Below are 72089 nucleotides of genomic sequence, written 5' to 3' on the forward strand. Positions count from 1 at the left end.
TTGGATGACATTTTGGTTTTCGCAAAAACAATGGATGAACATAATGTTCTACTAAAAAAGGTTTTGTCCATTCTGGGTAGTAGGGGTATGACCGTCAGGGAAGACAAATGCAAGTTCGGGGTGTCTGAATTGGAGTACTTGGGTCATTCAATTTCGAAATCTGGCATTAGACCTAAATTTTCTGTGGTTAGGGCTCTGATGGAAGCTAAACCTCCAAGCGATAAGGATGCTCTGCGTTCGTTTCTGGGCCTAGCCGAGTACTATACCAGGTTCGTGGAAGGGTACGCTCAGGTGGTGGAGCCACTGAGGTTACTCCTTAAGAAAGGCCAAAAGTTTGTTTGGACAAAAGATTTAGATGAGACTTTTGCTAAAGTCAAGGACTTGATTGTCTCTGCACGTTCCCTTCAGGCGTTTAGGGATGATTCCATGTGCATTATTGCAGTAGACGCAAGCATGAAAGGTCTTGGAGCTGTGCTATGTCAACAGGTGGAGGGCAAAGAACACACGGTAGCCTTTGCCTCTAGATCTTTGAAGGATTTTGAAAAGCACTTCAGCACAATTGAGAGGGAGGCGTTAGCCTGCGTGTGGGCTGCCCAAAAGTTTAAGATGTACATCTGGGGTCGCAAGTTTGTGATGCTATCTGATCATAAACCCCTTTCATTTATTTTTAGCAAAGTTTTGGGTACTAATAGTCTTTCTCCTAGGCTGACTAGACTAATCTCTAAACTTCAGGAATTCAATTTTGAATTAAGGCACATTACTGGGGGCAAAAACTTCAGAGCAGATTGCTTGTCCAGGATGTTGATGGACAAGGATGATGAGGATGACTTGGTTGAGGAGGATGTGGAGTGTGTGTCAATGGTGGACGCTATTGAGGAGTGGAATTCGGTCATTTCTGAAAAAGATTGGAAAGAAGCTAGCGAAATGGATGGTATTTTGTCCCAGGCTTTGGAGTTTTCAGCTAAGGTTTGGCCAGAGGTTAGAAACCTATCTGGGACCTAAGGAATTTCGCTCAGGTGGCAGAGGAACTCTCAGTCAAGGATGGAGTTTTATTGAGAGGCGATAAGTTCGTTCCTCCCAGTGGTTTAAGAAACATTATTATCAAGTTAGCCCACGAGGGTCACCTGGGTGTGACCAAGACTTGTATGAGAATCAAAACTCATTATTGGTGGCCGGGTATTGACTCACAGGTAAGGGCTACTGTGGACAATTGCGAAGAATGTTTGTTGTCTGATAAACATTGGAAGACTCATCAGGCCCCGTTACAACCTTCTCAATTTCCGGGGATGGCTTGGGAGAAGGTTGCTTTAGATTTCTCCGGTCCATATAAAGTTCTTCCGGAAGGGAAGAGGTACCTTATCTTAGCAATCGATTATTTCTCAAAGTGGATGTATTATAGGTTTGTAGAGGCTCCGGATTCAGATAATACCATTGCTTTCCTTGAAAGATTGTTCCTGCTGGAAGGGGCCCCTCGAACCTTAGTAACTGACAATGGGACCCATTTTGTCTCCGACAAGATGCGTAAATTTTTGAAAGTGCACGATGTGAAACAGTTGAAGGTGGCACTTTATTCACCCTCGTCTAATGGTCTAGTAGAGCGTGGCAATAAAGTTTTGAAAGAAGGAATACAAATGGCCCTAGCATCTGGCGTGGATGTTTTTAAGTTTTTGGAAAAGAAAATTTGGAATTATAATGTCTCGCCCCATTGTACGACTCAAGTGTCCCCTTTCCAATTGTTATGGGGCAGGGAATTCCATTCCCCTTTATTTCCTGCTTGGTTAAGGAAGGTGGAGGGTAATCAATTTCCTTCAATAAGGGATAACATTGACTTTTCAGTTAAACAGAAACAGGCAGTAATGAAAGAGAATTATGACAGATCAAAAAGCGTGAAAGACATTCAAATGTTGGTGGGGGATTGGGTTATGATCAAAAAACCCTATAAAGTCGCGAAAGGTTTGTCTATGTTTTCAAGCCCTGTCCAAATCCTTAAAGTCAGTAAAAATGCTGTTTTTCTGGGGGACAAAGGTTGGTGGAATGTGAGACAATTGGCAAAGTTGACTGCAGACCAAGCAGCCCTCATTTCTAGGAGAAAAAATGTATCCACTCAGGAGGGATGTGATTGGTCACATTGGCTTCAACCAAGAGTAATTGAATCTAACGATGGTTTGACTCCTACATCACTTACTCCCTCTAAAGATTCCTCCCCTGCACAAGATCCTGTAGTTTCCCCTGCTGTTCCGTCTTGCAGTCGCAGTGGTCATATTAGAAGACCCCCTGCAAGATATAACGAGTTTATATCTTTCTAGTTGTTTTAATTATTCTATTGTTACTCTTTTTCTGTATATTTGCATAAGGGGGAAGGTGATGTAGTGTATTGTATTCTTTGTTATTCTATTCTCGTGCTAATTATCCTTATCTCGTGAGCGCATGCTTGAGCACATGCACAGAATGTATACATGTATTCTTTTGAATGTGGAGACGCTTTCAGAAGCCAGGTGTCCGTTGTGTTTGTCCAGTTGCTACGGACTCCTGGCTGATGAGGCGCTCCTCCTGTGATTGGAAACCAGCTAATAAACTTCACTTGGAATACATTCCTTCTCTCAGGAATCTTATTTAAGACTATTAGTCTTCTACACAAAGGACAGTGTAAAGCATTTGTTGTACACACTCAGTCAGCAAATGGTCTCACACACTCGAGAACTGAACTCTAGGCCAATTGTTTTGTATCAAAATATATAACTGTTTTATTTTAGAACCAACAAGGTATCACAATATACTTTGTCAGAATGAGTTACTTTTGTTAAATACTTTTCAAATTGAGTGCAGAATGCTGTTGAGTGCAGAATGCTGTTGAGTGCTGTTGAGTGCAGAGTGCAGAATGCTGTTGAGTGCAGAATGCTGTTGAATGCAGAATGCTGTTGAGTGCTGTTGAGTGCAGAGAGTGCTGTTGAGTGCAGAGAGTGCTGTTGAGTGCAGAATGCTGTTGAGTGCTGTTGAGTGCAGAGTGCAGAATGCTGTTGAGTGCAGAATGCTGTTGAGTGCAGAATGCTGTTGAGTGTAGAATGCTGTTGAGTGCAGAGAGTGCTGTTGAGTGCAGAGAGTGCTGTTGAGTGCAGAGAGTACTGTTGAGTGCAGAGTGCTGTTGAGTGCAGAGTGCTGTTGAGTGCAGAGAGTGCTGTTGAGTGCAGAGAGTGCTGTTGAGTGCAGAGAGTGCTGTTGAGTGCAGAAAGTGCTGTTGAGTGCAGAGTGCTGTTGAGTGCAGAGTGCTGTTGAGTGCAGAGAGTGCTGTTGAGTGCAGAGCGTGCTGTGTGCTGTTGAGGGCAGAGTGCTGTGTGCTGTTGAGGGTAGAGTGCTGAGTGCTGTTGAGGGCAGAGTGCTGTTGAGGGCAGAGTGCAGAGTGACTGTTCCAGAGAGAGCAGGGTATGTTTGTGCGCTTACACGGTGCACTGACACACAGGAGCTAAAACAAAGAACAGCGGAACACATGTCTTGTTACACAAGGTTCCAAAACACAAAGGTAGGTTACACTATGCTTAATTCCACAAAACTCACGCTATATACGGCTGAAAAATAGCACAAGGCGAGGATAATGAAATTCAACAGTACTGCGAAAGCATGGCTTACATTACAAACAAAGTCTTGCAGTTGCCCATTGTAAATGACAATGCCATTTATTTAACGATTAAGCTATTGGCAATGTAAATGACAATGCCATTTATTTATGATTTAAAGAAAAAAAAAATGTCATGAGCAATGCCAATAGCTCTACCTTTAATGATGCCGAGACCATTGCATTGTAAATGCTTGTTTTTAACTATAATGTTGAGCGCGGCGCCCGATTCAGAGACAACGCGCTCTGCTTCTTTTTTTTTTACTTTATTGGTGAGCAGGGTGCCCGCTTCACGGACACCGCGATCTACATACAATACAATTGGCCTTCCTTTTGCTAAACTTTCACCTATTGGTATTGTAAATGACAATTCCTTTTAATATTATAAAAGGCTTTGCCATTTACAATGCCAGTAGCTCAAAATCTCGCTATTGCGAGGCATAACGCATTGTACATGATTGCTACATATGCTAGCATTGTCGGGGCAAAGGTTTCACCTCATAAGTGCTTTTTTGACAAATGCTGCAATGAGCAACAGAAAGATGATCCATCAACGTTTAAGAAGGGCCTTCCACTTCATGACAATATGGGCCGCTTCGTTTTAAGTAACCTTTGATTCAATTGCGCTAGAATTCTTTTTTTTTTGTTTTTTGTTATAAATAGCAGATTATGCAGCAGATGATGGAGTATGTAGCAATGCCATAATTATGCTTAAAACGCCGAATGTTTCCCTTGGCCCCCGCGTATAGAGCATAAGCAAGCGGAGGCTGGTGATAGAGCCATGTGTGGCATCAGACAGGCACCAGCTTGATTATCAAACACCACAGTAAAGTGACTTTTTCTCAGTAAATTGCAAACCACCTGCATCGTTAATTTTGAAAGAAGTCTGTCTAGTAGTGCTTTACTTCATTAGATCCAATTGGATTAAAGCATCTGATAACGACACAGTAAAGAAAGAAAATATGGACAGGAACCCTCTAGCACCCAGTATGCAACCATGTATGAATCATTATTCTTTTCTTGTTTCTATTTAATTTCTCAGAAGCATCCGTTGCCTGGGTGGGCGTGTTCTCGTGCTGTCTACAACTCCGTGTGAGCAGGAAAGGGGCGGGACCTCAGCCTACGCTCGATTTCGGATTGGATATTCTCCCAAGGGGCGGGGCAGAAGACTACAGACAGGAAAGGCGTGATTTCCGACACGCATCATCATATGATCAGTGTTCTTTCGTCCAGGTCGCAGTTGGTAAGCACTTTTTCAAATCTTTTTTTTTTCCAATGGATATATGGGGCACCGCGATTGATGAATTGTGGAACGTGTATGTTATATTAAGTGCTTTGTCTGTTTTGTTTTATTTTATTATACTTTTAAGTGTGAGTCCGGGCACCTCGGAATAGTGTTGTACATGGTAACAGGGCAAAGAAGCTGTACCGTGTTTAGTCACAGCTACCAAGTGACCTCATAACGAGCGCCAAACGTTTATCAGTCCTGTTCGGGTACTTATTTGGGAGTCGGCGTCCGAACTTGGACTACGCTGTTTCGGTAAAGCCCAGAACTGTCCATTTGTTTTCACTCTATATTTAGCTTTGGAGTTTTTTCTTTTCAGACACTTCAGTGTGCTGTAGGTACGTCACCATTATTGTGTTAATGGGGGAGATAAAGGTGCAGTCGAGTCAGCAGTGGGGACCCTCGTTCAGTATTCTTCAGTTACTCCCCTCTCAAGATGTTATTGTATGATGTAGCACTGAAACCGCAAAATACAGGTCTTACATTACAATAGTAGCACACATAGTGCACGCCTAAATGCAATATTATCTCATCTCACAGTTTTTACTGCACCAAAAACAAACTCGTTCACAATCCTGCCATATTTTGAAGGGAAGGAAGATTAAGTTGGTGCATTATTGTTTTGGGAACAGTTATTAGATATGTAAGGAAATCTTGATACCCAGAGATAATACATTTAAAAGCTCATCCAAGAAATATTTTATCCACTCTCAGATCAGTGCCTAAAGAATGTTTCTGCCCTTCATGAGCACACTCACCCCTTGTTGCTGCGTCACATAGCCTGCGTGGGCGAATCTAGAATCAATACTATTCGGCATCCATTTTAGCAGGGTCTTGCATTGTCAGTAGGGCTGCTTTCATTGTATTCTTGCTTCCTCTGTGGCCTCTCCAAATCTTCCAAGTTATCTTGCTGTATGCTGCCACAGATTTGCAGATATTCTCAGTTTACAACAGGGAGACCTCTGCAGGGCAGTCCTGCTACATTGGGCTGCATTCAACAGACGCTGATTCCTGGTCACTCCTTTGCCTGAGGCACCACCCAAACCAGCCCACTTGCTAAATCTTATGAGCTCCTTGTGGCCGCCATTAATGTTCTTGCAGTGACTTGGGACTCACGTTTCCCACCCTTCGGTTCAACTAAGGACAAAGGTTCCACTAAAAAGATGCAGTACAGATGGTGAGATATCACAGGCCTGAACAGCTGGATTCTCCTATCCCAGTCAGGCGCAGCCGGGAGAGAGATCTGCAGTGTTTTTCCTCCTAGCAGCATGCCCGGCTTCAGCAATTTTTATTTGGGTGAACCAAAGGTGCAGTCGGGTGGGCCACTGCGGGCCCAATTTGTCGCTTCTGGCTGTAACCTACAAGCCCTGGATTACATCTTATCTACGTGCAAACAGTCACCATGATACAATGGATCGATTCTGTGTGTATACAGAGCATGTGGAGAGTTATTTGAAAGTAAGAGCAATGTCTGGACCTAAGTGCAAACCCTAAAATTCCAGCAGGCCAGGATTCAACACAAGTACTTCCAGGCCCGATTATCTACTTTTCAACATCCCTCTCCTGTGCACCTTATCTCACAGCGGATATTAGGCACCAGCCCCATATCAGCAACCATCCAGCTCCACTTTCATTCTTCTTGATAAAAAAAATTAGTAAAATCACCTTCAAACTTAAAACATTGAATATAGCAGGAAATATAATTTGCACAAACTTTAAAATATGTCCCACAGTTGCCCAATGACCTGACTGCTAATTAAATAAACAAAAACTGAAAGGCCATGACAGACCCTGCTTCATCGCTAGTGCGAACATCTTTTTTGGAGCCCCACCAATGACTTCTTTCTCCGCAGATGCCATTACTAGCACCCTCCAACAGTCCCCTTCATCTCCCCATAGCCCTTCTCTCATATGCATTTCATTTGTTGTATTACTCTACTCATATCAGTGTAGAGTGTCGCAGTACTTTACATCACGCACACATTAAACAGAGACAATGAATCATATAAGTATGTAAATCAGTCTATAGGGAATGTCACATAAGCCAATAAGGATTACAAGGTGTAGGAATCACGTCATCCATGCAGGGGGAAGTATATTTTAAGAGGGTTGGTCTGGAGATGCACAAACTCAGGATTTAAAGCATACCCCAGGGGTTGGGGGGGCAGAGGGGGGTTGGCTTTACTAATAAAAATGTATATCTGCTGAAATAACCTCTTTTTAGCAACGTTAGAATTATGAAAGACTGGGGAAGTTCTAACTATATTGAAATACAAAAAAGAAAAGTGTAGTTCTAACTATACCAGTCAGAATTGGATGCAGCTCTTTGATGACAGTTCATAGGTCACTGTCCTATGATAGGTTTGTTACTTCTGAACTGCAAGTAACACAAGAATCTCTGTGACAAAGGCAGTAACTCACTGAGCTATCCACGTAAAATACAGTTTATCTGCATTTCAAAACTACCAGCAGACAAAGGATTGCTCTCCAGCAGGATCATTATTCACCAGTTATCTGGACATTGTTTATTGTTGTCTTGCATCCATGGCCATGATAATGATGAAAACGATTTAAATGAAGCATACACAAAGTATGTGATTTGCTGGGCCTTTGCAGATTTTTTAAATAAGAACAGATAGTCACACATTTTTTTTCTACTCAGTTCATAGAACTCTGCCTCACAGCCCGATCTGATAAGCAGCTGCAGGGATCAGGAAAGGTGAATCAGGATAAACACATTTCTTTTCTCCAGCACTAAAAAGAACAGGAAATATCCACACAGCGTGTGCCAAAGAAAGCATTTGTCATTTTCACCAAGCCCCATTGTACCTGCACAACACAGACCACCTATCCAAAAGGAGATACTTGATTGGGGGTGCCTGTGAAAAAGAGCACACGCCCAATCACGCAACTCCCCAGGAAGAAAAACAACGTTCAGAGGAACGTTTTAAATTAAAGTGTCCATTTTCTATTTACCTTCAAGCAGTCACTTCTTGGGTCAAGGCTCATGTTTGGGTGGGAATCGAAAGGGAACATACTCACAACTGATAGATGCGTAGTCCAAGGCGTTTCTATACATGGAACATATATTTTCCAGATGGAAAAAAAGTGCACTTTTGGGTTACATTTCTGAATGCAGAAATGTACATGTGTAATTTCCATATGCCCAGCTGGTCATGCGTGTGCTTACTCATTGCAATCTGGGACTGTGACAGATTGCCAGGAATACTCCTGGAATTTTGAGAAGTTATACGGTTACACATACATAGGCATAAGTCTTAGGTTTAAGAACATTTTTGATTTTGAATCCAGCCCTAGATGAGTGATTCATAAAGAATTGTAAACATCTTTTACACCCACTTCAGCACTGCTGAAGATTTAGGAAAGTTTACCTGTGCACTACATTTTCACTAGGGGTGTGTAGAAAGGTGGGATCTGTTAAAGAAAATATTTTTAAGTGGAATGAAAAAAAACAAAAGTTAATTCAGTGGTTGTTTTACAAGATTCATTAAACTAACAAGCATTTACAATGCAATGGTTTCGCCTTTGTTAAAGTTAGAGCTATTGGCATTGCTCTTGACATTATTTTTATTTATGTTTTTTTTAACATAAATAAATGGCATTGTCATTTACAATGCCAATAGCTTAATCTCTCGCAAATGCCACCCACAAACACCCACAGAGAGCCCCCCCCCACACACACACACAGAGCCCTCCACACACACACCCACAAAGAGCCCCCCACACACACAGCCACACAGAGCCCCCCCACACATAGCCCCCCCACACACAGCCCCCCACACACTGCGAGCCCCCCCACACACTGCGAGCCCCCCCACACACTGCGAGCCCCCCCACACACACTGTGAGCCTCCCCCACACACTGTGAGCCTCCCCCACACACTGTGAGCCTCCCCCACACACTGCGAGCCCCCCCCACACACTGCGAGCCCCCCCACACAGTGCGAGCCCCCCCCCCCACACAGGAATGACTGGAGAAGGCCAGGCGGTGCGGCAAGTAAGGATGGTGGGGAGGGGCTTTTCTGCGTGGTCAGAGTCCAGTGGCAGTACATTTCTGTTCATGGGCCATTGAGCACAGCTCCCAGGGATCCAGCGACCGGACAGTCTCCACTGTGTAGGTAGGCAACAAGGCGCAGAGCAGGCACCAGGAAGGGCAGTCGGAAATAGCCAGTGCCCGCTTTGTCTGAGAAGGCCGCCTAGGAGCAAGATAGCAACGCAGCCCACGGCCAGCAGAGCAGGTAGGCCCCAGCAGAGCTGTAGGGGTCTCCCCCTAGACTACAGGAGCCGCACCTGCACCTGGGGACGCCCGCCCCTACTCCCTGAACCACCTCTCCCAGGGCGAGGTGCCCCGCAACAGATGCTAGAAGAAAAGGGGCCCGGTGGTGTAGCAGCGCCGTAGGTACTGCGTCCCCGCCGGGACACCGGTTGGATAGTCATTTGATTCGAGTAGTGTGTATGGTGAGTGTCCCGGGCCTCAGGCACAGCAGTGGGCAGGGATATATTTCACGGTGCTCACAACTCTCCGCACCTAGACTCTGGTCAGTAGGCTCCTCCGTGGTCTGGCAGGGAGCAAGTTAGGGCCTGTGATGTGCCACGTTCGCCTGGTCCCGCCAGCTGTCCCTAGCCAGACACCTTGTGGCAGCAGGCCTTGATTAGGGTCTCTGCAATAGTCCGCTTGCCAACATTAAGCAGCATCGCGGTAACTGCTTCAGCTGCAGGGTGACTCCAAAGTCAAAACCGGGGACACAGGTGCTTCAGAGGTGTATTGGTTGCCAGGATTAATGTCGGATAAGGGGCAGCAGTGCGGTGCTTCCTGGCCTAGGGTGCATCCGCCATCTTGGACCTGCTAGCCAACACCCCCGCCCCCCTTTCCTCCCACCTCCAACCTCGCCCCTTTCCCCACCTCCAAGGGGAACATTGCCGATAGTACAAAAGTGCCCTGCCTCCAGATATGGTTAAGTCCCAGCAAGTGGCACATAGGACAGACATGTTAAACAAGTGAGATAGGGGAAGAACCCGCTATAGAAAGAGACCTGCCTTGACAAATCAATTCTCCACATGATTTCATCTCACACAGCACTGAGAAAGTAACACCAAAGTCAAGCTGCGTGCCAGGAAACGAACGCCCACACACCAGATCAACAAGGCATAGGGATGCGACAGCAAAAGAGGGCAGTGGTGCCAGCCTAGATCGGAAATTCAACCCCTTCACGGAATCCTTAAAACAAAGACACGGAGAGCGGGAGGGGGGCGGGAACGGGGCCGGAGACATGGAGAGCGGGAGGGGGGCGGGAACGGGGCCGGAGACACACACCAAAGTCAAGCTGCGTGGCAGGAAACGAACACCCACACACCAGATCAACAAGGCATAGGGATGCGACAGCAAAAGAGGGCAGTGGTGCCAGCCTAGATCGGAAATTCAACCCCTTCACAGAATCCTTAAAACAAAGACACGGAGAGCGGGAGGGGGGCGGGAACGGGGCCGGAGACATGGAGAGCGGGAGGGGGGCGGGAACGGGGCCGGAGACACACACCAAAGTCAAGCTGCGTGCCAGGAAACGAACGCCCACACACCAGATCAACAAGGCATAGGGATGCAACAGCAAAAGAGGGCAGTGGTGCCAGCCTAGAACGGAAATTCAACCCCTTCACAGAATCCTTAAAACAAAGACACGGAGAGCGGGAGGGGGGCGGGAATGGGGCCGGAGACATGGAGAGCGGGAGGGGGGCGGGAACGGCGCCGGAGACACACACCAAAGTCAAGCTGCGTGCCAGGAAACGAACGCCCACACACCAGATCAACAAGGCATAGGGATGCGACAGCAAAAGAGGGCAGTGGTGCCAGCCTAGATCGGAAATTCAACCCCTTCACAGAATCCTTAAAACAAAGACACGGAGAGCGGGAGGGGGGCGGGAACGGGGCCGGAGACATGGAGAGCGGGAGGGGGGCGGGAACGGGGCCGGAGACACACACCAAAGTCAAGCTGCGTGCCAGGAAACGAACGCCCACACACCAGATCAACAAGGCATAGGGATGCGACAGCAAAAGAGGGCAGTGGTGCCAGCCTAGAACGGAAATTCAACCCCTTCACAGAATCCTTAAAACAAAGACACGGAGAGCGGGAGGGGGGCGGGAACGGGGCCAGAGACATGGAGAGCGGGAGGGGAGCGGGAGGGGGGCGGGAACGGGGCCGGAGACACACACCAAAGTCAAGCTGCGTGCCAGGAAACGAACGCCCACACACCAGATCAACAAGGCATAGGGATGCAAAAGAGGGCAGTGGTGCCAGCCTAGATCGGAAATTCAACCCCTTCACAGAATCCTTAAAACAAAGACACTGAGAGCGGGAGGGGGGCGGGAACGGGGCCGGGGATACATGGAGAGCGGGAGGGGAGCGGGAGGGGGGCGGGAACGGGGTCCGGAGACACGGAGAGCGGGAGAGGGGGTGGGAACGGGCTAAAAAAAAAGCAAGCACTCACCTGGACTTCTTCCGGGTGCCTTCAATGCCGGACCAGATTCGGGGGCGTTCCCGAGGGCTTTTGGCTGACGTAGAGTGACGTAGCCAAAAGCCAAAAAATCTCGGGAACGCCCCCGAATCTGGTCCGAGATTGACGGACAGTTACCTCTCCCAATGGCTAGCCTCCATTTATGGAGCTAGCCAATGGGAAGAGGGGGCGGAGACCCGACGCCACACACAACTCATAAGGTTTTTTGGCGCATGCGTACTTCGTACGCATCCCCAGTCAAAACCTAAAAAACAACTGTGTGTAGGGGCCATTTTAGTTATTGATAAATCAAGAACACAGAACGAAGCTGCGGCCAATCGCAGGGCGGCTCCAGCGATGACGCGGCGGCTCAAGAACCAATCCTAGCGCGGCGGCACTGAGGGGGCTCGACCGCCTCAGCCAATGGCAGGGCAGCTCCTTCGTTCTTGCTCATGACGCGGCAGCTCGAGAACAAATCCTAGCGCGGCGGCACTGAGGGGGCTCGACCGCCTTAGCCAATGGGAGGGCAGCTCCTTCGTTCTTGCTCTCCGCGGCCCCGGAGGTCCTCAAGTTATTCTCGGCACCGGGCAGCGGAGGCAATCAGGGAGGCAGCGTTTACACCGTAGTAGGAGGCGGCAGAGCGCTCGGGGTGCCACTAGTGCCTTACCAGATTCGGGGGCGTTCCCGAGAATCGGCTTTCGGCTGACGTAGCGTGACGTAGCCAAAAGCCAAAAATTCTCGGGAACGCCCCCGAATCTGGTCCGAGATTGACGGACAGAGCCCTCTCCCAATGGCTAGCCTCCATTTATGGAGCTAGCCAATGGGAGGAGGGGGCTGTTACCCGACTCTACACACAGAGCATAAGATTTTTCCTAGCGCATGCGTACTTCGTACGCATGCATCGCTAGTCAAAACCTAAAAAGTATTGAATGAGCAGCCACAAGATCCCACCCACTGCAAAGAGTCTGGATTGACAGTGTTGAGATGAAGGAAGTTAATTGTAATTCCATCTCACCTCAGAGGTACCCCCAGAAGCATTCCCAGATTCAAAAGGCCACTCACCAGCCGATTACCCCTCAGTGAACACGCAGCCCGATACATACTACGGAGAAAGAGCGAGATATGTAACGCCCAGCCCCCATCAGAGGTGACGACGACAATGGGCCCTGAAATACACCGACCTACACAAAGCTTGGTAGTGGCAAAATAACTGAGAAGATCCTGATACTGAAAGTATACCAACCTGCTACATACTGGGCAGCACACTATCCACCCTCCATTAACTTGGCATGGTCTTGTTCGACATAACTCGGGCAGCTGTTCAAGCAGGTCTGGGACAGCGGAATCTGAGTACCAAAAGGAATACGGGAACCAAACACAGGGGTGAACAGCCTCTGCTGCATAATATGTGGCTTGTAAATGGTGTCACCCCATGACCTTTAGCAATGTCAAAATCTCCCGGACAGCTCATCTTCAGAGGAAGTTATGGGAGGGGGGGGGGGGGGCAGATAAACAGCAAGACACAGCCCTTGCTGAAGATGTCCAAACTTTCCGCAAGGACACCTCCTTGAACCATAGATTGTAAAGTATGGAGACCAGAATTAGTGGCATAGACCAGCAGTTGGCGACACCCATAGACTGGGAACAAGGACACTGGTACCTTTTAAAGAAAATCGATGGGCTGGAAAACCAGAACAGACAAAGCAACCTCCCTCCGTACGTCATTGTGCCTGAAAAATTGGAAGGATATATCAACACAAGGTTCCTTGCCAACCCCATTCTCACCATGGGAACCAGTCTCTCACCATGGGAACCCGATTGGCGAGGACCCATGGCACACCAAGGAAAAGTGCATTAGAACTCTGGCTACGCCCTCTTTCAACCCACCCCATGCTTAACAACTGGCTCACAGAATAAGAACATGGAGTTTGACCCCCAATGGGAAGGTGCAGGTTGTACAACTGATCACACCCCTTGAAGGCTTTTATAACTTTTCTGGTTCTTTGCACTTCTGATATATAATGAAGGTAATCATGAGGCTAATGGGGTGTCTTAACGGCGAAAGTTGATTCCAGTATGTAAACTGTGGGAAGGCTGTGTTAAGTACAGATTTTAGAGCAGTACTCCTTGAGAGCACTCATGCACATTTCCACACAAGAGGATTGATCATTCATGGAAATAGAGGTTGGCCACTTGCCTGGTTCTTTTAGTCAATAACAAATGAATCTAGGAAAAAGCAAAGCGCTGAACAACAATGCACAACAGCTAAAGAATCACTGCGCCAAATAATTGCCTGCTTTCTCTACCACCAACAGCCTCACACCATAGTTCTTAAGGCCAGAAAGAAGGGTCGGCTTCTCCACAAAGGCCACAAGTTCTACATCTTGCAGGACTTTCCCAAGAAAATTTTTCTTACTGCTATACCTCATCTTAAACAGGGCATTCGATACGTTCTCATGGACCTGGTGTGAATGTTGACCACTCAGAACAAAACCTCTAAACTTAATGGCCCCCGGATAATTGGAAGAACTCTTTGTGACATTTCCTGCCAGAGGAATGGACATTGGGGCTGACAAACATTCACGTTTGAGGCCCAAGATCCCCCCAAACCAACCCACGACTCACCTCCGCTGAGAGAAGTCATCAAGTAATGGTCTGGAACACCACAACCCAGACACACCCGCAAGGATTGTACGTTTGATGGACGACTCCATCAACATATCGGAGCCATCATCAAATGTACAACTTTTTTCTTCAAAAAGAAAATTCCAAAGCTTGTATGTCTTTCTAAAAAATAAATAACAGTACAGTGCACAACTCGCCATGGGAGTTTCTCCTGATGGTGAGCGAGGCATTCAGCACTTTTCAATGCTCCTTGCCGCCAGGTTTTTCCTGGCAGTGATGGACATTGAAAATCAGTTGTATAATGGTACAACACATGCCTCAACCATGCAGTCTCAACCATGAATGCTTTTACCACATAGTTTTCTGGTAAAGATATGATTGGTAGAGGGACATGTGTGGTAAAGACCACACTCCTGCCCCCAGCCCTGAAAACTGTCCCTTTTCCCCAACCTGAGCCCTAAAATCTGTCGCAGTGCCCTAAAAACTACCCCGCCCCACCCACCCTGAGCCCTAAAAACTGACCCTACCCCTTTAAACTATCCAGTCACCCCGCCCTCAGGCCTAAAGCTGCCCCTTGCGCTAAACTGAAAACTATCCCTTCACCCGAGCCCTAAAAATTGACCCCACACCCTAAAAACAACACCAGCCCCCACTTGCCTTCATCGCTAAAAACTGACTCCCACCCCTTATATTGACCTCCCCAACGGGTTGATCCCTAAAACACAGCCCCCTGCCCTATAAACAACTCTGACTGCTAAAAGCTACCACCACCCCCCCAAATCGGTCTCCAGTCCCACTTACCTGACCTCATCCTCTCCTGATCCATCTTCTTCATGCCCCTCCATTCCAGCCTCTAGAACATTCGCTGCCTTAACCATGCATATGCATGGTTAAGGCATATACGTGGTTAAAGCAAGCATGGTTCAGCTTGCGGGGAAACAGCACGCTTGGCTCAGCCCTAGGCTCATCTAATTAAGATGGATGGACATACAGCCATATCTCCGATCGCCATCAGACGGGTTTGACCACAGCAGATACAGAGTAGTCTCCGATGTCCTCAAACTATGGTCCGCAGAAGTCTAAATAGGGTAGACAGACCATAATGTTGGCAGGAGGGAGGGAGGACTCCATTGCCGCTGCAAAGGAGTTCCCTCTCCATACAACATATAAATCAGGCCCTATGTCCTGTGGTAAATTAGTCTAAGAAGGTTGCCAAAGAGATATAAATACTGTACCACGGAAAAAGCGCCACCTAATATTTAGATTCATGCTTTTAGAAGCGAGTGCCTGGAGAATTAGAATCCTAGAGAACTTTGTGAGGAAGACTATTCTCTTGAAATTCTTTAACAGGGAATAATATGCTACTTGTAAACACTTTTGGAAATGCTCGTAACCCCGCTTTCCGGATTCCTGATCACCTACCTTTTCTCTCGGGATGGGGAGTCCTGTGGTATTCCTGTCCATTTGTTATACAGTATGTCCCGCAGGCAGGGATTGAGGTGCCTTACGTTTCCCTTACTTCTGATTATTATTGGTAACCATTTTCTTGCGATTTGTTGCACCCAAGCTGCCTACCTCTTACCATACTCTTTCTTGAGGTTTTTTAGCTCAGTTTAGGAGTTGTTCTTAAAATCCTTAACGTGTGCCGCCTGAGGTTTTTCAGCCATGAAAATTATATGTAACCCTTTCAATAAATAAAGGTACTTTCCTCGTTACTTCTTCACAGAGTGTAAACTAAAAAAGGTAGTCCAAGCAGAGCGGGCCTACCCTATAAAGAAATCCTTTATTTCCACTAAAAGCTGATACTTCTAAAGGCTGGTAGTGTAGGTGGAGGCAGGTACATCGTAAGCTTGTTCATAGACTAGTGTACTTCTGCCTTCATAATCGGCAGCCCTTTAGACTGAATGTGCTACTCTTATTAAGCAAATCTTGATGTTGAGTGCGTTAAATTCCCCAACCTAGTTGGTTGTTATTTACAAATTGCTCACCCTTCTCTAGGAAACTGCTGGGGAGATTCTGGAAGTATGAATTCTATAATACAATGGGGAGGGAAATCAGGTTTCTAATTGCTACTCTAACTTTCTTCCGTACATTTTCCTTTAGGTCCTATGTAATTTTCCTCCGCGCCTGAAAATGGAATTGGTGCTTTTTTACCTCTCATTGATTTCATTGTTCCTGTTTTCAAACCAAAGATTGTATTACTCTGCTGAACCAGTTCTTTTGGACCGGCCATTCCTTAGTGTCTGGAATGCTCCCACCCAACAGTGCCAGGAGAAGTACCAGGTTGAGCTGGACCTGAGTGTTTTTGACATTGTGCTCAACCCAAACCAGTCTTTTGTTGGGCAGAACATGGTCATCTTCTACAGTACGCAGCTTGGATACTACCCATATTACACAAACAATGGCACTGCTGTCAATGGGGGCATCCCACAAAGGGCCAGCTTGATACACCACCTTCTAAAAACCAAAAAAGATGTTGAAACTGCCATCTTAAATCCAGCGTTCTATGGCCTAGCGGTGGTGGACTGGGAGGCGTGGCGCCCTTTGTGGGAGCGGAACTGGGACAAGATGAAGATTTACGTAGACCAGTCTATTCAGTTAGTCTCAAAGCTGCATCCGGACTGGCCACATGTCCGGGTAGTGGAAGAAGCCCAAAAGGAATTTGAGGCTGCAGCTCGGGCCTTCATGGAAGAGACATTGGCACTTGGTCAAAAATTGCGACCTGAAGGTCTGTGGGGCTTTTATGGTTTCCCTTCTTGTTACAACTTTGAGTATAAGAACTCCACATTCAACTACACGGGTGAGTGTCCAGAAATCGACAGGAAGAGAAATGATCAGCTGAGCTGGCTTTGGAACCAAAGCCAAGTTCTCTACCCAGAGATCTACTTAGACAAAGATCTCAAGTTATCCTACAACACTCAGAAATTTGTTGCTCATAGGGTTCAAGAGGCCCAACGAGTTGGTGCACAGCTGCAAAATGGGACACTGCCAGTCTTGCCGTATGCCCGAATCGTGTACACCTACACCATGGACTTCCTTGCAGAGGTGAGAGTTATATTGTGGCCTGTATGAGTGATCTCCCACCACGGGCATTTAAACAGATTCATTCATTTGTTATGGGGTCATGTTGAATGCATAGAATAGGGCTTTGGTATAATTCAGAATTCATTGGATTGAAGCACTGTTGTTTTCAGCCCGGTCTATGGAATGCACCTAAGATCAGAATGTGGTGCTTCGCAGATGGGATGTGTGTGTGGGGGTCTCCATTCCAAGTACTAAGGAATACAGTAGCTCTCCAACAAAACATCATATACACTTTCGATAGAATAACTTTTCCTTGAGTTGTCAAACATCATTAGGGCAAAGGAAGAAAGGTTATATTTCTTAACTATTTTGTTATGCATTTATTTAGGTTATTTATCTTACCACCTTTGACCTTCTTGCTCTGTTGTTCTTGAACCATGATTTCAGACCTGGTATTGAGCTCAGTTTGTGGCTGATATGGATAACATGGTCCTCACAGAGGGTGTTTTTCATGCAACAATGCTTCTGTAAGGTGCATTCATTTACTTCCTTAACACTGGGTCTTGAGCTTTGGGAAAGCCATCTGTGTAAACAGGTAACACTCCTAACTTACTTACAGACGAGTGCAGTTTCTGCAAGCTTCTGATGCCAGGCATCGACGGAGTTTAATTAGGTTAGTGCTTAGAGGTTGTTTTGTTTGTGTAGGCTGGATTGGCTGATCATCTGTTGGGTGAAGTTTTGACATTTTTTGGCAAGTGGCAACCATTCATGATAGAGTTGCTGTCTATATTGCAGCAGTGTGTGGGATCCAGTTGACCGATTGGATCTGGTGGTGTGCAAACTTGAGTGGTGTTGTGATTTTTGTATTTTGGTCCGTAAAGTCAGTCGTCTGTTCAGCAGGTCTTCATGTTTACTGACTGGTTTAGCTGTAGTCTTTGCCTTTTCCAGAGAAATGATCTCCAGAGTGTCCACAAAGTTGGTTACACTTTTTTTGAGGGGGGGGGGGGTTGAGAGTGTGTGTGGTTTAATGACAATTCTAAACTGCTATCGAGAGAATGTGATAAAAGACCAATGTCACATTTAGAATAAAGGGTCCTTTGTCATCAAACTCTTGCTAACCTCAGTTTGTGTTGGAGCGTAATGTAGAGCAAGATATGGCTTTGTCTTCTTGGTTTAGTATGTACAAAAATGTTTCACGCTGCATGTGCTACTGTTCATCATCTGGCGAAGGGTGCATTTGGGAGTTGTTTAGGTATCACAGTTGCAAACTCCTTTTATTTTACTTTCATGTCACTCACTGGTCCTGGTAGGGGATTGGAAGACGGAGGCAATTGGACCTGAGGTAAATTTCAGATGACTCCATTCCAATGTTTCTTTTGTACAGTAGACCAACTACCTCCTACTGGAATTAGAAACGAATGTATAACTAGGTGCAAGGTACTTGGTTAGCTTCCTTTTAGATGGAGGTTTGGTGCAGTGCCCGGGTGTTGAATGAGAAAAACACTGGACCAAGTCTCCTGTTAATTCAGGGCATCTTGCAAAATTGTTCTGGATGTAGATGTAGGACCTGCCCAGACATTGTTTCCTTATTTTGGTTCGGTGGGGGGTTTAGATTAAGTCAGGAAGAAAATGGCGCTCAAGCAAGTTCGCAATTGAGTGTGTCGGATGTGACCAATGAATACAGTGCTACCAGGTCAGGGAAAACAAACCCAAACAAAAACCCCTGCGTGTAGGTAGGTCAGGACCCACACTGCAAATTAGAACCAAGTCCTGTGCACACGTTTAAGGTATTGGTTTTAGTGTAAAAAACACTATTCGAAAAGTACTTTGAATAGTGTTTTTTGCACTAAAACCAATACCCTAAACTCGTGCACAGGACTTGGTCCTAATTGTTTCCTTATTTGCCACTGCTATAATCCCAAGACCAATTATTACTTGCTGCAACGGGAAACAGCCTTTAGAACAAGGTTTTTACCACTTTGTACCTTTACCATGCATTTTTTGCCACGTATGTATTTAGTGTGAATATGCTTTTAAAACGTATGCCTTTACCATGCATTTAAGGTAAGTTCAGGGGTGTGGGGGGTCTCCCTCCCCTCCCCCCACAAATACATTGTATATATGTGTATGTGTTTACAATGCGGGGTAAAGGCATACGTTGTGAAAGCATAGGCGATCTAAACAAATGCAGGGTAAAACAAGCATTTACAATGCAATGGTTTCGCCCTTGGAAAAGTTAGAGCTATTGGCATTGTAAATGACAACATTTGTATTTATGTGTTGGTTTTGAAAACAGATAAATAAATGGCATTGTCATTTACATTGCCAATAGCCTCTGCAGTCACTTACAATTCAGCAGGCACACCTGACACGGACAGGCAAGCAATGGGAGAATCAATGGGACACAGCGTGGTCTCGCACAAACTTCCATTCCGTATGACGCATGACACCTTTTCCATGTCCCAAAGGATTTTGCTCGGATACCATTAGCACCACATTGGGAGGCATGCTCAGCCACGTCCGAACGATGTCCGAAACAAATAAGAGGGTGAGACTAGAAATGGACTGCCTGTGGAGAAACGGAGATAATGCTTGACAGGTAGCTGGCTCTAACGTTGGAGTGTGCAGAGGACGTAGTTGCATGTCAGGCCTTCCTGACATAGGAGTGGATCTTTAACAGCCTCACCAGCCAGCTAAGCAGATACTGTGATTGGTGTCAGGGATGTCTCAGTGTTACATAAACAGCCCCTCTCTGCCATCTCTTCAGACTGGGCCCGCCTCCCTCTAATGATGAAACCCCCCTCCCTCATCCCCCTTTCGAATGAGCCACAGTGAGTCTGCAAGCCTGCCAACCCCCCACCCACCTGCAGTGTACCGGTCTCCTGCCGCAGGGAGGGGCAACGCCACAACCCCTCTCACACGAGCGCCCTGGTATTATCACAGCAGCCTGTAATTTGTCACAGAGAACACAGCTCCGTGCCGGCGCCACTCGGATAACAATCACCAGTGACAGCATTGTATGTGTTTGTGCTGGGAGGGGGCGGGCTGGAGACTGGAGGGGTGATGCCGCAAATTGTTTCACGGCTCCGATGTGTTGGTTAAATAACAGCATGTCAGAGAGTGGGGAATCAAAGTTAATTCAACTGTATACAGATCTCCTCAGCAGGAGTGCAAACTTGCAGAGCTGGCTAAGTAGCTAGAAGACATTGCAGCCTCCGTTCCCTCCTAATTAGAATGGAGAAGAGCAGGAGTGTCTGTAAGTATAAGCAAAGGTGCCCGGCGAGAGGAGGGGTTAGATCTGGCGGGTCGGGGGAGGATGGAGAGAGGCGCAGGCACTGCATCATGGCATAACACCACTCTCCTTCTTACTGGCGTGCGACCTCAGAAGATAACTCTCCCTCTTCCCACCTCCTACCTCCTGCAGTAACATCTCAGCATTTAGGGGTCCGGTGTTTTGGGGGTTTTTGTGGGCGATTGCGAGATGCGTTCCACCGCCTGTCTATAAACAAAAATAAATGGTCTCTTTTTGAGCAGGGTTTCAGGCGGAGTAAAAACACATTTCCTTTTGTGACTTACAGCGCCTCGAATCCTGGAAGCGATATTTACATTTTACTATTTCACTCTTATTAATAAATATTATTACAATTATTGTGAGTGAGCATAGACAGTAATAACGTTCAACTGCATGAAGCAGATCGGGAGCCGTCCATGAAGTACCGGCCGGGAGACTTGACGGGCGAAGAGATGGCGTTTAGGAAGTAGTCGCGGGGGGATTTGACGGGCGACGAGGATCCAAAGCCTTCTTCCTCCCAGGAGTCAGCCTCGCATATCTCTTCCTCCTCTGGGGCCCGCTCCTGCACCCCCCGACACAGCGGAGAGTCGGACTCCTGGAAGGACACTGCAGCAGGCAGCACAAGTGAAGTCACCTCCATACGGGCACACGGACAGTGGGAGGGGGGGGACGGGCACACTGACAGCGGGAGGGGGGGCACACGGACAGCGGGAGGGGGGTGATCACACGGACAACGGGAGGGGGGCGGGTACACAGACAGCGGGGGGCGGGGTAACGGGCTCACGGACAGCGGGAGGGGGGGAGCGGGTGAACGGGCTCACGGACAGCGGGGGGGCGGGTTAACAGGCACGCGGACGGAGGGGGGGGGCGGGTGGGCACGCGGACAGCGAGAGGGGGCAGGTTAACGGCAAACGAACAGTGGGAGGGGGTCAGCAAACAGCCAGTGGGACAGGGAACAAGACTAACAAAGAATACAAACATCGGGGGAAAAAAAAGTACACGCCCACAGTGGCCATGACGTTGCGGAGAGGGAAAGAATCTGCGGAACGCCCACCAATCGCCTCGAAAAATGACGGACAGTTCTCTCTTTCAATGGCTAGCCTCCATTTATGGAGCTAGCCAATGGAAGAGAGAGGCGAAACGAAGGCCACACTGTTGTAACATTAGATTTCGCCTGCGCCGAAAAGCTGCGCAGTGCGCAGCTTTCGACGAGGCGAAACTTAAAAATGCATAGTAAAGGCATGCAGAGTATTTCCCTACTTTGTTCCGTCATGCAACTGCCGCAGTTATCCTATTTTGTTTTCACTCCGTTCCATCAAGACTCAGCCAGCACAGAACCCCTTGTTTCTACTTACAGTAAAGCAAAATCCGCCATTCACCCAGGGGGAGCTTTAGAAACAAAAAACATGCACACAGTTAAGAACATCATTGTTCACACTATGCATTAAATACACATACTGCATTTGTTGCTCTGCACAAGAAATGCATGTTACTACAACAGTTGGTTAGGGCTGTCGTACTATCATATCTGTCAGTGACAGGTAACACCATTGATTATGATATCTTGATCCACTGCTTGGCAGTCTTTCGGCTATGTTGACAACCTAAAGTTCGTCCATAGAAATGCAGATAAGCATTCAGCAGCCCATGTTACTCATAAAGCTCACTTTTTAATATAAGTTAACTTTTGAGATGTAGAGTTCACGTCCAGCAGAATAAAGCACTGAGGAATACGTCCAAACCTGATGGTGGAAACAACAATCCGAGGTGGAATCTATATTCTGGTGTGTTGTGGGGTTGAGCGAGAGGTACCACCTATAAACCAAAACTCCTTCGAAAAAAAAAAAAGCTCAACACTAGATTTTAGAAATGTGTAAAGCATTTGAACCATTGAATAAATGGGGTCAACCCAACATAAGTCACAGGACCTGGGTATTAGTTAGTATAAACAAAGGTGGCCCTAGACATAACTTAGTTGCCATCAATAAATGAATTAATGTTGATTCTTGTAGGGTTAAATCCTGTAACGAGAAGAAAGAGAACAAAAAACACACAGCCAGATGCACATACACTTATGCAGTAACCAAAATATTTTGATTTGAAAAATTATATATAACAATACTGTTAGTCAATTCAATATGAACAATTTATTTACATTAACAGAGAAGAAAACTGCCAGGTGCAGTGAAACAGTGTAAAGGTAGGTGCTCAACTGATGGAGGAAGCGAAAAGGCAGAAGTTTCAGAAAAACAATTTCAATAATTAATATCCTGCTGAATACCAATTCTTCTAGCTGAATAGCACAAAGAGGCCTGCCAACCACAATTTGACCACAAAACTAATTATTCCTGATGTCTGATTTGGTGTAACTGTAACCGTACAGACAATCAAAAAACTGGGGAAGGGAACCGAAGTGCAGGCCCCAGAAGGGGGAGAAAACCGTCGACGTTTCGACCCTGGCGCAATTGAGGAAAGATTAACACCTCTGCTACGGGTCTTCTTCAGGACAAAAGGAGGGGAAGGGGGTACCTAGGTTGTAGGGCAACTTGGGTCTCAGCAGTATTTCAGGCAACCCGTCAATGGTAAGCCCAGTTTGCAATAGATGTATTAGAACAATGTCTTAATATCAATCTGTGTCCTGATTAAACAAGTACCACACTGGAAATAAATTCCAACCACTTTCCGATAAAGACCGGGAAACGAAAAAGACAAAGTCCAGCCACAAAAGAATATTTCAAAACGACGCATTCCAAATCAACGAAGGCAAGTTTCCGAAATATTCGGTCACCAAACAGCCGAAACTCGACGTTTAGAGTTAGAACAATTCCGCCGTGCGGGTGTAACCAGCATTTGAACAGCATTACAATCTGCAAAACTATTGTTACAGGTAAGTAATTTTTTTCTTTTGGACATTGGAGATAATCAGGAGCTCTGCAATTTCAACTTTTTGATAATGGAAGCATGGCTACAAATGGTGCGAAACTAGAGGATCCAGATTACTGCTAACATTTCCTGTCCAAATCTGTCAGGAGCTTTTCTTGTTGCCCAAATATCAGCTCACACAGTGTCTATAATATCATTTAGATTAGACTACGGCAATTGCCTCCGTCAAGACTACCACATAGCCCTTAATTCTGTGCCATAGCGTCTGTAGAATGTCTGTCTTGCTTATTGCAGGGACTCTTAAAAGTCCTTTCATTACACTGGTCTATACGCGATGTCCATGGCTTTTTGTACATGAGGTTCTTCTTTTGATTGGCTCTCCCTTCCTTACCAACCCTTTCAAACTATTGTGCTAAACTGCAGCTTTGGTCGGCAGGGGTGTGGAATTTAATAAAATATCTTCTTGTCCATGGGGCAGGTTGCTTCATAAATCTACTTATCCTGTAACAAAATCTACTTGTCCCTTTTGTGCCTTGTAATATGGTGACAAATTATGGCAGCAATCTCATTATATATAAGAGCTCTGAAATAGCCTCTCTGATTATGCTAGGGCTCTTTTCATAGTAGGGTTTGAATACTAGTAATTCCCTTATGGTGATACGTTTTTGCAGATCTATATACTGGGGCTCAAGGTAATGGTAAGCAACAGTTCAGGTTTGGAATGCCCTTTTGAGTCTGTGCAAACCAACTAACTTGCATGTTTTAATGGTTTTCACCAACTCTTCTCTAATCTTTTGCAATACTCAGAAAGGTTGGAAATTTACTCCTGACAATAGCAGGCATAAAACGTCTTCCAGTGTTTGGAAAAAAAAAGGTTTAAGGAAAAGTGAACTTGCAAACACTCAGATTTTCGCATGAGAAAAATCTACACCTGGATATTTGCTCATGATGAAATGCGGTTCACAAATATTTTCTAGGAGTACTATTTCTTGGTCTACTTGTGTAAATTCTTGTGAATTCACAAAAGTAGTATATCTGCACTTAATGCTAGGACATGGGTGCACTTTTGAGACTTTATTTAATAATAGGGTCCCTAATTGGGTCATGACCTTTTGTGTGTATTACAATTCTCTCTCTCTCTCTCTCTCTCTCTCTCTCTCTCTCTCTCTCTCTCTATATATATATATATATATATCACACACAAGTTTCGCCATCGCGTGGAGGAGCCTCACACAAGTAGGTCTGATTAAGTGCGTTTATTCAAGAAGTCTGCAGGCAGTTTCAGTAAAAACCAACATCGTATGCCTACGCGTTTCGAGTCCTCCTGACTCTTCATCATGGGCAGCACGTTTGCACAGGACCGATATCAGCAACCATTTGTATGATAGTCCCCGCCCCAGTGGGCGTTGCCGGTTACAATGTATCTTGGTACATGTAGTTGCCTTGTATTACTCCAGTGAGTCAGTCTGTGAGCAGCGTGCAAAAATTTAATTAAAACCACAGTGGGGTGAGGTGGTCAATACTTCCCGCTGCTGCACCATTATCCTTCGTGAGCACGACCTCCTGTGCTGATCACACCGGGTGGTGTAGTCTTTGCTGCATTCCAGCTGGGCTTCCTCCGCTACCTGGACCGGCCGCAATTATCTCACACACAAGTTTCGCCATCGCGTGGAGGAGCCTCACACAAGTAGGTCTGATTAAGTGCGTTTATTCAAGAAGTCTGCAGGGAGTTTCAGTAAAAACCAACATCGTATGCCTACGCGTTTCGAGTCCTCCTGACTCTTCATCATGGGCAGCACGTTTGCACAGGACCGATATCAGCAACCATTTGTATGATAGTCCCCGCCCCAGTGGGCGTTGCCGGTTACAATGTATCTTGGTACATGTAGTTGCCATGTATTACTCCAGTGAGTCAGTCTGTGAGCAGCGTGCAAAAATTTAATTAAAACCACAGTGGGGTGAGGTGGTCAATACTTCCCGCTGCTGCACCATTATCCTTCGTGAGCACGACCTCCTGTGCTGATCACACCGGGTGGTGTAGTCATCGCTGCATTCCAGCTGGGCTTCCTCCGCGACCTGGACCGGCCGCAATTATCTCACACACAAGTTTCGCCATCGCGTGGAAAAAATTTTGCACGCTGCTCACAGACTGACTCACTGGAGTAATACAAGGCAACTACATGTACCAAGATACATTGTAACCGGCAACGCCCACTGGGGCGGGGACTATCATACAAATGGTTGCTGATATCGGTCCTGTGCAAACGTGCTGCCCATGATGAATAGTCAGGCGGACTCGAAACGCGTAGGTATACGATGTTGGTTTTTACTGAAACTGCCTGCAGACTTCTTGAATAAACGCACTTAATCAGACCTACTTGTGTGAGGCTCCTCCAGGCGATGGCGAAACTTGTGTGTGAGATATATATATATATATATATATATATATATATTCATATTCCACAGCTTGGCTCACAGATTTTACGGTCCCATGGCGCTCTCTCCACCGGTGCCGAACTACTAAGCAGAGCCCTGCTTTGTTTAAATTTTACACAAATCCCTTCAAGGAAAGGAGAAAGTTCGCACTCACAAGGAAATTCTTCCCAATCTTCCAGGTTTATTTTGTCAAGGTATCAGCATATATATAGCTACAACCAACGCGTTTCACAACACACAGTTGCTTGTATATTGTATATATATATGAAACAAAATCTCTCCAACTACGAAGCAGACAAGGGAACACAGCAGAGGGTCGCCAAGAAAATCCATTTATTTGCAAAATGACATGACGCGTTTCGGCGGGTGTGCCTTTCTCAAATGCCTTTGATACCGGAGGTTTTGCTGTCCATCATATTTAACATGCTGCCTCACTCCTATTGGTGGGAGCAAAGCTGACCCAAGTCAATTGAGAGAACATTCCTGCTGCGCCTTATCATGAACTGCAGTTCCCAGTATGCATCTTGTTTGTGAACTGGGGAAATGTCTCTCATCAACCCGTTAATTCTTATTTTCATGGTGAGTACGGGCTGTTATTTCAAAACGTGGTCATGCCCTTTACACAGTTCACTTCATTGCCCGGCATCAATTTAAGCAATAGATTCATTTCTTGGCCCCTACATCCTGCCCAAATAATGAATTTGAGCATCCCGGAGACGTCGATACAGTGAACTCGTCTCTCGGTGAAGTCACGGACTGTTTGTTTGACTGCAGTACCTTGCTCCATTCGGTTGCAGCGGTCTCAAGGTTTCCAACACCTTGGAATTACACCATGTTTTTGCCAATGATTGCCTCCGAACACTTTTAGGTTGGGAGATATATATATCTCCTTATCCTCACAATATGGCAGTTGGTGTTTTAGTCACAATATTCTAGCAAGACAATATTTAAAACTCTATATTGTGTGGGGGGGTTATACTGGTGGAATCCACCAGTTTCTCATGTTTCAGTATATATTCAAGGACATTGTAGGTAAGGTCATAGGAAGGTGGGAAAAGTTACATGAAACCAGGTAAATAATTATTTTAATATATGGGGGAAAGCATGAAGTCTGCGTAAGATATTGAGAGCTAGAAATGTATATAGTGCAGGGCTCCCCGATAAATGTTCTTTGTCTGCACATCATATTTATAGATTATGCTGAAAGGGATAGGCTTGTTTGTTCAGGGTTGTCTGTGGTGATTGCACAGCACACATTCGTAGATGTTGAAGGGATCAAAAATTTGGACTTTTCCATCTCATTGTTCCAAGTGTCCTAGAACAATAAACGTTGCTCTCATTGCTGGTGAAAAATCTTTTGGTACATGAACTTCTGTATGCCCTCAAACTCCTTTAGCAGCCAACTCTTGCTTTGCATGTGCTTGTTTATTTTAACTATCCTTGTTAGTATAGTGAAAAGTCAGGACTACTGTGGTTCAGAAGGCAGGGTGCAGTCGAACCTTGTTCTGGAATCTGTACTAACAGGAATGTCTGCCCGTGTAGGAGGATCTGGTGTACACACTCGGCGAAAGTGCAGCTCTGGGTGTAGCCGGGATCGTTCTCTGGGGGAACAAGGACTACAGTGTTTCACAGGTAAGTGCATAGAAGGTTTCAGCTCTGCACTCAGAAGGTTTCAGTCATTTTGCACAAAGGCTAAGTCTGACTGCTCATCTATTATGGTTCCTGTTGTACCACCTCAAGTTCATAATAGTATGCGATTGTTTGAACCGCTCTGCAAAATGATGCACAAGTGCACAAATGTGTAACCTACTGCAAATCCAGAAGATCTACTAGTGTGCGACTGTCTTCACCTTACCAATTGACTAATGCTGTAAAGTAAATTCCCAATGTTATGTTATGTTATGTTATCTGTATCTTTTATAGCCCTCGGCTACTCCTAGGAGTGTCCCAGCGCTTTTATTTTTAACCTGTAACAGAGAACACAACAGAGCAAATGAGAAAAGAGACCAGTAATAAAACAAAGAACAAATCTAGAGAGCAAAAAGCCAAGTTTTGAGGCCCTACCTAAAAGCTAACAGGTTGGAAGTGCTACGCAGTGACACGGCAGAGTGTTCCATAGCTGTGGTGCCAATAGCCTGAAAGACCGGCCCTCAATGCGTGCCCTTTTTACCCGAGGAACCGCGGCGAGGAGCAAAGACTCGGATCTCAGGGAACGGGCAGGATGGTAAAAAGCTAGCCTCTTTTGAAGATATTTCGCTCCAGAAGCATAGAGAGCCTTATGAGCCAAGGTCAAGGCCTTAAAAACTATCCGCTTCCGGAAAGGTAGCCAATGGAGTGACTGCAGGAGGCCAGAGGTATTGACACGCCCGCAGAGGCCAAAAATAGCCTGTGCTGCCGAGTTCTGGACCACCTGCAGCCATTGCAGAAGATACTCCGGCAGGCCGAGATAAAGGACATTGGAATAGTCCAATCTCGAGCCAATTAAGGCCTGAACCGTAATCTTCCTGTGATTTTCCGGGAGCAGAGGAAGAAACTTACGGAGCATCCTGAGGAGGCCAAAACATGTACCCGTTAAGCCCAGAATCTGGGATCTCAACGTCAGGCCGTTATCGATCTTCACCCCCAGATTCTTGGCTAGCTGGGAAGAACCTGCTGGAGGGAACATATTAACAGGCCACCATTCCTGCCAATCTGGATCAGACCGACAACCAAAGAAGAGTACCTCAGATTTATCTGAGTTGCACTTGAGGCTGTTAAGCTGGAACCAATTAAAAACAGCCCCAAGGCACCCACGGGTACTCTCGCCGTCAAAATCTGCTCCCTTCCCACACGTAAAGAGGAGCTGGGTATCATCGGCATAGGATACGATCTGGGCCCCAAAAGAATCCACCAGTGCCGCCAAAGGGGTTATAAAGATGTTAAAAAGAGTTGGGCTCAACACTGAGCCCTGCGGGACTCCGACCTCCAGTGGCGGCACCACGGCAGAGCAAGGGGGGGCCCAGACCGTTTGTCGGCGGCCAGCCAAAAAAGATCTAAACCAGCTGAGCACCGTCCCCCTCAGACCGATCTCATAAAGTCTGGCGAGGAGACCCAATGCAGACCGTACTTACTCCGTCAGGTGCTGTGGTTCTGTGGGAGAACTTTACATAAGCAAGAGTCCTCTCTTGAACTCCCTGCCTCTTATATGCATCTCTGCCTTGAAGGAGACTTAAAGTAGCAATGGGCAGGTCTATCCCTTTCCCTACCCGCATTTGGTTGGGAAATTTACTTTCCCAAATTCTCTCCCCTCAGAATCTACAGTAACCTTTCTCCTCTTTCTTCCCTAGAAAGCACTTCTAAGTGGCCTCAGGGCTAAATATATACTTTTCAAAAAACAATAAATAAATAAATGAGTTTTGCAATGCATCAGAGCCTACTGGTCTGCTCCCTGATGATTTGGAGCTCTCCCACCAGTGCAGTGGCCACCTCTGTAAAAACTCATGGCCAGATTTACTAACATTTTGCATCTTGGTTGTCCTTATTTTGTGGCACAGCCATGATGCATAACGCTAGCAGTTATTTACAAAGCCACACAAGAGGCTATTTGGGCCGGATTCCCTGGCTTTGTAAAACAAAAACAAAAATTTGTACCCAACAGCTTACACTGCCTTGCATTACATTTCAAGCTGTGAGGCGTACCATGGGTGGTTTATTTTTATGTTTAAAGTATTTTATTGAAGCAGGGTGGGGTAGGACACAATAGGGCAAGAAAAAGATAAACCACAGGAACCGCACAATCGGTGCGCATTATACAGCAGATACAACAAAGCAGTTACAACTTTTCAATAGGCTTCATCCGACTCGGGAACACAGCTTTCGCGCCTGTGGTCACATACAAATAACGAGGGGGGGGGGGAAGGGGGAGGGAAGGAAGGACGGGGGAGGGGAGAGGAAGAGAAAATTAGGGGGGGGGCAAAGAAAAAATAAATAAAAAAATAAAAAAATAAAAAAGGGGGGGGAGGGGAAAAAAAGGGGGGGAAGGGTGGAGAAGCATCCCCGCTCCAAAAACCTACCTAACCATACAGAACCCCCCCAACTACCATACCCCAACCCACCCCCTGTACTGTGCCATTACCTTCAGCTCTCTCTTCATTCGACCCTCCAGTAATCCCCGCTATACAATGCCAACCCCGTCCGGTCAGACAGGCGGGTCCGGTGGCGGCGTCAGCCGTAACAACCTAAGGTATCTGGGACAGGTGATCTCCCGAAACTCAGAGCATAACAGGCTATGAAAGGGCGCCCACAGTTCCTCAAAGGTATCAGTATCTCCCAGGGCTACTAAGGACATCTTCTCCATTCCAAGGACATGCCATAATCTATGCAGCCAGCCAACTACAGAGGGAAGTGTGGTAGTGCGCCAATGTATGAGAATATTTTGCACCGCTGACCCCAGAGCAATCGCGATCTGTCTACCCCTCTTGGACCTAAGGGGATACATCAACCCATTTGGCAACCCCAGTAGAACATAGGCCGGGAACCTCGGCAGTTCTATCCCAAAGCATTTGTCCACCTCACCCAAGACCTCTTCCCAATAAGGAGCCAGAAGGGGGCATTCCCATAGTATGTGTGTTAGTGTACCAGTATTGCCATAGTTGCGCCAGCACGTCCCTGGTATTGCCCTGTCCATCTCGTGCAGTTTCTCCGGAGTGCGGTACCAGTAGGTCGAGATTTTGGTGAAGGTCTCCGTAAGACCCGTGTGATAGGCCGAGTGACGTGCGCGGAAGGAGATGTGTTCCCATTCCTTGTGGCTCAACACTCGCCCGAGCTCCCGCTCCCATCGTTCCCGACCGGGGTTGTGAATGTGAAAGGAGGGGGGCTGCAGCATTTTATACAAATCTGAGATCAGTTTAGCGTCCGACGTGCGAGTGATTAACCAGCGCTCATACACCGTGATCTCCCGGTTAGCCGTATCGCGCACCTGGGGTTGTAGTGCCCAGTGACGCGCCTGCATGTATCGCATGCGCTCCGCCTCTGGGAGGCCATAATCCCGCCGCAAGTCCTGGAAGGGGACAACTCCTTCAGGGCTGTACAAATGATACAAAGTGCAACAGCGGGCCGCCCGCCAGCGCTCGTAAGCACCGTGCTCCATCCCGGGGCCGAAGTCCGGGTTGCCAATGAGCGGCGTAAAGGGAGAGGGGAAGGTAGTAAGCTCGTGCCTAACAGCCACCGAATCCCACGTCCGGAGCGGGACCCGCGTCACCAAAGACGCGTAGAGGTTAGGGGGTCGATGGGCCCGCTTCAAGAATGGTATTTCCTGTAGCGTCCTACCCGCCACCGCCTGATCCTGGAACAGCCAGTGCTTATCAGACTCCCACCGGCTCCATTCCACCAGATAGCGGAGTTGGGCGGCCTGGAAATATTTCCGCAAGTCCGGTATCCTCAGCCCCCCAGAGTCGGGCGCCAGCATAGCGATGCTCCTCCTGATCCTCGGCCTGCGGCCCTGCCATACAAACCGTGCGATGGCAGACTGGGTCTCCGCGAGCCACCCCGCGGGGGGCTGGAGCGGCAATGCTCTGAAGAGGTAAAGCACCTGAGGCAGGAGGGTCATCTTCACCGCGGCCACCCTACCTAGCAGCGACAGCGTACCCTTATCCCACCGGCCTAATTCCTCCCTGATTTTCGTGCTCAAAGCCGCATAATTGGCCGTGACCATCTCCGGGAGGGAGGGCGCCAACAGGATCCCTAAATACGGAATCCGGTCCTTGGACCAGCTCAGAGGGTAAAGCCTCTGTAGTTCCGCTCTGGTGGCGCTAGCAAGCGAAATGTCAAGGGCGGCTGACTTCCCCAGGTTCACCTTGAAGCCCGCCACGTCGGCGAATAGGTCCAGTTCCGCAATGCAAGCCGGCAGCGACCTCTGCGGGTCATCCAGTGTAAGAATGACATCATCCGCGTACAGGCTGATCGCATGATGGAATTCACCCATCTTGACACCGACAATGTCGGGGTTCTGCCTAACCCTTTGAGCAAATGGCTTCATGTATAGGGCAAAGAGCAAAGGGGACAGTGGGCACCCCTGTCGCGTACCCCGTTCAATGGGAAAGGGCTGAGAGCTGCCTCCGTTCACTCGGACTACTGCAGATGGGAACCGGTAACAATTGAAGATCAGATGACGGAACTTCTCACCAATCCCGAACTTGCCCAGGACCTTCTCTAGGTAGGGCCAATGCACCCTTTCGAAAGCCTTCTCCACGTCTATGGACAGGAGCATCCTCTCCCCTGGGATCCTGGAGGCCTTCTCAAGGATGTGGGTCACCCTCTTTGTATTATCTACTGTTTGCCTACCAGGCACAAAGCCCGCTTGGTCCGAATCAACCATGCCCGGGAGATGCAGTGCCAGACGTGCAGCTAATATGCTGGTGAACACTTTCAAATCCGTGTTCAGCAGCGAGATAGGACGGTAGGACCCACAGGCGGTCCTGTCCTTGCCCGGCTTCGGGATCACGGAGACCGTGGCCTGGAGAAATTCGGAGGGGATGGCACCCGGCTCCGCAAAGGAGTTGAAAAGGCGGGTCAGTAGAGGCGCCAACTCCTGACAGAAGGTCTTATAAAACAGAGGAATAAAGCCATCCGGTCCTGGGGCCGTTCCCGGTTTGAGCCGGGATATCGCCGTGATCACCTCCTCGACACAGATGTCACGTTCCAAATACTGAGCCTGATCCGGCGTTAACGACGGGAGCGGCACCGAATCCAGATAGTCCACCTCAGCCTGGGCAGAGGAGGCCTCTCCAGTGTAGAGGTCAGCGTAAAAGCTGCGAAAGACGTCTGCTATTTGCTCGTCAGCCGTGACCCTACCTCCGGTCGGGTCAACCAGTTCCTTCACTCGGTGCTGTTGGTGTTGCACCCTGAGTTTGTTGGCCAAGAGCCGCCCACACCGATCGCCCCCGTGTAATATTTGTGTTTCAGGCGGAGCATCGCATACTCCGCCCGGTCCGTGTCCAGGGCTGCCAAGAGTTTCCGTGCCGCCTTCAGCTGCCTCCAAACCCTGGGGGCCCCTGTCCTATGATGAACCTGTTCCAGCTCCCTCACCTGCCGGGTGAGCTCATCCCTCTTGAGCTGTCGGTCCTTATTCTCGGCCGAGGAGATAGCTATAAATTCGCCCCGGAGCACAGCCTTCAGGGCTGCCCACTGTGTCGCACGAGAGGTATCCTCATTATCGTTCACACTCTGAAAATCCAAAATGGCCGCGCGGATCTGGTCCACTATCGACCGCCTATGCAATAGCGTGTCTCGGAGCCGCCAGACCCCTCTCGGCCGAACCACCGGCGGCAGAGTGAAAGCGCCCTCCACCGGCGCGTGGTCGGAAAGAGAGAGGACCCCCATATCTGCGTTCGAAGCCAAAAGGAGCATTGGACCCGACACAAGTAGATGGTCCAGTCGCGCATAGGACCTGTGAGCATGTGAGAAGTAGGAGTATGCGCGGGTGGTAGGGTGAAGGTGGCGCCACATGTCATGCAAGTCCAGCTTCTCAAGTCGAGTGCGAATCGAGCCCGAAAGCTCACCCAACTGGTGGCGCCGCTGCACAGACCTGTCCATTGCCGCATCGAAAACTAGGTTCAAATCACCCCCCAACACTATGTGCCTATCAGAGGTGGACGCCACGTCCTCCAGTGCCCTGTGCAAGAATTGGTCCTGGTGGTCATTGGGGCAGTAGATGGTGCCAACAGTCAGTGCTAAACCCCCCATCTTGATCTTATATGCCAGAAGTCTCCCTTTCTGTTCCGCTACCTTGTACAAGACCTCTCCCCTGAACCCCCTAGAGAACAAGATCGCTACCCCTGCCGTTTTAGAAGCGCTAGAGGAGAACAGCTGCGTGGGGAACTTGGGGGTACGCATTCTTGAGCAGTCCTTAGCTAGCAAATGGGTCTCCTGCAACAGGCAGATATCCGCCTGTGAGTTTTCCAACAAAGATAACACAGCCCGCCTCTTAACCGGATTATTCAGCCCTTTCACATTTAGAGTGATCACTTTAAGAGCCATCAAGGAGGGGAATCAATGGGGCACTTACCAAGAAGCAAAGCCCAGCAGGCAAACATGGAAGTCACCACACGAGGCCTCAGCACAGAGCAACTTTGATCATTCCCATGGCACAGTACAGTCCCCGAACCCCAACACCCCGCAACTGGAAAGACCCCCCCCTCCCCCCGAGATCCCACACAACCAAATCCACACCACTCCCAACAACAAACCCCCCCATTAGCCCCCGAAATCAAAGCACCCCCCCGCCAGTCCCGTCCCCGCACCCCACTTCTCAAACTTTGCAAAAAAGACATTGTCCCAGTCCGGTCCTTATCGGACAAGGCCGTGGTAAATCAGTCTAGTGGACGTCCAGCCACCACCTCCAGCACTCGCCATTCCTCCCCGCCCTCCCCCCGAATCCCCGCACCTGCAAAAAGAACAAGCTAGAGCAGACTCCCCCCGGAGTAAGTTCAGGCCGTCAGGGCCACTTCGCCATTCGCCGCCACTCTGGAGGCCTCCTGGATGGCGGCCGCCATGTCCGCCCGGATCGTGGGCGAGCCCGGTCGTTCCGACGGTGGAGAGCTCCTCTCTCCCACCTGCTGCCATCCGTCACGAGTGCTTCGCCTCCGACGCGGAGCCGGGGTATCCGTATCTGATGCTGTGAGGCCCAGCACCGCGCAGACATCCTGGAGGGACCGGAGCTGGTGCAAAGTACCGTTCCATCGAAAAATCAGGCGGAAAGGGTGCCCCCAAGAGTACTGTGTCCCCTGCTCCCGAAGGAAGTCAGTAGCGATCTTGAACGATTTCCTCTTTTGCAGCGTGACCATGGATAAGTCCTGGTACAGGGTCACAGGACGGTCTCGGAATCGGAAAGGCTGCTGCCCACGCGCTTCTCGGAGGATCCGCTCCTTCAGGGGGAAGTCCGGGAGGAAGGCCAGGATGTCCGGGGCGGGCGCCGTGGCTCTGCGGGGGCGACCCACCCGATGCGCTCGGCCTATGCGGATCCGAAAGTCTTCCGACTCCCCCAGAATTGCACGAAAGAGGGCCACCAGGTATGCAGTCACATCTTCACCCTCCTCGCCGGACGGCACTCCGCGGACCCTGATGTTATTCCGCCTGGATCGATTTTCAAGGTCCTCGGCGTGGGCCTGCAATTCAATCTGTTGTTCCCGCAGTCGCAGGACCTCCTGCTGCAGATGGGGGATCTCCTCGTCCCTGGAGTGACCCGCTTCCTCCACTGTATTGACACGCTCCCCCAGGGAGTCCATCTCTCTCCGTACTTCACGGACCTCCCCGGCCACCTCACGCTTGAGCGTTTGAAAGTCCTCCTGTAGGGAGCTGAAGAGCGACTCAAGAAACGATCTCGTCACCGGGGGCTCTCCGCCATCTGCACCCCTGGCCGGGGCCGGGGAGGTCGTGGTGGGTTGAGTTCCTCCACTACGCAGGGCGCCGCGCCCCAGCATGTCCGGCAAGGTTCGGTCACCCCTTCTCTGTCCTCTAGCGTTCAACATTGCAGCTGAGTAGAGGACGTCGAGGCTGTCTGTCCGGCAAAGAGAGCAGCCGTACCGGCGCAGCTATACACCAGTCGGAGGCAGCGCCACACAAAGAGCACTAGGAGGGCCGAGCTGCCAGGCCGGAGTTCACAAAATGGCCGCCCTGTGATATCGAGAGGCCAACGCCCAAGATGGAGGTCCCTTCCCCGTCTCGGGTCCGGTAGCTAGAAATCCAGCCGGTAGACAGACTCACGGAGCGATGGTCGCCGGGGTCAGCAATCCCGGGGGAAGATCTGCTCCAGGAGCACAATTCCAGTGCTTCACCACCGACGACTGGCCGCAGCGGCCTCTCAGGACGAGCCCCCTCAAGCCACGGGCCGGCGTAGCAGGTCGATGCCGGCTCAGCTCCGCTCCGTGCATCCGCCGTTGGACAGCTCCGTTTCGCTCGCGAAGTCGCCGCCGACTCCCACTCCGACAGCACAGGCACTACAGCGGGCCTCGCACAGGCGGCAGAGCGCTCCGTCGGGCTCCGAGGGTCGGGGGTCTCGCGGCTCCCGGCTCACACACAGGCCGCTCAGCGGGCTTCGACCCAAGCTATTCCGGTCAGGATCTCACCCCCGACGGGGCAAACAAGGCTCAGCAGTCGCTCCACACCTCTACCGGGGGCACCAGGCTCAGTCGCCGCGTGATCCGGGGGGGAATCAGCGGTTACGAGCGGTGCAGGATTTCAGGGGTCCGGGAGCTCTCGGCGAGTGCGACCTCTCAGCCCGCCATCTTGGCCACGCCCCCCCGGGTGGTTTATTTTTAAAACAACAAGGGACCCCAAGTCAAGTGGGCACAGGACATCGGGGAGCAATTATTAGAAAAACAACAATGGTCCCATGCAACATCGAATAAAGCTTACCAATGAATACAGACACAATGGACTCTGTATTAAAGTGACTTGTCCAGCCGGACAGTGGTCAGAATGTATTTAATTAAAGCAACAAAATAAAGAGAGAATATCCTTCGACAGTCTCATGTTCTGGGGCAATCAATCAATCAATCAATCATCGCATTTATATAGCACGCTACTCACCCAGAGGGTCTCAAGGCGCTGGGGGAGGGGGGGTCCACTACTGCTCGAACAGCCAGGTCTTGAGTTGCTTCCTGAAGGCGAGGTGGTCCTGGGTCAGGCGGAGGTGGGTGGGGAGGGAGTTCCATGTCTTGGCGGCGAGGTAGGAGAAGGACCGTCCCCCTGTGGTGGCTCTTCGGATGTGGGGGACGGCGGCGAGGGCGTGGCTGGTCGATCGAAGCTGGCGTTTGGGAGCGTAGAAGTTGAGGCGGCTGTTGAGGTATCCAGGGCCTTGGTTGTGTAGGGCTTTGTGTGCGTGGGTGAGGAGACGTAAGGTGATTCTCTTGTTGACCGGGAGCCAGTGCATGTCTCTCAGGTGTCCGGAGATATGGCTGCGACGGGGGATGTCCAGGATGAGTCGTGCTGAGGCGTTCTGGATCCGCTGGAGTCTCTTCTGGAGTTTGGCGGTGATTCCGGTGTAGAGGGGGTTGCCGTAGTCCAGACGGCTGGTGACGAGGGCCTGGGTGACCGTCTTCTTGGTCTCGGTGGGGATCCACCGGAAGATCTTACGTAGCATGCGCAGTATGTTGAAGCACGACGAGGAGACGGCGTTGACTTGTCTGGTCATGGAGAGGGAGGAGTCCAGGATGAAGCCCAGGTTGCGTGCATGGTCTGTTGGTTTGGGTGCGCTGCCTAGGGCGGGTGGCCACCAGGAGTCGTCACAAGCGGCGGGTGAGGATCCCAGGATGAGGACTTCCGTCTTGTCCGAGTTCAGTTTCAGGCGGCTGTTCTTCATCCATTCGGCTACCTCTTTCATCCCTTCGTGAAGGTTGGCTCTTGCGGTGGCGGGGTCGTTGGTGAGGGAGAGGATCAGCTGGGTGTCGTCGGCGTAGGAGATGATGTTGAGGTTGTGCTGGCGTGCGATGTCTGCGAGGGGGCTCATGTAGACGTTGAAGAGGGTTGGACTGAGCGAGGAGCCTTGAGGGACGCCGCAGATGACTTCAGTGGCTTCAGATCTGAACGGAGGGAGACGGACTCTCTGTGTCCTTCCGGCGAGGAAGGAGATGATCCACTCCAGTGCCTTTTCCTGGACTCCGACGTTGCTGAGGCGTTGTACTAGGGTACGGTGGCAGACAGTGTCGAAGGCCGCGGAGAGGAGGATGAGGGCCGCTGTTTCTCCGTTGTCGAGCAGCGCTCGGATGTCATCGGTGGCTGTGATCAGGGCGGTCTCGGTGCTGTGGTTGGCCCGGAAGCCAGACTGCGAGGGGTCGAGGGATCCGTTCGTTTCGAGGAAGGCGGCCAGCTGCTTGTTGGCGGTCTTCTCGATGACTTTTGCAGGAAACGGGAGCAGCGAGATGGGGCGGTAGTTCTTGAGGTCGGTCGGGTCGGCCGATGGCTTCTTGAGTAGGGCGCTGAGTTCGGCGTGCTTCCAGCTCTCCGGGAAGGTGGCGGTGTCGAAGGAGGTGTTGATGATGTCCCGCAGGTGGGGTGCGATGACAGCGTCAGCCTTGTTGAAGACGTGGTGAGGGCAGGGGTCTGTCGGAGATCCGGAGTGGATGGAGTTCATTGTGCGGACGGTGTCTTCGGTGCTGATCGGAGTCCAGGCGCGGAGGGTGGTGGTGGGGGGCGGTGGTTCGGTCGTGGCGTTCGTCGGTTGAGTGCTGAAGCTGTTGTGTATGTCCGCGATCTTGTTGTGGAAGTAGGAGGCGAGGGAGTTGCAGAGGTCTTGCGAAGGGGTGATGTCGTTGTTTCCGGCGTTGGGGTTGGAGAGCTCCTTGACGATGTTGAAGAGTTCCTTGCTGTTGTGTGCGTTGTTGTCCAGTCGTTCCTTGAATGCAGTTTTCTTGGTGGCGTGGATGAGTTGGTGGTGTTTTCGGGTGGCGAGCTTGAGGGAAGTCATGTCGTCCGGTGTTGGGTCTCTGCGCCAGGTTCTCTCGAGGGCTCGGCAGTTCTTCTTGGAGCTCTTGAGTTCGTCGGCTTTCTTGCTACCGGGTCTGCTGGGCGGGGTCCTCAGGGGGGCGAGCTCGTCTGCGCAGTCGCTGATCCACTTCGTGAGGTTGGTGGCCGCCTGGCTAGGGTTCGTTGTGCTGGTGGGAGGGTTCATGTTCAGGGAGGTCGTGAGCTGGTCGGCTGTGATCTTGTTCCAGCTCCTGCGTGCAACCTGTTGCTGGTGGTGGTGGATCGTGGTCCTTCCGAAGCTGAAGTGGACGCAGCTGTGGTCCGTCCAGTGGAGTCCGGTGGCGTGGCTGAAGGCGATGTCCTTGCTGGATGAGAAGACTGGGTCGAGTGTGTGTCCGGCGTAGTGGGTGGGGGTGGTCACCAGTTGCTTGAGTCCCAGGTTGGCGAGGTTGTCCAGCAGGGTGGTGGTGTTGCGTTCGTTGTTGTTCTCCAGGTGGAAGTTGAGGTCCCCTAGGAGGATGTAGTCAGCGGAGCAGAGGGCGTGCGGGCTGATGAAGTCGGCGATGTCTTCGCTGAATGGTGTGCGTTGTCCCGGGGGTCTGTAGATGAGGGCGCCTCTGAGGGTGGTCTTGGGGTTGATGTGGACCTGAAAGTGCAGGTGCTCGGCGGTTGCGAGGGTGTCGTCGGTGTTGGTCGTGATGCGGATGGTGTTCCTGTGGACGATGGCGATGCCTCCTCCGGTGTGGTTGATGCGGTCCTTTCCGATGATCTTGTAGCCGTCTGGGATGGCGATGGCGATGTCGGGCGCTGAAGAGGCGTTCATCCAGGTTTCCGTGAGGAAGGCGACGTCTGGTGAAGTAGTGTCGAGCAGGTTCCAGAGCTCGACGGCGTGTCTGTGGACGGAGCGGGTGTTGAGCAGGATGCATTTCAGGTGGCTGCTGCTGTTGCTCGTCGAGGTCTTGAGCACTGCTGGAGTGGTGCAGGTCCGTATGCAGGTGAACTTGTAGGCGTTGCAGCAGAAGGGTCCGTGGGTGCGTCTCGGGGTGGCTCGGTAGCACCCCGGGATTCTTCCGGCGTTGAGTGCGTAGAGTTCGGTGGTATCGTAGGTCCGGCGGTGGGCTGGGGTCTGCGCGGGCCAGGGGTCCTGGCACTGGGCGCGGTCCAGGCGCGTACGGGCGCAGACGGGCTTACCTTTGGCGCACCTTCGGTGCTCAGTCGGTGCTCGCGCTGAGCGCGTCCGCTGCACGGTCGCTGAGGGGGCGACATAAGAAGGGAGCCGGGAGGGCGGGTCAGCTGGGAGGCGGGGTCGCGTCCACCAATCGTCTGGCGAGGGGGCGGGGCCGCAGGCAGGAAGCGGCAGGAAAACGGGGTCTGGCTGAGCGGGCGGCCCTGCGGCGGCTGGGGCGCTGCTATCGGCGGCGGAGAAGATCTCACTCGGCAAGGGGCTCTGGAGCAGGAGCGTGGAGGAGCGAGGGGGCAACCAGGCCAGAGGCGCAGTGGTCGCAAGCCTGTACCTCATTTAAACACAAACACTTTAGTACATTCAAAGTGAAAAGGAAAGGGCTTTTAGGCAAAAAGCTTAAGTTGTTCTTCAAATCTTGATATGAACAGATATTTTGAAATGTGCCATTACATCAACAAGGTACACAATATATATACACTGTATAAGGCTCACAAATTGGTCGACGGCATTTCGATCCCACTTTTAAATCAAAGGGATCATCATCAGGACATATGATATGTGCCTAATAATTGCAAGCCTCTAAAACCTAAAAAGGAAAATGAGAGAGGAAAGCGGAAAATTTCAAGGCATTATAAACTTCGGTTGGGTTCTGAAATCACAACGTGATAATAAGTACTCGAAGGTGCCACGAAAAAGTAGATCGACAGACTGGCTATGGTGATATACTCGTTGTGCACGAGTGGCAAGAGACTGTGATAAGACAGAAATGTGGCATCAGTAATTGACTACTGTGATTATTGGTAGTTCCAGTGGGTGGAAAACTCCTATCATGATTGAGGTAGAATGGCCTAGAAAAGTAAGTTCCACGCGGGCTAGGAACTAACGTGAATGTAGCCTATGCTGATTCCAAGGATCGCCCTTAGGTTGGATAAGTTGCGGCAGCCACAACGACGGGTCCACGGTGATCATGCCGGGTGAATTCGGCGGACTATTTTTAGGCTTCAGGCAGTCAGGGGCTGCGGGCGAGTGATTTATAAAATCTCGGCGCAGTGGAAACATTGAATAAAGTAAAATTGAAACGGCGCAGTGTAGTAGGAAGCTCACCATGTCAATTCAAGGGCTTGGGATTCAATTTGGGGATGCAGTCACCTGTGGGCAGTAACAGTGGAAAATTGGATAGGGAAAATGACGGAGAGCGGAGGTTCCGTGTGGGATAGGGGTTACAGAGGATCTTACCGGAGTCAGGACTGGTCAGGCAGAGTCGGGGGTTCTGATCAGTTGTAGTTGCTCGGGGTACCTGTGAATTGGATAGGAACGGATGTTGAACATTGCGGGGATGGGAGGGAGAGGATGGTTGGAGTCTGGTTGCTAGAGAGGGGCTTACCGGATCAGTCGGTTTTGCGGCCCGCTCGGCAATGCGATCAGCAGTGTGCTACTGCCTAAGCAGAACGCTCTCTTATTAGTCAAAGGAGGCACAATAAAAAGAGAAGAAGGCGCTGGGACCGGGTGAGATTATGACGGCCATATTGGAGTGGAGGGGATGATATGGAATAGGGGTGAAAGTGATTTCAAGGAAATAAAAGTGGTGCCCGTGAAGTGATTTGTGATGTGATAATTAAGTAAACAAGGTTAAAAAGGGGATATATATACACAGGAACACAGCGAAGAGAAGGCATCCACATAGTTTCTTACATAGTAAAGTACAGTCCAGAATTATCTGACATTTTGTAAATAAACACTGTGTAAAGGAAGCACCGGTTAGACCAAATTAGTCCAGTCTTCCTGAAGGTTCAGTCCAGTGTTTAAGCTGTCCGTTCTCAGGATCCATTTTAGCTCCTCTTTGTTAAGCAGTCTTGTGAGGTCACCTCATCTCGGTGGGAGGGTGACCTGATTAATCACTGTCCAGCACACATCATTCTCATTGTGCCCTTTCTCAGTAAAATGTTCAACAAGGGGAGCATTTGCTGTTTTGCAGCGGATCCTGCTACGATGCTGTGAAATCTGTAGTTTTATCTTCTGTGTTGTCTGCCCCACATAGATCTTGTTGCAGGGGCAGAAAATAGCATAGATCACATGACAGCTATTACAGTTCGTGAAGGTTTTGCGCTCATTTTTTACATTCTCAAAGACAAATTCATTACCCTCAATGATACACATATGTTGGACCCGGCCCTTTTGGCAGGTCCACCCCAAGACTTTTTGCTTTTTCCTAGCCTGTTTCATGTGACCTGGTGTTTGTGATTTTAGGCCTCTGCGCACTTTTTCACTATGGTACAGTGTAAAGTGCTTGAGCTCTCTGTGTATGTGTGGTGAGTTACCTGCCCTCCCATAGGAATGAATGGGGAATATGTATGCCCATGGTAGTTCCTGATGTGTGGGGAGTTCAGGGGCGAGTTTGATATATACGAACTAGTGAGATTGAATGCTGCGTAATGATATATGACTGTGTCTAGTGTAGAAGTGCCACTTTTAGAAGTTGGCATATTTGTGTAATTTGTGTCTGGCGTGTGATTGGCTGGTGAGCCTGGTCCAGGAGTGCCTGGGCCTGCTTGTGGATTGACTGTCTGGTTTGAGGGTGACAGGGGCTGGGGAGCCCCAGGAGGTTGTCTGAGTCAGCCCGTGGATGAAAGGCTGCATCTGCTGCCAGGGAAGTGGGAGGAGATGGCACCTGGGAGTGACCAGGGCTGTGCCTGCCTGACCACAATGCTGGCTCCACCTCCCGCTGGGCGAGTGTCACCTCTGTCCCTGACACTGAAGAGAGTTCCCTAAAACCAGTTCTAGCTGGTTCTCACGCTGCCTGCACAAAGACTTCAAAGACTTTTCTCTGTATAAGAAGGGGCTGTGTCCCCTTCCAAAATTTTCTTGTTTTCAACTTGAATCTGCTTGGGCCCAGGGGAATCCCTGGGCCCTGCCCAGCCCCTGGACACCTGATGGACTTTCCCTGAGGACCTTTGCCTGTGGTCCCCTGCTGCAGACATCTGGGAACTTTCTCTTGCTTTTGCCAAGGCTTGTTATAGCCTAAAGTGCCTAGAAGGACTTGCTGCATCCCCTGAAGAACTTCTGTGGACCCTTCTTGCTATAGGGGTGTTGGACAGGCCACGTGAAGGGCTTGCTCCCTCCCCGCACGACCGGGCCCGAGCCCGGCTCTTCAGGTGTGACACGCAACAACCACCCGTTTCCCGTCTCATATGGGACCCCTGCCCCTGGACATCTCCACATCATGGACCCGAATCACCACCGGCCCCCTCGCCCGGCTTGGGCGCCATCTTGGACACAGCACCACGAGGCCGCGTGGCCTCCGATCGACCCTAACCCTGGGCCTGGCCAGGCCCCGACATCCCGGCACCACCATCCACCCAGGAGGTGAGCGGACTACTTGGCAGGTCAATGGGAGAAAGAGGTGTCGATGGCTCTCCCCCGCCAGGTGCCGATCGCCCCCGGCTCCCCCGGGCACTGGCTCCACCCCCCTGCTGGGTGTCTGGACTCCCTCATCCCGGACCTCCCGACCTCCAAGTGCGAGGGTCCGGACATCAAAGGGGGCCAGACCTATAACTGGGGCAGCTCCAGAGCAGGAAGGCAGTTGTATCCTGGAGTCGAGAGACGCAGTGAAGAACTCATCCTTGACGGACTACCGGCGCTGCCGTAGCCCTGCCTTGCGAACTATCGTCCTGCCTGCTGGCGCTGCCGCAACCTTCTGAAACCTTCATCATCATCGGGACCTGCTGGCGTGGCCGCGGACCGTTTGGAACTACCACCTTCATCGGGACCTGCTGGCTCCGCCGCGGACCGTCGCTACCTTCACCCGTCTCGGGACCTGCTGGCTCCGCCACGGCCCGATCACCTAGACCACCGAGCTCGAGGATTGTGAGCTATCCATCTATCACCGCATCTACCAGATTGGTAACAAGACTGTCCCGCTACCCCTTTTTCCAACCAAAGAGACTAGAACCGAGGGGACCCCTGAGTCCAGACCTCCTTGTACCGTTTCACCGTACTTAAAGAATTGCTTATAAAGAACGTTAAACCTTATCCTTGTGTGGTGTACATCTCTGGGGGGGAAGTTACTCGTCTGTACGATCGCTGGAGACGGCTCTCCCCGGAGACCTCTCCCCTTATTCTCGGCCGACCCTCCCGGTCCGTCTAACATTGGTGGCCAGCGGCGCGATCGAATCAACGCGTAATCGTACAGAGAGTAGCTCACCCCACGACGAAACCACAATGACAACCAAAGAGAGCGGATCCACCGAGAAATTCCAGATGGAAAAATTGGAAGAGTACAGCCATCGTGAGTTGAAACAATTCTGCATTGAACTAGGTATCGCTACCACCGGTCTGAGTACTAAAGACGATTTCAAGCACGCCATTGAGTCATGGGCGGAAACCGGGGCCGTCAGACCCCCGGACCAAAATGTCGCAGCAGCAGAGAAAAACACCACGGTCCCCGAGTAGCGAAGAACAGGCCTCTCACAAGACGAGATCCAAGAACGGGAAAGAAGCAGACTACATGAACTAGAAATGGCCCGGCTCAAAATGGATGGCGAACTCAAATTAGCCGAACAAACACTGAACCTAGAACATCTACGGCTCCGAGAAGAACGGGAAGAGAAACAGAGACACAGAGAGCTCGAAGAGAAGAGACTGGCGTATGAACACGAGCGCAAACTAGCAGAGATAGAGCTACGTAAGCAGAACAAAGAATTAGGGGTGCCCGAGCAACCGCGCACCCCGGGAGCAACAGAAAAGAAAGTACACATCCCCAAGGATGTCGTTCGAGAATATTTCCGAGATGACGACATACAGCAATGGTTCAAGGCCTACGAGATCGCGATGACCTCCCATCGGGTCGATCGAAGCGACTGGGGAGCTGGTCTATGGGGGAGGTTCGTCAATGAGGGCCGCGATGCCCTGCTACAGCTCCCAGACCATCTGATGACCTCCTACGACCACATGAAAGCTACCCTCCTCACCCGCTATGGGCTCACACCCGAAATGTACCGCCAGAGGTTCCGAGACTGCACCCGGATCCCGGGTACAACTTGGGTGGAGTACGTGAACTATTTCAGCCGAGCCTTCGAGGGTTGGATCAAGGGAAGCAATGTAACGACCTACGAGCAACTCTTCAATCTCATGGTATGGGAGCATCTATCTAACAACTGCTTCGTCGAGCTCAGGCAGCACCTCCTCGACAGTAAATTAACCGACCCACGGCAGCTCGCCGCCGAGGCTGACCGGTGGGAAATCACCCGAGTGGGCCGAAATGGGTCACATGAACAGAACCGGAACAACCAAGGTCAGCACCGTCCCCGAGGAGGAGGAGGGGGCCAGGGACGAGGAAGAGACAACGCCCCGGCCGCTCCCGCTGCCAGCACCCCACCCCCGGCCAACCGGGGCAACACCCCGGCGCGCCCGGGGTACAGAGCCAATGTCACGTGTCACCGATGCCAGCGAGTCGGCCACTACGCAAATGACCCGAATTGTCCACAGAGCCAGACTCCGAGACCCCGCCACATGGCTGCCGCCGCCCTGGGGGAAGAACAAATCTCCGAAGACCACGAGGAATGTGAGCAAGAACACCAAGAATGGGAACCAGCCGCCATGGTTCTAGCGTGCCTAGGGGGAAAAGACATGGTCCCGCGGGCCCCCCTACCCGCCAACACCCGGAAGTACAGTCAGTGGGTGAGCATTAATGGACGCAGGGCCGAAGCCCTACGTGACACCGGGGCCAGTGTGACAGCCGTCCGCTGTCACCTGGTGACCCCAGAACAGATCCTGCCGAACGTTCTCTGCCCTGTCCGTTCAGCCGACAATTCGGAGAGTCTATGTCGGATGGCCTGCGTCCCCTTCGAGTGGGGAGGAGTCTCCGGCATGTTGAAGGTGACGGTCCGAGATGATGCCCCCGTAGACTGCCTCCTGGGAAATGATCTGGAGAGTTCCCCGTGGGCCGCCGTAGAGCGAAGAGAGCACCTGGGGATGTTGGGCCTCCCGGACTGGGCGTGCGTAACCACCCGGTCCATGGCCGCCCGTGCCATCCCCCGACCCGAAGAACCTGAATGGCCGGCACCTCCTCCCCCGGTCGCTCCAGTAGAAGACACCGACCATGCCGTCCCCCCAGAACAAACTCCCGAGGAGCTCGCTCAGCCTCAGGACCTTCCCGACCTGGCTCAGTGGCGTCAGGAGGGGGGGCCCACCCAGGAACAATTTCGCCAAGAGCAAAAGACCTGTCCCTCCCTCGAGGGACTCCGCCAACAAGCCCTCGCCCAGAGCGCAGGGGATACCTCCGGAACCCATTGGGTCTATTGGGACAACGACCTGCTGTACAGCGAACAGAGAATCGCGGAGCTAGGGGCCAGTCGAGTGCTAGTGGTGCCCCTCCGCTTTAGAGACTTCTTGCTAAACCTGGCCCACGATGTCCCCTTGGCCGGACACCTGGGTCAGGACAAAACCTACAGTCGCCTGGTGACCCACTTTTTCTGGCCCAAGATGAGGAACGACGTACTCCAGCACTGCCGGTCTTGCCCCACGTGCCAGGCCAGCGGGAAGAGTGGCCGCAAACTTAAAGCACCTCTGCAACCTTTCCCAGTTGTCACCACCCCGTTCGAGAGGGTGGGAATAGACATTGTGGGGCCCCTGGACCCCCGTACAGCACAAGGACATCGGTTCATCCTGGTACTGGTGGACCACGCCACCCGCTACCCCGAGGCTGTCCCCCTGCGAACTGTGACAGCCCCGGTGGTCGGCCGGGCCTTGATGGGGATCTTCTCCTGGGTGGACTTCCCCCGAGAAGTCGTCAGCGACAGAGGCACAAACTTTATTTCAAAATACATGAAATCCCTCTGGCAACAGTGTGGGGTCACCTACCGATTCACGACCCCCTATCACCCTCAAGGGAACGGACTAGTCGAGCGGTTCAACCGCACGCTCAAAGGGATGATTGGGGGGTTGGAAGAGCCCCTCCGTCGCCAGTGGGATGTGCTACTGCCGTGCCTCCTCTTTGCCTATCGAGAGGTCCCCCAGAAGTCCCTCGGCTTCAGCCCGTTCGAACTCTTATATGGACACCCTGTGCGAGGGCCGCTCAGCCTAGTCAAAGAAGGTTGGGAAATGCCCCCTCTGAAGAACCCTCCAGATGTTTTCAAGTACCTCCTGACCCTACGCAACCAGACCAGACGGTTCCGAGAAATGGCTAAAGCAAACTTGGAGGCCAGTCAGGAAGACATGAAAAGGTGGTACGATCAAAATGCCTCCTCCATCGAATTCGAACCCGGCCAACAGGTCTGGGTGATGTCTCCCACCGAACCATGCGCCCTGCAAGACAAATGGACAGGGCCCTTCAAAGTGGTCGAGCGCAAGAGCCCTGTCACCTATCTCATCGATATGGAATCTTCACGGAACCCCCTCCGGGTCCTCCACGCCAATAGACTAAAGCCCCACTTTGTGCGCTCGGAGCTCAGCCTCCTGATGGCAACAGACAGCGGAGCCGAAGAGGATTCCGAGCCACTCCCTGATCTCCTACGGACTCGAGAGAAGGACGGCTCCGTGGACGGGGTCCGACTCTCGGAGGCCCTCACCCTGGAACAGCGTCAAGGCTGCCGAGACCTCCTACTGCAGTTCGCCGCTCTGTTCTCCCTCACCCCAGGGGTCACCCCCTGGTGCTTACACGATGTAGACACTGGAGACAGTCCCCCTATCCGACATCGGGCCTACTGCGTACCAGATCGGGTACGGGCCTGCATCCAAGAGGAGGTGTCCAAGATGCTCACGCTCGGGGTCATCGAGCCCTCCGACAGCCCCTGGGCCAGCCCAGTGGTACTGGTCCCCAAAGCGGCCGCCCCCGGCACCACTCCTGAGCTCCGGTTCTGCGTCGACTACCGGGGCCTGAATGCGGTCACCAGAACCGACGCACATCCCATTCCCCGAGCAGATGAACTAATCGACCGCATGGGAGCTGCCCGCTACCTCAGCATCTTCGACCTGACAGCGGGCTACTGGCAGATCGGCCTCACACCCCGGGCCCAAGAACGATCTGCCTTCTCCACCCCTGATGGCCACTACCACTTCAAGGTCATGCCATTCGGCATGAAGAATGCTCCAGCAACATTCCAGCGGCTAGTAAATCAGGTCCTGGCGGGACTCGAAGAATTCAGCGCCGCCTATCTGGACGATATTGCTGTGTACAGCCGCCACTGGTCCGACCACCTCAACCACCTCCGAGAGGTTCTGCAGGCCCTCCAACGAGCCGGCCTCACGATCAAGGCCAGCAAATGTCAAATTGGCCAGGGGTCCGTGACCTACCTCGGGCACCAGGTGGGAAGCGGTCTGGTGGCCCCGCTGCAACTCAAAATCGCTGCCATCCAGTCGTGGCAGCCCCCCATCACCCAGACCGAGGTCCGCGCCTTCTTGGGGCTCACAGGCTACTACCGGCGGTTCGTGAGGGACTATGGCAGCATTGTGGGGCCCCTCACGGAACTCACATCCAAAAACCAACCAAAGAAGGTCAACTGGACCCCAGACTGTCAAACGGCCTTCGAGAAGCTGAAGGCCGCCATGTGCTCCGCCCCTGTGCTCCAGGCCCCGACTACAGTCGGGAATTTATCGTCCAAACGGACGCCTCCGACCATGGCATTGGGGCAGTCCTGTCCCAGCTGAACCCCGAAGGACTTGACCAACCAGTGGCCTTCATCAGCAGACGTCTCCTGGCCCGAGAGCAACGCTAGAGCACCATCGAGAGGGAGGCCTTCGCAGTGGTGTGGGCCCTCAAAAAGCTCCGGCCTTATCTCTTCGGTACCCACTTCCGGGTACAGACCGATCATCGGCCCCTGCAATGGCTAATGCAGATGCGGGGGGAAAACCCAAAACTATTGCGTTGGTCCATCTCCCTGCAGGGGATGGACTTCACTGTGGAACATCGGCCCGGACAGGATCACGCCAACGCAGATGGCCTGTCCCGCTTCTTCCGCCTCGACGAGGAGAGTCTCCAAGAGGATGGGTGACTCTCCCCGCCTTCAGCTGGGGGGGACGCATGTTGGACAGGCCACGTGAAGGGCTTGCTCCCTCCATGCACGACCGGGCCCGAGCCCGGCTCTTCAGGTGTGACACGCAACAACCACCCGTTTCCCGTCTCATATGGGACCCCTGCCCCTGGACATCTCCACATCATGGACCCGAATCACCACCGGCCCCCTCGCCCGGCTTGGGCGCCATCTTGGACACAGCACCACGAGGCCGCGTGGCCTCCGATCGACCCTAACCCTGGGCCTGGCCAGGCCCCGACATCCCGGCACCACCATCCACCCAGGAGGTGAGCGGACTACTTGGCAGGTCAATGGGAGAAAGAGGTGTCGATGGCTCTTCCCCGCCAGGTGCCGATCGCCCCAGCTCCCCCGGGCACTGGCTCCACCCCCCTGCTGGGTGTCTGGACTCCCTCATCCCGGACCTCCCGACCTCCAAGTGCGAGGGTCCGGACATCAAAGGGGGCCAGACCTATAACTGGGGCAGCTCCAGAGCAGGAAGGCAGTTGTATCCTGGAGTCGAGAGACGCAGTGAAGAACTCATCCTTGACGGACTACCGGCGCTGCCGTAGCCCTGCCTTGCGAACTATCGTCCTGCCTGCTGGCGCTGCCGCAACCTTCTGAAACCTTCATCATCATCGGGACCTGCTGGCGTGGCCGCGGACCGTTTGGAACTACCACCTTCATCGGGACCTGCTGGCTCCGCTGCGGACCGTCGCTACCTTCACCCGTCTCGGGACCTGCTGGCTCCGCCGCGGCCCGATCACCTAGACCACCGAGCTCGAGGATTGTGAGCTATCCATCTATCACCGCATCTACCAGATTGGTAACAAGACTGTCCCGCTACCCCTTTTTCCAACCAAAGAGACTAGAACCGAGGGGACCCCTGAGTCCAGACCTCCTTGTACCGTTTCACCGTACTTAAAGAATTGCTTATAAAGAACGTTAAACCTTATCCTTGTGTGGTGTACATCTGTGGGGGGGAAGTTACTCGTCTGTACGATCGCTGGAGACGGCTCTCCCCGGAGACCTCTCCCCTTATTCTCGGCCGACCCGTCTAACAAGGGGTCATTTCTAAGGGCCTGTGGGTGCTACCAGTGCCCCCAGCGCGATGGAAGCGCTTTATTTTGTCTCCTAGCGCTTGAGAGAGTTTTTGGCTGAAGGGCGAGCGTGTCGCCGTCACGCATTTTGCGTGAGGATTGGCAGGTGCCTACCCTGCGACTTTGCCCGCTGATGTGATCGTTTTGCGAGTGCCCACCTCGCTTCTCTATTTTTATTTTAAGGGCGAGGGTGTCCACCCCTTGTTATGCCCCTTTGTTCACCGCCGCGGCCCGAGCTGTGTGTCATGGCCGCCGGAGATGCCGCGCTGTGATTGGCGGGCCTGGGAGGCTCGCCCTGTGAGGCCGCGAAGTGATTGGGCCGCTGGTGGAGGTTTGTCTCGGAGCGCCGCGCTCCGATTGGTGGATTGGCCAGAAGAGGTTGCCGCGTCACGAGGGGCTCGTTTGGAGAGCCGCGCCCTGATTGGGAGATCTGCCTTCCGGTCTCCCGTGTGCAGGGGGAGACCGGATTTTCTGCCTGCCCGGAGGCGGAAAGAGGAGAACCAGAGGGATGGGCGGTTGTGGGGCTCCCGTGTGCTGGGGGAGCTCCGAGTGAGGAGAGCCGCTGATCGCCGGAGAACCGGTGAGTGGTGCAGAAGAGAAGGGAGGGGCGCTGGGACACATTGTCGGTGCCCCCCCCCCCACCCAGTAGCGCGATCTCGCGCTTGTTGTCAGTAGGAAGCCACGAGGGCTTCAAGGGCGGCCCCGGTTGACAGTGGGTCGCCCCAACGTGGAAGGAGAGCCTGAGAGAGGTTCTGAGGGCATGCTTTGTTCTTTGGAGCCCCGAGAGGCTCCCGCCCCTATGTTGATTCACGAGCCCAGCGAGGCTCGAGGTGCCATGGTGTTCAGAGCCTGAGGGCTCCATGGTGCATATATAGTTTTAGAGCCTGTGTGGCTCCAACGTCTGGGGCATGTGATATGCTCAGAGCCTGTGTGGCTCTAACAGTTGGCGCAGTTGGCGCCTAAGGGTCAGTGAGGACCCTGTTGACGTTTTGAAGTTCCCAGCTGCCCAGCAATTAGTGGGCAGCTGCACCGTTCAGGTCTTGTGTGTTTCCAGTTGCCCAGCAAGTAGTGGGCACCTGCTACGTTTAGGTTTTGCGCCAGTGGCTCACCCCTGACTGGCCCTGCATGGCAGCGCGCCCTGACATTCTGTGTTTCGCGAGGGCAATACCACGCCTTCTTCATTGCATTTTTAACCAAGCGGCGAGGGTAGCCCCTATGCTGTAGTTTCTCAGATAAGGTATTTGCTTCTGTAAAGTAGTCAATTTTTTGGAAGCAATTCCTTCTCAGTCTGAGGAATTGAGAGTAGGGTAGGCCTGGGGTGGCTAAATAACAACTGTAGTGGTCTTACTTTCACCCTTTCATATAGTAAAATCAGTATACCTTTTCTTGACCTATGCATTCAACATAAGGATGGTCTCCTGTACACCTCTCTTTTTCGTAAACCGACCGAAAGAAATACTTTACTTAGCTACCAAAGTTGCCACCCCAGGGCACTTAGAGATAGCCTTCCCTACTCTCAATTCCTCAGACTGAGAAGGAATTGCTTCCAAAAAATTGACTACTTTACAGAAGCAAATACCTTATCTGAGAAACTACAGTATAGGGGATACCCTCGCCGCTTGGTTAAAAATGCAATGAAGAAGGCGTGGTATTGCCCTCGCGAAACACTGCTAGAACCCAAACCCAAGAAATCTACAGAAAAACTGGTATGTATTATCACCTTCTCCTCGATCTCTAACAAAGTGCGCAAGTCCATCAAAAAGAATTGGCTCATCCTTAACTCAGGGTCATTAGAATTAGAAACTCCATTGTTTGCATTCAAGAAAAATAAGAGCTTAAGGGATCAACTTGTTAGGGCTGCTTTGCCAGTAACAACAACCGCAAATACCACTTTGAATGACCACTGGTCTCTCCCCCCTGTCAAGGGTCACCACAAATGTGGTTCCTGTATTGTATGTGTGTCATGTATTGAGGGTAATGAATTTGTCTTTGAGAATGTAAAAAATGAGCGCAAAACCTTCACGAACTGTAATAGCTGTAATGTGATCTATGCTATTACTGCCCCTGCAACAAGATCTATGTGGGGCAGACAACACAGAAGATAAAACTACGGATTTCACAGCATCGTAGCAGGATCCGCTGCAAAACAGCAAATGCCCCCCTTGTTGAACATTTTACTGAGAAAGAGCACAATGAGAATGATGTGCGCTGGACAGTGATTAATCAGGTCACCCTCCCACCGAGAGGAGGTGACCTCACAAGACTGCTTAACAAAGAGGAGCTAAAATGGATCATGAGAACGGACAGCTTAAACACTGGACTGAACCTTCAGGAAGACTGGACTAATTTGGTCTAACCGGTGCTTCCTTTTCACAGTGTTTATTTACAAAATTTCAGATAATTCTGGACTGTATTTTACTATGTAAGAAACTATGTGGATGCCTTCTCTTTGCTGTGTTCCTGTGTATATATATCCCCTTTTTAACCTTGTTTACTTAAGTATCACATCACAAATCACTTCACGGGCACCACTATTATTTACTTGAAATCACTTTCACCCCTATTCCATATCATCCCCTCCACTCCAATATGGCCGCCATAATCTCACCCGGTCCCAGCGCCTTCTTCTCTTTTCATTGTGCCTCCTTTGACTAATAAGAGCGCGTTCTGCTTAGGCAGTAGCACACTGCTGATCGCATTGCCGAGCAGGCCGCAATACCGACTGATCCGGTAAGCCCCTCTCTAGCAACCAGACTCCAGCCATCCTCTCCCTCCCATCCCCACAATGTTCAACATCCGTTCCTATCCAATTCACAGGTACCCCGAGCAACTGCAACTGATCGGAACCCCCGACTCTGCCTGACCAGTCCTGACTCCGGTAAGATCCTCTGTAACCCCTATCCCACACGGAACCTCCGCTCTCCGTCATTTTCCCTATCCAATTTTCCACTGTTACTGCCCACAGGTGACTGCCTCCCCAAATTGAATCCCAAGCCGTTGAATTGACATGGTGAGCTTCCTACTACACTGCGCCGTTTCAATTTTACTTTATTCAATTTTTCCACTGCTCCGAGATTTTATAAATCACTCGCCCGCCGCCCGTGACTGCCCGAAGCCTAAAAATAGTCCGCCGAATTCACCCGGCATGATCACTGTGGACCCGTCGTTGTGGCTGCCGCAACTTATCCAACCTAAGGGCGGTCCTTGGAATCAGCATAGGCTACATTCACGTTAGTTCCTCGCCCACGTGGAACTTACTTTTCTAGGCCATTCTACCTCAATCACGATAGGAGTTTCCCACCCACGGGAACTACCAATAATCACAGTAGTCAATTACTGATGCCAAATTTCTGTCTTATCACAGTCTCTTGCCACTCGTGCACAACGAGTATATCACCATAGCCAGTCTGTCGATCTATTTAGTGGCACCTTCGAGCACTTATTAAAACGTTGTGATTTCAGAACCCAACCGAAGTTTATAATGCCTTGAAATTTTCCGCTTTCCTCTCTCATTTTCCTTTTTAGGTTTTAGGGGCTTGCAATTATTAGGCACATATCATATGTCCTGATGATGATCCCTTTGATTTAAAAGTGGGATCGAAACGCCGTCGACCAATTTGTGTGCCTTATACAGTGTATATATTGTGTACCTTGTTGATGTAATGGCACATTTCAAAATATCTATTCATATCAAGATTTAAAGAACAACTTGAGCTTTTTGCCTAAAAGCCCTTTCCTTTTCACTTTGAATGTACTAAATTGTTTGTGTTTAAATGAGGTACAGGCTTGTGCCCCACAACGTGAGACTGTCGAAGGATATTCTATCTTTATTTTGTTGCTTTAATTAAATACATTCTGACCACTGTCCGGCTAGACAAGTCACTTTAATACAGATATTAGACTTAACCACACCATTCTTAGGGACGGCATGGCGCTGGATAATGTCTCAAAGATCCCGTGGTTGGCTTATGTAAAGGTCTCTCTGAGAAGTCTTGGCAGGCCCATCCTTTTCAGCCACCCAAATACAATCTGCAAGGGGGACGTGAAATGGATCAAAGATAACTTCCTGAGGAGGGCATCGCTAAAGAGGGAGAGTGAGGAGTTGACCAAACCTAGAGCTAGAGCCAATTTCCTCCTCCTGACTACGCCCTCGATTGAACCTTATCTAATAATTGTAAGCCGCCCATACCATCAACATCTTCTTATTAGATTTAGGTTCAACATTATACAGTACTCTTTAGGAGTCTTCCCTGTATGGGGGGTCCCAGATGAGTCAATCCCATGCAGCTGTGATAACTTTTCAGAGCAGTCCCTTATACATTGTGTAATGTTTTGTGAACATTTTAAGAAGAGTAGAAAATTGTACTTGGTCCCTATCCTAAGGGAAGCAGGCTTTATGCAAGTACGCCCAGCACTACTTTATTTACAGTTACTAGGTAGCACCAGGATAATCTTCGGGGTTGCTAGCTTCCTGGTCGCAGCTATGCGTACGAAAACCAGGAAGCTAGCCCCGAAGCACTTGGAAGGGTGACCTTACTATATTGCAGACTCTGTTAACATTCTTTAAATCAATTATTCTTCTTATTTTCACATTGCGAATTTATTGTTTTTGTACCAACGTCTAATTTATTGATTGGACTTATATTATCTTTGGTGACTGATCTTTTAATTGTTTTTAACTATATGAAATATATGATATGTAAAAAAAAAAAAAAATTGTATAAATTGTATTATCTTGTTGCTTTTATGATTTTAAGTAATCGAATAAAGCTGGCTTTTGACTTTGACTTTGACTAATACAGAGTCCATTGTGACTGTATTCATTGGTAAGCTTTATTCTATGATGCATGGGACCATTGTTGTTTTTCTAATAAGTACCATGGGTGGAGCATGGTTGTTCCAGTTCATCTTCCCATGAAGTTTATGCAATCCCAAATTTACAAAGATTCAAAAACCTGGGATTGCGTGGAATCGTAACTGCTCCCAGATGGTAAAAAACGGAGAAAAATATTTTTTTCTCCTCGTTATTTACGTTTATTTACATGTCTGCTGTATTCTGTAGCACCCATAGAAAGAGGAAACGCCTCGCTCGAGGGATTGTTTTTGTGCAGGACGTTAACCCTTCCTACACAAAAACAATTCTCCTTGTAATACAGGTACCTTTGCACTGTGGTGCAAGGGTTCCTAAGTTGGCGCTAGGCTGCCTGAAGTACACCAGCGCTATGAGAGAGAAGTGCACCATATCTTGGTAGATACTGCACATTTCCACTCTCTCCCTTTCACCAACGCAACGCAGTGCAGTGCAGCAAGTTGCCTTTATGGTGTGTGAAAGGTTAGTAAATCTGGTCCTCAATATGCTAAACCTCACTCTTACAGTGACCAAATAATCTAACACCAAGTTCAAGTTCAAGTTCGGAGATTTGTATAGCGCACTACTCACCCAGAGGGTCTCAAGGCGCTTGAGGGAGGGGGGGTGCTTTACTTATCGAATATCCAAGTTTTTAGTTGCTTTCTGAAGGCGAGGTGGTTCTGTGTAAGGCGGAGGTGGGTGGGGAGAGAATTCCAGGTTTTGGCCGCTAAGTAGGAGAAGGATCTTCCCCCCATGGTGGATTTATGGATGCGCGGAATAGCGGTGAGGGCTTGATTGGACGATCGTAGTTGGCGGGAGGGGGTGTAGAAGGACAGTCGCGTGTTGAGGCAATCGGGTCCTTGGTCGTAGAGGGCTTTGTGTGCGTGGGTGAGGAGGCGGAACGCTATTCTCTTGTTGACGGGGAGCCAATGGAGGTCTTTAGGTGGTCAGAAATGTGAGCTTGCCGAGGGATGTCCAATATGAGTCTGGCTGAGGCGTTTTGGATTCGTTGGAGTTTTTTCTGTAGTTTGGCTGTGGTTTCGGCTTAGAGGGTGTTTCCGTAATCCAGTCGGCTGGTGACCAGTGCGTGGGTGACCGTCTTTCTTGTTTCGGTGGGGATCCAACGGAAGATTTTTTTGAGCATCCGGAGGATGTTGAAGCAAGATGATGAGACGGCGTTGGCTTGTCTGGTCATCGAGAGGGAGGAGTCCAGGATGAAGCCAAGGTTACGTGTGTGATCCGTAGGTCTGGGTGCGGTTCCCAGGGCTGGTGGCCACCAAGAGTCGTCCGAGGCAGAGGGGGAAGATCCTAAGATGAGGACTTCCGTTTTGTCCGAATTTAGTTTTAGACGGCTGTTCTTCATCTACTCGGCTACGTCTTTTCTCCCTTCGTGTAGGTTGGTTTTGGCGGTGTTTGGGTCTTTGGTGAGGGATAGGATCAGCTGAGTGTCGTCTGCGTAGGAGATAATGTTGAGGTTGTGTTGGCGTGCAATGGATGCGAGGGGACTCATGTATACATTGAAGAGGGTGGGACTGAGTGATGATCCTTGTGGTACGCCGCAGATGACTTCGGTGGCCTCTGATCTAAAAGGGGGGAGGCGGACTCTTTAAGTTCTTCCGGCGAGGAACGACATGATCCAGTCCAATGCTTTCCCTTGTATTCCGATGTTGCTGAGGCGTTGTATGAGGGTGCTATGACAGACTGTGTCGAAGGCTGCGGAGAGGTCGAGTAGGATGAGGGCAACTGTTTCTCCGTTGTCCAGTAGTGTTCGAATGTCGTCTGTTGCTGCGATGAGGGCGGTTTCGGTGCTGTGTTTGGCCCGGAAGCCGGACTGTGAAGGGTCGAGGGATTTGTTGGATTCGAGGAAGTTGACTGTTGACAGCTTTCTCAATGACTTTGGAAGGGAATGGGAGGAGCGAGATGGGGCGGTAGTTCTTAAGTTCAGTGGGATCTGCTGTGGGTTTCTTCAGAAGGGCGCTGAGTTCGGCATGTTTCCAGCTTTCCGGGAAGGTAGCGGAGTTGAAGGAACAGTTGATGACATCGCGGAGATGGGGTGCGATGATGGAGGCTGCTTTGTTGAAAATGTGGTGGGGGCATGGGTCGGTTGGCGATCCCGAGTGGATGGAGTTCATAAGGCGGATGGTGTCTTCGGTGGTGATTGGGTTCCAGGCGCACAGGTTGTTAGAGTGCGGTTTTGGTTCGGAGGTGGGTGGAGTGGGCTGGTGTTCGGACTGGTTTTCAAAGCTGTTATGTATATCGGCGATTTTGTTGTAGAAGAATGAGGATAGAGAGTCGCAGAGGTCTTGGGAGGGAGTGATGTCGTTGGTGCCGGCGGTGGGGTTGGTAAATTCTTTGACGATGTTGAATAGTTCCTTGCTGTTTTGGGCATTGTTGTCAAGTCGATCCTTGAATGCTGATTTCTTGGTGGATCGGATCAGTTGGTGGTGTTTGCGGGTGCCGTTCTTGAAGGTGGCCAGGTTGTCAGTGTTTGTGTTTTTTCTCCAGGCTTTCTCGAGAGTCCGACAGATCTTCTTGGATTTATTAAGGTCATCGTTGAACCAGGGGGCTTTTTTGCTACCTTGCTTGAAAAGATGGTTCTTCAAGGGTGCTAGTTCGTCGGCGCTGTGGGTGATCCATTGTGTGAGGTTGGTGGCTGCTTGGTTTGGGTCCGATGATATGGCAGGGGGGTTTTGGTAGCTGAAGTGAACGCAGCTGTGGTCCGTCCAATGGAGGGCTGTGGAGTGATCGGAGGAGATGTGCTTGCTGGAGGTGAAGATAGGGTCGAGCGTGTGTCCGGCAAGGTGGGTGGGGGTGTCAACAAGTTGTTTGAGTCCGAGATTGTTCAGGTTGTCCGGAAGGGAGGTGGTGTTGCTGTCATTTTTCTTTTCCAAATGGAAGTTGAGGTCTCCTAGTAGAATGTAGCTCTCGGAGGTGAGGGCATGTGGGCTGATGAAGTCAGTGATGTCTTCACTGAATTGTGTGCGGGGTCCTGGTGGTCTGTAGATGAGGGTGCCTCTGAGTGTGGTCCTGGGGTTGGTGTGGATCTGGAAGTGAAGGTGTTCGGCGTTAGCGAGGTTATGGTCGGAGCTGGCTGTGATGCGGATGGTGTTCCTATGGACGATGGCGATGCCTCTTCCTGTTTGGTTGATGCGGTCCTTTCGGATGATCTTGTAGCCGTCCGGAATGGCTATGGCGATGTCGGGCGCTGATGAGGCATTCATCCAGGTTTCTGTAAGGAAGGCGACGTCCGGTAAACTAGTGCCGAGTAGGTTCCAGAGTTCAATGGAGTGTCTGTGGAGCGAGCGGGTGTTCAACAGGATGCACTTCAGGTGGTTAGAGTCAGAATTATGTCTGGAGTTAGAGGATTTGGTTTTGGTGTGGGTCCTGATGAGGTCGAATTTGCAGGAGTGGCAGGAGAAAGGTCCATGGGTGTGTCCTGGGGCAGCTTGGTAGCAGTTTTGGTGGTCGGCCGGGGTTAAGGGCTGAGAGGGTTGTGGCGTCGTACGTTATGCGGGCGAATTGGGTATTGCGGGGGCCAGGGGGTCTGGCGCTGGGCGCGGTCCAGGCGCGGACGGGCGTAGACGGGCTTACCTTTGGTGCGCATGGGGCGCGACCGCTGCGCGTGAACGCTGCGCGCAAAGGCATCTGTCATATGTGGATGGTGGAGGGGCGAGGGAGGAGCAGCTGGGATGCGGGGGCGGGGTGGAGAGCCGGGCAGGGAGGCACAATAACAAACAACAAAATGGATGGCTGCGAGCCAAAAGCGAAAGAGGATTGGGGCACAAGCAATGAAAAAGCGAACAAATTGGCAATGGCACCGGCACAATCAGGCACAAGACAAATAATTAGGCAAAGGCAGCACAGCACAGTACAATGATATAGAAAGCGCACTTTCGCACTATAGCGCTATTATACAAATAAATGTGCAGTCAGGCACTACTGGTTTCGTGAGCAATGCGAGCTAGCAGGTATTAATTTTGCAGTCTGGCCCTACGATACCAATCAGCAGGGAGCTGGGAGCTGGGAGCAGCGTGAGGAGCGACCGCTTCTGATCGGATCAGGACGGTCACAGCGCTACCACAGGAGAGGGGAGCCTGCAGTAGCCGTGGGAGGGAGGAGCAGCTGGGAGGCGGGGGCGGGGTGGAGAGCCGGGCATGGAGGCACAATAACAAACAACAAAATGGATGGCTGTGAGCAAGAAAGCAAGAACCTTCTACACGCCTCTTTTTCACAGTCTGGTGGTATTTTAGGTCGAGCAGACAGCTGCCCTCAACACCGTAGCTCATGTCCAGAGCTGTGCAGGTATAAATTGCTCTGTGTCGAAATGGCCTCTATTTCTAGTAATCTGCATATCTCACAGATGTGAGACACTTCTGTTACTAATAGGTTTTCTCTTTTGTTTCCTATAGGAGTCCTGCCTGGCAGTGAAAATGTATGTGGATCATATTCTGGGCCCATACATCCTAAATGTGACCAGCAGCGCCACTCTTTGCAGCCAAGCAATATGCTCTGGGCATGGTCGTTGCGTGAGGCGGAATACCACCTCCACTGCTTTCCTGCACCTCCACCCTGACTCCTTCAGCATCAAACGTGCCCCCGGGAGAAGGGGACTCGTGCTACAGGGAAATCCAACAAAGGAAGACCTTACCAAGATGGCCGAAGGGTTTGAATGCCAGTGTTATAGTGGCTGGTCAGGGACAGCGTGTGCGGCCAAATCCTAATTGAGAGAGCGGGACATGCCAGTTGAATAGGGATATGTGTCATAGTGCAGCGTTCTTATGAGACAATATGACTGAAATCGCACCACTCAGCGCCACGGCTGGATATTTTCACAGCAGTTACCTCATGCTTCCGGCTTTCTCTTGGGAAATGCAAAGCTAGGAAGAACAAGAGTCTGTATGAGGAAACCAGCAGGTCCGAAGAACACAATATTTGACATTTACTTTGACCAGCATTATTGTCTTCATATGATATCCCTCAAACAAGCTGCTAACTGTCAACATTTTGATATTTCAGGAGAAAAACTTAAAGGATGTTTAGGCTGAAATGGGGATCATTTTTGCTGTTCTAAAAACGAATCCATACTTCGAAGCTTAGGCTGAAATGGGGATAATTTTCGCTGTTCTAAAAACGAATCCATACTTCGAAGCGTAATGGTTCAGTGTCAATAGAAATATTGTACTTTGCAAACAGGAAACTGGCATCAAATCTTGTTATTATTTAACACATTTCAGTTTAATGCACAAGATTCCTGAGCACACAGATGAAATTTGCTTGTTGTCCACAGGACATCGGAGTACAGCATGTTAATTTTTGTTTTTTTTTAATAGAAAACTACTTCTGCAGAGAGTGACGTTAACAACTACTGAAATCCCTTTCCCCCTAACTGGCTTAGGGTCTAAGCTTCTCCCTACTGCTTTATATGGTTGCTAATAGGCCTGTAGCGAAGACTACCTTACCTAGCTGACCACATAGTCCCTAAACATAGCTTATTAGCAACCGCGCTGTCTGCAAATCTCCAATTTCTCTTTGTATAAAAGTGCAGTCACTCAGAAACATGGAGGGTATTCTTAATTATGTGTTGCTCCTTAAATTTAAAACAACTTTGTTTTTAATAACCCGTGCTTAATGCCAGGGCAGCTATGCACCGTCACCCACGGTGCAGAATGGTATCTCCTAACATATATGAGTAGGTTTCTCTACTGAGGCTATGAACATTACATTATACCAGTAATTACTGAACATCTTAGAACACTAATGTCTAGATTTGGTAGTTGGTTCTGGCACAGGCTAGGCCTAGGGCAGGTCACAGCTCAGCTTGTTACCTTTCATCCAGTACAGCATGGCCCCCATCCTCTGAAGCTTGCATCAACATATAACAAGCAGGTCTGCTTGAAAATTCTCAAGGCCAGGGCAGGTGCTGGCCACCAGAGATAACAATTCCTTCTAAAGTCTCTCTTACTTGGCCCCTCCAGTGCTGCTGGACCTTGGTCCATTGGGAACTTTACTGGCCTCATGCTGCGGAGGGGGGAGGAGCTGGCTCATGTTGTCTTGGGGCCGTACACAAAAAAGTTGTAGATTTGGATGGCCTTGCCATGGCAGTAAGAATGATGATGGACACATAGTGGTTTCTATGGGGCTGCAAAAGCAAGGCCCTATATGATAGAATGAAGTGTTTTGCAAATGCAAGGTGGGAAGAGAGGGTTACAGAGTACCTCTGGGAGATTAAGAACTGTTTTTGCATTTCCTAGGTTCAGTTTACACTGTTTTAATGAATTGTGGTGATTTTATTACTATTCTTTATTTGTCCATGACTTGTTCATGATGTACAACTGTTGAATATCCAGTTGATCATAAACTTAGTCTAATGATTTGTTATAACAGCACTAAGAACAGCAGCGGCTCCTCCCCTATGGCCGAGACGTGTTGCCCCCCCCCCCCCCCCCAAAAAATGGCAGGATATTGGGGGTGGGGGTGGGGGACATGAAACTCGCTTCATTTTTACTTTCCTGAGGAGTTTTGGGGGCGGTGCCTGGGGGTGACAGGCACTGAGGGGAGTGGTAGTGTACTCCTTTCCCTGCACATGTCGGTTTGGCTGGCCGTCTCAGGCTGACCAAACAATCATATGCATTGAAAGCTGGATTGGTGAGAGCAGGCACAGACTCCCAGTCTGTCCAGGAGCACAAATCGACGGCACTCAGGCCAATCCTGAAGCTGCTGTCATTCGTGGGAGCAGCTTCAGGATTGGCAGCCGGGCATTCTGGGAGCCTATGCCCTCTTGCAGTGAAGAGCAGAAGAGCGCAATGGGGATGTCTGGATGTAAGTCTTTTTCATTTTTTCCCTATTCCCCTCGCCGTTTCCCTTATGCTCCTACCCCCCTCTCGCCCGCCCAACCCGCTGCTCGTCCAGCATACCAGCATAAGGAATAGAGCGGGACATGTACATCAACGCTTTCTTCCAACACTGAAGCGTGGTTTTAAGTAGTGGTGGTGTACAGGTGGGAAGTTTACTTTTTGGCAGTAACAGTGTATGGAGTGTCCCGCGGTCGATGTCCTGGGTAGTGTACCCTATTTCCTGCAGGTTCCTGCCCGCAGTTCAGTAGGACAGCCACTGCAACTGACTAGCATAGTAATACGCTTTAAAGTCCGGTATTCCCAGCCCTCCCTTGTGTGGCTCCAGTTGAAGTTTTTTAAGACTCACTTTTGAGGATCATGTCAACACTATTATCTAAGCCTCGTTCTATAGATTCAAACTTCTTAGAAAAGTTCTTCAGTTCATCCCTCACAATCTTCAAAAACTAGTAACTTCAGCCTTGGTGGTGTCCAGGAATGACTATTGTAATTTATTTTTTTAACATCAGGAAAAAGTGTCTTACTAAAATTCAGATTGTGCAAAATGCTGCAGCTCGCTTGTTGTTGGGTATTCCCAAGCACAAGTCTGCTGCTTTTGCACTTAGACAACTTCACTGGCATCCAGTGAAGAAGCGTATTGACTTTAAGGCCCTTTGCATTGTTATTATTATTATTATTATTAATCAACATTTATTATGCGCATGGCTACCCTAGGGCATCCCAGTGCTAACGGCAAAAACAGGCAGAGGCGGTTACCAGTTAATCTTTTGGAAGAGCCATGTTTTAAACCCCTTCCTGAAAAGGAGGTGGGGTATCTCTAAGCACAAATGCAAGGGAAGGGAATTCCACACTTTCGCTGCATTGTATGAGAAGGACCAACCTCCCCTGCGCATCCTCTGAATTTTGGGGATGGTGGCTAGATTTAAATTCGCAGAGCGGAGAGGTTTCCTTGGCTGATACGCCTTAAAAAGTGGGTGGTTGATGCGGGGACCTGACCCCCTAAGGGTCTTGTGGGCGATGCATAGAACTTTGAATGTAATCCTCTCTATGTGTTTAAAGCTGTCCCCAGCACGGACCTCCTCTTTTTAAAAAGGAATTTTCAATGGTACCTTCCAGCTCGGATGCTGAAGGTCTACCTCAGCTTACAACCTTGTTGTTACCAAATTTAAAAAGGCTAGATGGAATGGCAGTAGTTTTCTGGTGGGAACCACCAGACTCTGAAACTCTCTCTCGCTAGAACTTAAATGGGGAACCAAAATTGCTACCTTTTAGAAAAGCATTAAAACTTGGCTTTTTAATCTCTGATCTTGTGGGTCAGCCTCTGCGGTTCTCTCCATGAGTCCGCGCCTAGACACCCTTGGATATTAGTTGCACTATATAAATATCTTTTTAATTTCATTCATTCATTTAATTTCATCCCTAACAAAGTGCATACCTGAGAGATGGTGACAGGGCTTGGAAACTTCTGAACGGCTTCAATCCAGTCTCCAGATAAGTCTTTCTCCAGTGCTGAGATAATGTGACCTAAATAGCAAAAACTGAAAGAACAGAATTGTACTGATAATCTACATACTGAGCCATAGTTCCTCCTGGCAAAACAAGTATTTCCAAAGGCTCCTTCAAGGATTGAGGGAAGTGGATGATGACTCAATAAACCCTTGTGGGAGTCGACACCCCATCGGCTGTGCCCTATATATTGAGAATTCAAATAAATAATGACAGCTGTCATGTATTGGGACAAAGAACCAGGCGGAACTGAGTTCTATAAGAGTATACATTTTGCAGTGGCTGGAATACAAGACAATATGACTGGGTTAGGCACAACAGGAAAACTGGTTATTAGAACGGCATTAATGGCTATAAGATCTTGCACACATCTATACATGTCCCCCCTATAATGCCTTTTTTAGGGCTGGCCTACGTCACCACTGCGTCAGCAGAGGGGCGGAGCTCCGAGCCGTATTGTTAAGGGGCTCAGAATAGTGAAGTAAAAATTCCTCAGTGCGCGAGATTTTCAGTAGTTATTTTTGCCAACTGCATGGTAATTGGTCCTCGCGGTGCCGTGTTTGTAGTAGCCTTGACGCAATAGGCCATATATATTTTATGTTCGGCACTTCCTGCATTTTCTGTGCGGTTATGCGCAAGGGAGTCTAATAAATTTCAATTAGGAGCTGTCAGGGTGCCACGGTAATAGAATCCAGATGGTCGGGGCGCGTTCACCAGTCTGCAGTGAGTTTGGTGGGTGCGCGTTCGTCTGCATCCTTTCATGTGTAGTAAGTGTTGGCCTTTGCAGAGCTGGCTTGGTCGTGCGATAAGAAGTAATTAAGACGAAACAGATGTTCCCTTCAGTTTTTTGAGGGCAGGAGGGCTTTTCTTTCTGTCAATATCGTTTCGTTTCTGCATTTCAGTTACTAACTTCACATGTTTTTAAAACTAAACATTTGCTGTCGTATGACTTACATCAGTGCAGGGTGAGCAGTAAGAGCATGCAGGGTGATCAGTATGACTATGCAGGGTGAGCAGAGTGTGAGTATGCAGTGTGATCAGTATGAGTATGCAGGGGGAGCAGTATGAGTATGCAGGGTGAGCAGTATGAGTATGCAGGGTGAGCAGGAAGAGTATGCAGGGTGATCAGTATGACTATGCAGGGTGAGCAGAGTGTGAGTATGCAGGGTGAGCACACTGAGTATGCCGGGTGAGCACACTGAGTATGCAGGGTGAGCACACTGAGTATGCAGGGTGAGCACACTATGCAGGGTGAGCACACTGAGTATGCAGGGTGAGCACACTGAGTATTCAGGGTGAGCAGTATGAGTATGCAGGGTGAGCAGTAAGAGTATGCAGGGTGATCAGTATGACTATGCAGGGTGAGCAGAGTGTGAGTATGCAGGGTGAGCACACTGAGTATGCAGGGTGAGCACACTGAGTATGCAGGGTGAGCACACTGAGACTGACCTACAAGCGAATACTCTGGAGACGCCGACAGACTCTGGGAAGAAAGCCCCAGAAGGTGCTGTCCAGACTGCATAATTTCACCGAAAATTATTGGTACCCCGGACAGGGTCTTTTGAAGTTCTGCCACAGCCAGCCTTGCTTCTGTGGCTAGGGAAGGATAGAGATGGCAGTGCCCTGCGTTTCTAGAGGACGGTGGATAGCATCCAGGCTGGAGACGAGATGCTGAAAGAATTATAGAACATAAACTTCACCATCAGATCATATGGCAAATTTGTAAATATTGTCTATATACTTTTGAAAAAGTGTCAGAAACCACTGCACATGTCAGAAACCGGGAAGCAGTGGATATTTGAGTTGCCATACATGAATGGACATATGGATTTATACCTATGCGATGTGAATAAGATATGTTTTTATGTATCTTATGAGAATAAACTAGAAAATATTTGGTTCTTTGATAATAATCTCTTGAGTGTTATGGAATTTTGTTCACTGCTGTGACAAATTTGAAATTTTAAAAGCCAGGAAAGGCTCTCAGCACGTGCAGTGATGCACATACGGGATGACAAAGCTGCACTGTCCTGGGTGCGGACATATTTAGAGTAGACATCAGGCTTGATACCTGTATGGGACGCAAAACGCTTTGATGTAACAGTGTGCTGCTGTGAATTCACAATAATGTCATAATTCATGACGTTGAGCAGGGCTATATAGGCAGGCGTATGACTGGTAAGACTGTTAGTAGGACATTACTGCCAAGATGATAACGGAGTCTGAGGGCCCGGCCCTCGCTGATGAGGAACTAAACTCTCTGGGCATGGGACCCGGGGCCTGTGGATTTCGCAGGCAGAAGAAGATTCTGCTGATAGGCGTCTGCTTGCTGACCTTGATGTGACTGGGGTCCGTGCTCTACCTGTTCAAGAACTTACAGGAGAAAGCGCAGAGCTCCGTGAACCTGCTCCTGGAGTTCAAACCGCAGCAAGGGATACTCTTTGCGCAGCTGGGAGTGATGTATGAGCAGCATCCAGGCTGGAGCAGTCCCTCCAGAAGGAGCGTGCGGAGCTCAAAAAGACCAAGGACGATTTTGAAGTATTTAAATCAGAAGCTCAAGATGCCCTGATCAAAGAGAAGGAAGACACCATGAACCACTTCGTTGCCCTCCCCTCTCACCACAAGATCCTAAAGAACCAGCATGAAGGAGTGAAGAAGCAGCTCCTGGACTTGCATGAGCAATATTAACTCTCTAAAGCTGAAAAACCGGCAAGCGTTGGAGAGCCACAACCAGAAATATGCACAGCTGCAGCGGGAGAATGAGGAACATGTGGGGATGCTGCTGGCTATGATATCGAATCTAATGGAAGAAAGTATGGTTCTTAGGAATGCACATGAAGAGCTCAGCTCTCACCTGCTTAGTGCGCAGGAGCAGCTGAATCTGATGCTCCGGATGAATGAAGCTCTTCAGAGGATACCAAGCTTCAAGCTGTTCACAGCCCTGAAGCACCAGCATTTCCAGTCACAGGCCCCAGATTATAAGCGTTTCCGAGCCTTTAAAGCTGAATTGCAGCTTATTCACGAACAGACTGGCCTACAAGCAAATACTCTGGACACACCGACATACTCTGGGAAGAAAATCCCAGAAGGTGCTGCCCAGGAGCATCTGAGTCAGATGCACCAGCTGAATGAAGCTCTTCAGAGGATACCAAGCTTCAAGCTGTTCACAGCCCTGAAGCACCAGAATTTACAGTCACAGGCCCCAGATAATAAGCGTTCCTGAGCCTTTAAAGATGAATTGCAGCGTATTCGCGAAAAGACTGACCTACAAGCGAATACTCTGGAGACGCCGACAGACTCTGGAAAGAAAACCCCAGAAGGTTCTGTCCAGACTGCAGAATCTCACCGAAAATTATTGATACCCCAGACAGGGTCTCTTGAAGTTCTGCCACAGCCAGCCTTGCCTCTGTGGCTAGCGAAGGATAGAGATTGCAGTGAACTGCATTTCTAGAGGACGGTGGTTAGCATCCAGGCTGGAGACGAGATGCTGAAAGAATTAAAGACCATTAAATTCACCATCAGAAACAGCACCATCTACTATGATGAATTTGGGAACATGAATATTGGATTTGACAGTCCGACCTGGACGGTGGACAAGAATGTGATGCCTCTCCGCACTGTTGGAGAGTACACAGGAAATCTGTCCCTTGATGCTGGTCAGATTCAGTGGCACACAAGAGCCAGCCAGCAATCTTTGATAGCCTTATACTCCAGTGTGTGTGAAAGAGAGAGGGACTGTGCAAGCTCTCAATCGAAGGGGCCAAATTAGGAATTTAACGAATACAGGATTCCACTCCATTCTTGTAAGCCAGGTACTGAAAGCAATATTACTCGCTCCCTTGCTGAAGACAATAGGGGAACATCTCTTATTCCTGGCCACTCAGAGGAGACTAATGGAAGCCAGGCTACTCGTCTCCATTCAAAGAGAATCCACTTACACTTTGTCAAATAGAGTACTGTCTTTCAAATGCTAAATCAGCCCTCAGTAAAGAATATTTATACATGAACTCAGTTTGTGGAATCCCACACATCAATGTATCATGATACTGTGCCTGATACTGTGTAATAAAACATCAGAAATAAAAGAAAACAAAAAAAAAACTTTTTTTAAACTGTGCTGTTAGAGGGGGATATCTGTAAAATTAGTTCAATGGGCCATTGTAGCTGCATACATACTACAAAATACAACTATGTTGCCATAAATTAAAAATTACGTTATACCTACAAGAAAGAGAAAACTCTTGGTAAATATTGTTTGGGTGAGAAGGCAAGTGAATAAACCTAAGGGCATACGCATCCTTCAGTCATGTACTAACGGGGGCAAACCTATACTGATGGACAATATTTCTATTATTAACCAACTCATCAGAAGATGGAGCCAGCTAGCAATGGAAAATGGTGGTGTTTATGTTTTGGTGAAAGGAAGCCTATGTTTTAATGTGAATTTGGGACTAGTTTGACTGCCCCTTTATAATTATGGAAATTTCGGCTTTTACAGCCATAGATGCTAATTTTTGGATGGTAATGCTGATGGAGGTTTTGTATGAATCTCATCGAACCCCAGTTGCGGTAGGTTCATGACACATCAATTTGTTGCCAAGGTCTGTAGTAGAAACAAGCATTTCTGCCTACAAGCGTTATTCGATATGGTGTGGCTGCTGTCGGAAAGTTGTCACCGTCTTCAGGAAGCTTCATGATTTTTGCCTTTATTGATAGTTTTTCAACAGCTGGTGGGGGGGGGGGGGGTGATCTGTATTGCGGAATATATTGTTGACAGATCTCTTGACAGGTCATGTTGATGTAGTTGGTAAAGTTAGTATCTGAAGCCATTTTTATAATGAAAGTGGTTACTTTCTCTACTACACCGAAAGGGAACGGTTTAACGCTATTGTAGTAAACCTAATGATTGTACTGTGTTGGTGTCCATTTTTATGAATTGGTGCGTCTCATCATCACGTTTGTCAAATAAAGATTCTCCCACATATGACATGCCTAATATTCAGTTTTGTACCTCAGGTTGAAAAGATGTTGCTCTCAGCCACCCTTGCCTTCATAAGACCACTGCGCCCAATTGTCTAAACCCAGTGGTTGCAACATCCAAGCAGTATCAATAATGGTAGATGTTATTTCTCCTTCATGTAGAATGGCTTTGACTTCAGATATGTTATGGTCCGCCAACAAAACTAATGATGCAATGTCACACCACATTTGCATATTGCTAAGGTGACCGATGTTCTAATCAATTTTGCAGCCGCTGCTGAAAAGCTTTGACCTATATTATCAAGTCTTCTTCCTTCTCTGTCCAGTGGAGAACAGGGTGACATTGGTGTGCTAGATCCTTTAGCAGCTTACATTCCCATGGAATCTCCGCATGAGTATACAAAAATGTACAAAGGTGTGTCATCTGGGGATTTATATTTTATCTGAAGATACTATTGTCAGGTTTTTCATTGCTTTAAGACCTTCAGACCAGATATGACCAATTGTTAGTATTGCTCATACCATTTTTCTTGCAGGTTGTTTGAAATCAAAAAAGAAAAAAATCCATTTCTTTTGTTGGGACTGGAATGTCAAATCTTTTAGTTGCTCATTTAATCAAGCTATGGAAGTCACATAGATCATCTGAAGTCTGATGAAGTTGGGGCTATATCTCCTTCAACAGGTACTATATATTGGTCTCATTCAGGGCTGGTTTCATCTGTTGAACAAGACAGAAGTTCTTGTTGGTGGTAAGTATAGACACTGTCAGGATGATCTGATTGTAATATGTGGGATGTTGTTGGAGACTGTATCAGTGTAGCTAATCTGAGTTGGTCACTCAAAGGTGTGATGGATTGGATTTGTGGTGCCACAGCAGAGTGTGAAACTTGCAGATTAATTGGTTTCTTTTGTGCCTGAGGCGCAGGTACAGGAACGTGTTTGGAGTAATTTGTCAATATCAACCGCAGGTCTTTAACTAGGTGTAACAGTACCTATATCATAGGTTGGGCGCAGAAGTGAGAGCCATCTTTAAACGGCATATCCCTGTATCGCCATTCTTGTTCCTGGTGTTCTTGGAATGACTGAAAAGGAACTCTGGAGGTAGGAAGTTCAGACTCTCTTTTATAGAGATATTCAGGCTAAGCCTCTTCATTACCGTCGTCATGTGGGACCTTGTATTTCACATTTATTTGGCCATAATTATATGCTGGCACAAATCATCCATCTTCACAGTCTTCAGAGTCGAAAAGGTACTGTGGAGGATTTGTGGACACCTTACTCTCGATAAATATTATTATTATTTATTATATTAAATATTATTTATTATTATTATTAGTTATTATAATTAATATTATTATTATATTAAGTACGCTCTGGTACTAAATGAGCTGGGGCACCTCTTTCTGAAATCGGGATAACTTGTGTTCTTGCTGGTTCAGTCTTTGACAATGTTGTTGTTGGTGGTACAGTCGAAGAGGTGATTGTTGTTGATAGTAAAGTCGATGATGCAGTCGTCGACAAAGTCAGAGTTGTCTTTGCAGGTGTTGTTGACACCATAGAGCAGTGTATATGTAGGGATTTGTGTTCTTTTTTCTACAACGATGATCCCGTTGACGACATTGTCACTGATGGTCCTGAAAATTAACGTCTCGACTATAATGTACCTTTCACAACACCATAGGTATTTCTACTATTGTTTTGGCGGCTCTGACACTGGCTTGGGTCAGGATTTGCTAATTAGTCTTCTCTCCTCAGATAAAGATTATCAACGCTTGCTTTCTTTTGAACCTCTTTTGGAGGTTCTGAGGAAATAGATGGAGAATTGTCAGACCTCGAAGATTCAGGGTGTCTCTCCACAGAACATGCCCACTTGTGATGTTTTTGAGGTTTTTTTTAGAATTATAGTCATATCAAAAGTCTGCCCTCTCTCAGAGGTTTAGTTAAAAAGTACAGTACATTTTAAATTACTTGAATTTATGATTAGGATAAAGGCATTAAATGCACTCTTTGTTAGGGCCCTCAGAGTGAAGTCTCTTTTCGCCACTGGTGCCACGAGGACTATAAATAGAGTTTTTTTTAGATGCATCAGATGTTGTCTGATTTATTGTTAGATGCTAAATTTTATTGTTGGATGCTAAATCCACAGAGGTGTGTAGCATCTTTACTAAACAGAAACAAGTAAGGGTTCAAAATGTCACTTATTTTAGAGAAACTGAACAAAGCTAAGTGGACTACCTTCACACACAACATGCTTTAGAAATCTAAAGGATAGTGGCCTTCAGGCTGATTGTCTCTGACTGATTAACGTTAAGTTCTTTTTTAAAAGCTGTGGCTAGACTACTAAAGAGCCTTTGTTATAAGACTATGTTTTACATTGAACTGCTGTTTGGATGTTACAGTGAAAATCCCAGGGCGGTGACTGGAATGATTCGAAGATCTGAATCTATGAAAAATAAAATTTTGGAAAAAGAGGAAATGTTGGTAAACAATCATAAAATAGCAAAATTACACTGTGAGTGAGTTGACGGAGTCCAGTGTGTTAATGGTAATACACCCTACTCAAGACGTTACTGCCTCTGCACGCATCTTCCAAAGTCATCAGTTATTTCAAAATGTAAAAACTAGTCTTGGAACATAATTTCCTCCTGTGGAATACTTTCAGAATGTTTAATTGTCACCAAAATAATACAGAATTTCGTCACTTGCGTTCCAGACTTAAGAAAAACATGTTTCCCATCTTTTGCTTAGGATACTTGTTCATTACTGCCCTACACATACACTTTTCCTACATTCTTAGCTGTATTCTACTGATTTGTACAGCAAGTATAGCAAGGAAATGCCAAGACACTAGAAAACAGCACTCTCACTCTGTCTAGCTACCTAGATATTTGCCGAGGGACATGGGCATAAACACATTAAAAATCACAGGACATTTGCTAAAACAGAGCTAAGGAAGGTTTTACATTGTGAATGACAGAGGGGCTCAGGCGTCTTGTAAAGCAGGTATGCTGGGGGGGGGGGGGGGGGGGGCTTTCAATCATGGCTATTTTCCTTGATTCGCTTTGGCACGCAGTAGGCTCTGGAACAGACCATACTTCACTCACTTCCTTTAAATCATTGGCAGAAATACACCAACTAGTGTTCCAGATAACCCTGTAGTAGCAATCATGAAAATAATAAATGTAAGAATCTACGAAGCTCCAAGCGCATACTTCTGTGTAACAACGATTATTCAGAAGTTCCCTTTCGCATTATTACTGGTCAATCCGAATATTCTAAAGCTACAAGTAGCAGGTTAGATGCTCTCCCATAAACGGTGCCCAGTTCTACTCTATTTATATGGCTTCTGTGAGCATCATTTTTATTCCTCCCATGGGCCCAGGCAGCTCAGTTGGTCCCTTGCGCCACTGTCCACTCCCTGTTGCTCAAGGCGCGTCCTCACAGGCGCAGTGGAAGGGGCTCTGAAGGGCCAGGCGTGCACAGGAAAGGCTCTCAAAAACAATAATGGGGCAACCCAATATTCCCAAGGAACTGGGTATAATCAATAACACAACAAAAAATGTTCCTTAAGGAATCACTTCACGTTTTTACACATTTCAAATTTGTCACGGCAGTGAACAAAATTCCATAACACTCGAGATTATTATCAAAGAACCAAATATTTTATAGTTTTTTCTCATAGGATACATAAAAACATATCTTATTCACATGGCATAAGTATAAATCCATGTCCATTCATGTATGGCAACTCAAATATCCACTGCTTCCCGGTTTCTGACATGTGCAGTGGTTTCTGACACTTTTTCAAAAGTATATGGACAATAAATTACAAATTTGCCATATGATCTGATGGTGAAGTTTATGTTCTATAATTCTTTCAGCATCTCGTCTCCAGCCTGGATGCTATCCACCGTCCTCTAGAAACGCAGGGCACTGCCATCTCTATCCTTCGCTAGCCACAGAGGCAAGGCTGGCTGTGGCAGAACTTCAAGAGACCCTGTCCGGGGTACCAATAATTTTCGGTGAGATTCTGCAGTCTGGACAGCACCTTCTGGGGTTTTCTTCCCAGAGTCTGTCGGCGTCTCTAGAGTATTCTCTTGTAGGTCAGTCTTTTCGCGAATACGCTGCAATTCATCTTTAAAGGCTCAGGAACGCTTATTATCTGGGGCCTGTGACTGAAAATTCTGGTGCTTCAGGGCTGTGAACAGCTGAAGCTTGGTATCCTCTGAAGAGCTTCATTCAGCTGGTGCATCTTACTCAGATGCTCCTGGGCAGCACCTTCTGGGATTTTCTTCCCAGAGTATGTAGGTGTGTTCAGAGTATTTGCTTGTAGGTCAGTCTTTTCGCAAATACGCTGCAATTCATCTTTAAAGGCTCGGGAACGCTTATTATCCGGGGACTGTGACTGAAAATGCTGGTGCTTCAGGGCTGTGAACAGCTTGAAGCTTGGTATTCTCTGAAGAGCTTCATTTATCCGGTGCATCGGATTCAGCTGCTCCTGCGCACTAAGCA

At 49.3% G+C, this 72089-nt stretch overlaps 1 protein-coding gene across 1 annotated transcript; it reads left to right on the plus strand.

Moving 5' to 3' along the window:
• The first annotated feature begins 4789 nt into the window (after positions 1-4789).
• Positions 4790-60608, plus strand: LOC147692661 (hyaluronidase-1-like). The gene is made up of 4 exons (XM_086938845.1): positions 4790-4853; positions 16131-17072; positions 27205-27294; positions 58650-60608. Exons 1-4 carry the CDS (start codon positions 4821-4823, stop codon positions 58959-58961), a joined length of 1377 nt encoding a protein of 458 aa, XP_086794971.1. The 5' UTR covers positions 4790-4820; the 3' UTR covers positions 58962-60608.
• Positions 60609-72089: the final 11481 nt, after the last annotated feature.

The sequence above is a fragment of the Lissotriton vulgaris genome, chromosome 9, assembly GCF_964263255.1.
Source record: "Lissotriton vulgaris chromosome 9, aLisVul1.2, whole genome shotgun sequence".
Lineage (NCBI taxonomy): Eukaryota > Metazoa > Chordata > Amphibia > Caudata > Salamandridae > Lissotriton > Lissotriton vulgaris.

Bases quoted from the DNA above. Each gene is read 5' to 3' on its own strand.
- LOC147692661 (XM_086938845.1), top strand. From the start codon at position 4,821: ATGATCAGTGTTCTTTCGTCCAGGTCGCAGTTG. The intron at 17,073-27,204 runs GTGAGAGTTATA...CTGCCCGTGTAG, and splicing joins CCATGGACTTCCTTGCAGAG to GAGGATCTGGTGTACACACT. The intron at 27,295-58,649 runs GTAAGTGCATAG...TGTTTCCTATAG, and splicing joins AGGACTACAGTGTTTCACAG to GAGTCCTGCCTGGCAGTGAA.